The following is a 72,089-nucleotide window of genomic DNA, read 5'->3' as shown; positions in this document are numbered from 1 at the left end:
AGTCTTACCGGGTGCAGATACCAGTCTTAAAGTATCTTATATTGCGTTTCCCTCATTCCTATAGAGCAGGGTTACTCATAGTACGGCCCGTGGGCCGCCAGCGGCCCGGCAAGCCTTTTTCGGCAGCCCGCGGACCTTGCAGACATCCTACATGTGTTTTAAAAAACAAATTAAATAGTGTAAACACTGCTGGTTGCAGCAGCCCTGACTCTGAGACTCTGCCCTGTGGGGGCCGGGGGATTCCAGTGATTGTCAAAGTGGAGATGCAGGGCCTAAGAGGTGAAATACAACAAAGCTTTATTAACATGTAAATGGTATTTTAAAGACCTGTGAAGTACTCGGGTGTGGTGCGGCTGTGTGTGAGTGCTGGGAAGCTGTCTCAGGGGGGCTGTGTGTGTGCGCTGGGAAGCTGTCTCAGCCCAGGCTGAGGGCTGACACACACACGGGTGAGATGACAGAGGGTGACGGAGAGAGGGAGAGGGAAACAGAGGGAGAGGGAGGGAGACAGAGGGAGGGAGAGAAACAGGGAGATAGAGGGAGGGAGACAGAGAGAGAGAGAGATGGAGGGAGGGAGACGGAGGGAGGGAGACGGAAGGAGGGAGATGGAGGGAGGGAGAGGGAGGGGGATCGAAGGAGGGAGAGGGAGGGAGGGGGATGGAGGGAGAGAGAAGGAGGGAGGGAGACGGAGGGAGACAGGGAGGGAGGGAGGGAGACGGAGGGAGACAGAGGAAGACGGAGGGAGACAGGGAGGGAGGGAGGGAGACTGAGGGAGAATGACGGAGGGAGAAGGAGGGAGGGAGACAGAGGGAGACAGGGAGGGAGAGAGACAGGGAGGGAGGGAGACAGGGAGGGAGGGAGACGGAGGGAGGGAGACGGAGAGAGGGAGATGGAGGGAGGGAGAGGGAGACAGAGGGAGAGAGACAGAGGGAGAGGGAGGGAGACAGAGGGAGAGAGACAGAGGGAGGGAGATAGTGGGAGGGAGAGAGACAGAGGGAGAGAGACAGAGGGAGACGGAGGGAGGGAGATGGAGGGAGGGAGATGGAGGGAGGGAGATGGAGGGAGACAGAGGGAGGGAGGGAGAGGGAGGGAGACGGAGGGAGGGAGATGGAGGGGGATGGAAGGAGAGAGAGGGAGGGAGGGAGAGGGTGGGAGAGAGAGGGAGGGAGACGGAGGGAGACAGGGAGGGAGGGAGATGGAGGGAGACAAAGGGAGACAGAGGGAGAAGGAGGGACACAGAGGGAGACAGGGAGGGAGGGAGGGAGACAGAGGGAGGGAGATGGAGGGAGGGAGACAGAGGGAGACAGGGAGGGAGAGAGACAGGGAGGGAGACAAAGGGAGGGAGACAGGGGGAGAGATAGGGAGAGAGACAGGGAGAGAAACAGGGGGAGAGACAGGGGGAGAGACGGGGGAGAGAGACAGGGGGAGAGAGACAGGGGGAGAGAGACAGGGGGAGGGAGACAGGGGGAAAGAAAGGGAGAGAGAGAGAGGGAAGGTGAGAGGGAGAGAGAGAGAGAGATCTCTGTATGCTGGGTCTGGTGGCTCAGTGGACGAAGGCGTCTGCTGCAGGGACCTGTGTTCAACCTCATGGTCACAATTTTTTTTTGCTTTAGCCCCGCCCCTCCCCCTCTGACCCCGCCCCCACCGGTGCGGCCCTCGGCCACAAACCACACTGTAAATTTGGCCCCCGAGAGAAAGTTTGTGAGTACCCATGCTATAGAGTGATTATTTTTTGCTATATCCCTCCATACGTTTTTACACTGATACTCTGACAACTCGCTCCCACTCATGGTTTCTCACAGGGTGATGTGTCTGGGTCGTGGAGAGTGTAATGTGGAAAGTAGGAGTGAATATATGAAGGAGATATATCCCCTCGAGGAGCTAGCCCTCTTTACAAAGTTCTCTATCGGGGTAAGCTCCTTGGTGGCCGCCTCCAGCACCTCTGGTTGTAGATCCCAATGATTGGAGATAGTGAAAATGTTCGGAAGCAGGGAGATTAAAGTAGCGTTGGCAGTTTTCAAATGTTAAGATCTCATGTTTATAAAATAGGTCAAACACTTTCAGGCAGCCGCCTTTCCGCCATTCTTCAAAAGGGCCTGAGTTGAGCGCCGGCGGAAATTACAGGTTAAAAATAAATTGGTGTGTGCGGTGAGGAAAAGATGTCCACTCCGTCCTGCCCACTACTGCGTCCCACATTCTGAGGGTTGTCTGAGTGGGTGTGCTGAGATATGCATTGGGAGGGCGGTCCTTCCTAGGCTTCCAAAGAAAGTCCCAAATGGTACGCCCCCCCATGGCTCTGTCCATATGCAGCCAGTGTTTGTCTGACTCTCGTAGTGACCACTCAGTTATCACCCGTAGCTGTGCTGCTTTATAGTATAGCTCAAAATCCGGTAATGCGACCCCACCTGCGTTTCTGGGTCGTCTGAGTAAAGCAAAAGATAGTCTCGCCCTCCCAATCTGCCATATGTATTGTGTGATTAGAGTGCGTAATTTAGGGAGAAAATCACTGTCTAGACTTATGGGAAGGACTTGAAAAAGGTTTAGAAATTTTGGAAGCACTCTCATATTGATCACATGAATGCGACCTAACCAGGATAAATATAGAGGTTTCCATCATCTAAGTTCTTGGTGTACCTGGTGAGGCATGGCTTGGTAGTTGGCCCTGAAGAGGCCTTCCAACCTTGTTATTATTTTGATACCTAGATAAGTAATGTTGTGTTTGTCCCATTGGAATGGAAAATCAGTAACTAGGGATCCCACTTCTTTGTCTGACAGTGTTAGATTTCGTAGAGAGGATTTAGACGCGCTGATACGGAAACCTGCCACCTCCTCGAAGGCTTGTAGCTCCCTCTGGAGTGCCGTCAATGAGGCTCATGGTGAAGATAGTGTGAGCAGGACATTGTTCGCAAACGAGATATGTGCTCTGTTGATCCAAACTGGATCCCGCTTATCTCGGCGGCTAGGGGCTCTATGCTGAGGGCGAAGAGTAGCAGAGATAATGGGCATCCCTGCCTCGTCCCTCTGCTAAGGGAAAACATATTGGATCGCACCCCGTTGAGCACCACTCTGGATGTGAGGTGAACATAGTTCGCCATCCCCATTTTAATAACTGCTTCACCAAGTCTGAATCTCTCCAGGGCCCAGAAAAGGAAGGACCAATCCACTCTATTGAATGCCTTCTCTGCATCCAGGCCCAGCAGAACAGCTGGCACTCGGAACCTCGTTGTTTTTTCTATCAAATGAATGATCCTACAAATGTTTTCATGCATCTGCCTGCCTTTGATGAATTCAGATTGATCTGGGTGGATCACTTCTGGCATTATTTCTTCTAGTTTTGTTGCTAATATCTTTGAGCACAGCTTGGTATCTATATTTAGAGAAGCGCAATTGGTCTATAGGATGAGCAAAGTTGTGGGTTCTTCCCAGCTTTTGGTATGACCGTGATCAGAGCTTCACTCATTGAGGGTGTCACCGCTGCTCCTGTGGCTATGTGATTAAAAAGAAGGGTCAGCTGGGGTTCGATTTCTGCTGCGTAGGTTTTATAGAAAAGGGCCGTTAGGCCATCCGGTCCTGGGGACTTGTGAGGTTGCAGCACAGTTATCGCTGTCTGCACTTCCTCGTCAGTTATAGGAGCACTCAATGCCTCGTTCTGACAGGGAGACATCTGTGGGAGAGTCACTGAGTCAAGATAAGTGTTCTGAGCCACCGTGTCTGTGGGCGACACCCGATATAACTCAGTGTAGAATTGCATGAAAAGCCTTGCTTTAGATTTGTCAGAGTCATGCAGGGTGCCCCTCCTCATCGTTGATCCCTCCTATGTATTTTCTTTCACGTTTCACCCTGAGCTGTCTCACTAGGTGGGGCCCTATTTTGTTACCGTGTTCATATGAGAGATTTTTCGTAAATGGAGGAGTGTAGGTTCCGCTCTATTAGTGTATATGGCAGTGAGTTTCTCTTTTAGTGCTGTTAGTTTGTGGTGTGTGTCCCATGTTGGTACCTGTTTATGTAGCTGTTCCATTGTCCTCAAGTCTGATTCTAGTTCTGGCCGCTCCTTTACTCTTTGTTTGTTTAACCTAGAATTAAGATCCATTCATTTGCCCCTTAGTACTGCTTTAAAGGAGTCACATTTATTTAGGGGTGAGGTGTCTTGAGGCCGTTTCAACTGAAAGTATTCATTAATTGCCCCTCTTAGCTCGTCCCTGAGTAACCTATCGTGCATGATAGATGTGGGGAAAAACCACAGCGGGGATCTGGGGGGAGAAGTTCCCCAATGGAGGCATATCGAAATGGGCGCATGATCAGAAATCGCTATGGAGTGGATCTTGGCCTCTTGTAGAGTGTCCAGCAGTTCCTGGCTGATAAAGATGTACTCCAAGTGTGAATATGTGCGGTGCATGTGGGAGTAGAAGGAATAATCTTTTGTAGTTGTGTGCATTGTCCTCCAGGTGTCCCTCAGCCCCATATCATGTACCATCTTTTTAAGAATCCTGGGGAAACTACCTGTATTGACATGGTATGAGTTTATGCTGTCTAGTTCCGGATGCCATGTGAGATTAAAATCTCCCATCAGCCCATCTCATAAACGTTAATGGGTGAGTCTTCTCCCCAATAGACGAGCCGGCCTATAGGGTGGACATATTGGCTTTGGGTGAGCGCAGCTACTTGGGGGAGTTGTACCGTAGGGGCAGGGGCTCTATACATCTGCCACCACACACTAAAACGGTCACAGATATCTGGCATGCAGCAACTAGAAAGACGGGGTGGGAGTTGATGCTCACGGAACAGACCCCGCTTTGGGAAGGAGACTTTTTGAAGGAGGTGCACAGACTGCAGGGCTTCCAGAAATGGAGCCTTATAGGTATTGATGTGCTCAGGGACGTCTGGAAAGGTGGCAAAATGGTCACATTCGGTAGTTTGAGAGAGGGCTTTCAAATGGGGGTAGGTGAATTTCTTCGATACAGACAGTTGTGGTCGGCACTTCATTCCCCAACTGACTGAAGGGAGTGTGCTTCCATAATATTCACCCTTGGAGGATAGGCTCATTTTGGACCCTATGATTCAGAATGGGGGTGTCACTGACGTACAAAAAACTAGTGAACAATACTCTGGACTGCCTGGGTCCCCTGCGGGAGGCCTGGGAAACGGACATGGGCTTGTTGCAAGATGATGATTGGTTGGAGGCCCTCCAGTGTCCCGGGAAATAGCTATTAGGGCGCGCTTTCGACTTGTTCAGCTCCGCATCCTCCACAGGTCATATGCCTTGAGAATGGTGAAGGTCCGTATTAAGGGCGGTGGCTCCGAGTTATTTGCCGGGGATGTGACGAGAGGGGATCATTCTTTCATATTCTGTGGTCCTGTCCCAGGATCCAGAGGTATTGGAAGGCCATTACCCTTGTGAAGGAGGCTGTGGTGGGGGGCACAGGTCCCGCTAGAGTCTAGGTGGCACATTCTCGGCGTCATGGGAGAGATCACGTGGCCAAAATGGGCAAAGTTATGGTTGGCCTTGGCGAGGGGGTCGCAAAAAGGAACATAGCACGCGCATGGAGGGCTGTGGAACCTCCGTCTGTGGCCGCATGGATCTGCGATTTAGACTGGTGTCATGGGGCGGAGCAGGTGGTGTACCAATGCCGCGGATGTCCCCACAAATGGGAGAAGATATGGGGGCCATGGACATTATACAGGGGTCTGTGATGGGTCCCACGAGGTGCTCTGAATGGGTTTCCCGGGTGGGCTTAGAGACGTATTTCAGTGGGTTGCAGGAGGCATTTCCTACAATATATGTGTACACTGTGTTCCACAAGGCGTGGTACTGCCATGTCTGGAAACTGCTTTGTATGTATATCCTTGAAATGCTTATATCTGAAGCTTGTTTTGATTTAATAAAAAGAATCTTTAAAAAAAGAAAGAATCTCCCATCAGGATAATTGGGCCCTCGGCGAACTCCCCAACTAAGGTCAAAAGTGTGTTTATAAAGGAGGGTTGACCAGTATTTGGTGCATATGCTGCTACGAATGTGCAGAGTTTCTCTTTAAGTCTGCCCTTCACTATGACCACCCTCTCCTCCTTGTCGGATTTGATCCCTTCAGGCTGGAATTTAGTAGCAGTGTGGAGCAGTAGTGCCTCGCCCTTTTGCTTTGTGTGTGCTGAGGATTGATATATCAAGGGGTGACTCCTGTGCTTCAGTCTGTGGTTGTCCTTCCATTGCAGGTGTGTCTCTTGTAGCACTATCACCTCAAATTGTTGGTCAGAGAGGTATTTCCATACTTTTTGCCCATTAAGTCGCAAATTTAAATCTCTCACATTCCATGATGCTATGGAGACCACGACTAAATACACCCTAGAGCGCCAGTGGCCCCTCCTCCCCCTGCGGGGCATCTCCTTGTTGTGTGCATGTTGGTTAGTCCAACCAGCAACCCTCGAAGTGTGCTCCCCAATTCCCACCCTCTCCTCTAGTGTGTGAACAATGAGCCTGTCCCTCCTTCCCCGGACAAAAAAAAGGGAAAAAAAACCTGGTTAACCTAAACTGTGAAAAAGTCCCCCACAAATAGTGTGGGGTCTTAAGCCCCCCCTCATTGTGAGTTATATACTTAACATACATTGTGATGGGTGACTCGACCAGTGCCCGATTCAGGCAGGATTTTAGGGAACATAGCAAGTGCAGATTTTTTGCGACAGCATTTATGCTGCGGATGTAAACCTGTGGAAAGAAACGGTTTTAAATTCTGCTCAAGAAATATTTGCAAACCCAGAAAGAACACTCTGTGTGCCTACTATAGCGGTGTAACGCAAAATGATGCTCGCCCCGCAGAACGGATGGGTGGCTTCTGAGTCTCCCATATCTCATAGATATTCATTAGCCTTGGGCTGTATATCCATTACCATAAAGTACTGTTACAGTTTCTGCAAATCATTTTACACCACACATAAGCCACACATATACTTATATGATATAAACATGATATGTATAACAAGGGAACTTAAAAACACATTGCAGCAATCAAAATTCAGTGCTTGTTTATGTGACCCATTCTCTACCTAGGGTACTGTCCCCTGCGCCCACCTGAAGAGCACCAAGTCCCACAGAACAGACACCATGTTGTGCAGAATAGATGTGTCCCTCCAGCATCCAGCTGGCCTCCTATTGTATTAAACCTGCATTCTGCAGTGATATTGACAAGGCTCCAATGACACCCCTGTGGACTGACCTACACCAGGCACTAATACTTGGCCCTAGGATAGCTAGAATCACACATCCTGAGCCCTTGATATCCTCCAGGGTGATAGTGCACTTCACAAATCACATACAAGTACACCAGTACTAAAACAGTTACATTGATCTCATGTGTACCTCTGAACTAACTTCCCAGTACTATAAGATTCTGCGAGTGCACATAATTCTAGATGGGAAACAGCCATTACAACGCAGATGTTTCCACGCAGAGCCTAACTGTTACCAGGCATAGCCTTCACCATGCATTTTTTTTACAAAGTATGTGGTGAGGGCATTTGCTGGTAACAGTGGTAAAGGCACCTGCGTGGTCAAGTCTATCGACGTCATTAGAGGAGCGAAGAGGTCCTTCCACTTCCTCTTGACTATATGTGCCACGCCTCACAAGAGTTGCCTCGTCGTCGTCCTGTTAAGGTAAGGGGTTTTGTGCTTTAGCCTGGGGGTGTTTTTTTTAATCAGCATTTTTGTAAAAATTTATCACAGGATTAATAATGATAATAGCATTCAACATGTAACAATTTATAGTAGAGAAATTAATACACTATAGGCAAATATATATATAGGTGTTAAGTTCTATTTGTACAAAAATAGAATATATATGTGAATAAATACGTAAATAAAGAATTGAATAAATATAAGAATAAGAAAAAAGGGGGGAAAAAAAGGGGTTTTGAGATAGTAGATAATGTGGACAGTTATAGGAAAGAAGTTAGATATCAAATAGTATAATATGACATGAGATAAGGGAAGAGAAGATAAGATAAGGTAAGATAATATAAGATATGATAGGATAGGATAACCAGGGGTGGGAAAGAGTAAAGGGTTAAAAGGGGAAGAACATAATTGGACTAAGGTAGAGAAATAGTAGCATTGGGGGTATTAACATCAATATCAATGCCACTATTCATATTCAAGAAAGGTGACCAAACCTGAAGAAATATGTCAGTTTGATTCTGAAGGTTGTAAATCACTTTTTCGTGTGATGCTGTGTGTATCATAGTTATCAGCCATTCTTCATGTGAAGGATGAGATGTGGATTTAAAATGATGTAAGATACAAACTTTTGCGGTGGCCAATGCTGTATGAAAAAGACGACGTTGGGGTTTGGAGAGTTTTGGGGAGAGATGGAGATCATGAAGAAGTATATTAGCAGATGTAAGCGGAAGAGATGAAGGAATTGTAGATCGTAAGATTCTACCTACATAAGTCCAGTAAGGTTGTATCATTGGGCAGTCACATATAATGTGTGCACCTCCAGCAGTTATCATTTAAAAAGGCAGAATTTTAGTCTAGCTTCACGGGTGCCTTCGTCTACATTTTCCAGGATTTCCTCCCATTCCCAATCAGTGTAAGATTCTGAAAGCCGATTCTGTCATTTGAGTTGTAGCGTCTGTGACAGGGGTGAGAGTGAAGGTGCATTGTAAGAAATTTTGTAGAGGCCAGATATTACTCCTTTATGTTTACTCCAAATGTTTAAATATGTGACTATGTGTGAAGTTTGAAGCATGGAAGAAGATAGAGGGAGGTGCTTTTTCAAACATTGTTGAAGTTGAGTATATTTCGGAGATTGATGTAGTGGAAGACCAAAGGGGTGTTTTTTTAAGGAACTGGTGGCCACAGGGAGGTCGCAATGGGATGCAGGTTTAGGGTTCAGGGTAGGGGTGGGGTATTTCTTTAAATGGACGGGGGCAGTGGGGGTCACGCGTGGTCTATTTTAAGGGATTAGGGCAGGGGTCAGGTAATTTTAAAAAGAGTGGGGTGGGGGAGCGCCAAGGACCGGCTTGAGGACTGAGGGCAGGGGTCAGGGAAAACGTTCATCACACATAGGCCTTTAACATACATGCTTTACAACAAATTACGTTGTAAAAGCATGCGTGGTAAAGGTGTACATGATAAAGGCATTCGTGTTGTAATGCATGCGTGGTAAAGGCATGCGTTGCAATGGAATGCATTGTTCCATCAGATTTCCTTATGCCATTGATTGATGTACATTTATTGTCATTGTTCTCACAATGCGTTACTATTCCATTTCACACTACAAACTAACAATGCTGTTGTGCAGAATTCTTCAGACTGCACTCTAAACCACACTGATATCACACTACTGACAGCGTAATGTCAGATGGTAATAGCACCTAAAAACAGCAAAACGGCATGCATGATTGTTTATGTGCAGGAAGGTGTCCTTTCCTGCACATAAACAATCATTTTAAAAATGACAAGTTGCAACTTCTGGAGAGAATTGTGTGTTTTCCGGGTTTAATACTTAATGCAGTTGTCTGTGTAATCAGCAGATTTACAGATTCCAATCTAAACTAGATAGCAGCAGGTAGGGCTGATGCCTAACGTATACAATATGGGTGGCATAGTCTCAAGCCCTGAAACATCCTGGAATTTAGGAGTAGTTAAGCTAAGTGCACAGTTATCTGGAGTTTAAAAAACAGAAAAAGAAACAGAAAAACAGAAAAACAGAAAAACAGAATGTGGGCATGCTCAAGGCAAGAAAGCAATCGACCCCACCGAGTCGCCACAACTCCTCGAACCCCTGCTATGATCCCACTCACTTAAAGGCAGTCTGCTCAAAATCTGCCCAACCCTCTCAAAGTGTTTCACAGCTGGCCAGACCATTGTGTCTAAGTGTTTCTTGGCAACAACCGCCCCCTGCCCGCCCTGAAAGGTAACACCCTCCACATTTTCAAAACCCACTACACCCCACACTTGTTTGCTGTTTCCTGTTGTGGGTGCAGAGAATTGTAAAAGGAGGTGAGGAATGTGTAGTCAACAGAAACCACTACATGTAGCCAGACTTTCCAGATTTTCTTCATCTGCACAAGCCCATTTTTTTAACCCACCGCCAGTTTGAATCTGCCTGTAATCTGCAGATTAGAAGCTCAGTTCCCATAAAATAGAAAATTTGGGTCATATTTACAAGTCCCTATGGCCAACACAACGCGACTTTTTCTGACATTGTTGTGGCGATAGGGGCTTGACCTTATTCATAAGACGACGTTAAATCACTTAATTTGGCTTAACGCCGCCTTGTGAATAAGGCCCCCTTTCATGCTATACTTAGCGTGAGAGGGGTGGGCAATGGGTGTTGCAGTGGGCGTTCCACTTTTCTGCGCATAAACAATTTTCCCCTACAACGCAGGCACCCTTGCACTAGGGTACAAGGGTGTCTGCGTTGGCACCAGGCAGCTAAACTTAGCACCAGCGCAGGGGGCAAATCAGGGCTACACTGTATCCTTGTAAATACGGTGCAGCTCTGCATTTTAGAAGTGGCGGAGTGTGGCGTTAAGCCAAGTTGGCTAACGCCGCGTTCCACCACTTCCTAGTAAATATGCCCCTTTGTTTATCTTGCAAAGGAAATTGTGTTGCCATATTGAGACAGGCTTCAGTTTTCTCAGGGACAACTCAGTCTTTCTTCCTTAGAAAGTAACAAAATGAGTACTTGTATTTACATGCTGTTTCTCAAATTCAGAGACAGACTGAGGACTCTGGGGCAAACTTACAAGCCCCTATTCCCACAGGAACGTCACGTTCCTGTGGCGAGAGGGGCTTAACCATATTTACAAGGCGGCATTAAGCCACTTAAAGTGGCTTAATGCCGCCTTGTAAATAAGGCACCCTTTCATGCTATACTTTGTGTGAAAGGGGTGGGCAATAGGTGTTGCGGTGCAGCCCCATTGATTTTGACGCTGCCTCATATTTACAAGGATGGCATAAATATGGAGCGGCGTCAGAATTAACCCCTGCGCTGCGGCGGGAATTCCGCCGCAGCGCTGGGGGGGGGGGGGTTTGGGGGCAGCGCGGTGGCGCTGTGCTCATGACGGAGCCACTCCGTCATGAGCCACGGTTGAGCTGTGCTCATGACGGAGTGGTTCCGTCATGACTCCGCCCACTGCGCTAATCGCCCGCACAGGCGGGGAATCAGTGCAGCGTGGGCGGAGCGGCGGCCAACGGCCGCAGCATGACGGAACCACTCCGTCATGAGCACACGGCACCCGTGGCTCATGACGGAGTGGTTCCGTCATGAGCGGGGAAGGGGTTAAGACCAAACAAATCCTGGTCTTAACATGGCACAATGAGGAGAAATACTTTATTTCTCTTTCTATGCATTCTGCAGCACACATAAAAACAGCAAAACGCTATGCATGATTATTTATGTGCAGGAAGGTGTCCTTTCCTGCACATAAACAATAATTTTAACAATGACGAGTTGCAACTTCTATGTGTGCTGCACAAAGCAGCACACACAGAAGTTACACATCGTCATTTAAGATTGTTTATGTGCAGGAAGGCTTTTGAGGATTATTATTAATCATATAGATCATGGGACACAATATTGTTTGCATCCCATGACCTGATGTGGGTGTGGACTGAACTCATCATTCATTTGTGGGGAAGAATGAGGCAAGGAGCAAGACCTAGGCTAATAAGCGCTTTCACTGCCCTTTACTATGTGTGAATACGTCACAAATAGTATATGGTTGCATAAACCAGAACAGTCAAAAGAGTAAATAGGAGAGATGTGTGGTGATGTCTTCTTACAGATAGAATTTTGTATTTACTCACTGGTAGGGCGCAGGAGCTGTCCTCATCCGGTGCTAGATAGTCCAAGCAGTTGGTGGAGAGGGTCAGGCAATCTTCATTTTTTTCTAGGGTGATTTTAATGCAAGTGTCATATTCCCGTACCTGGAAATGGATTTTATTCTGGTCCGTCAACTGCCTCGGGGACAACTATATTCAGGAGAAGTAGATGCTGAGGATTCCACGAGTACCTGCTCAGAATGGGCACTAAGGAATGATCGTAGGCTGTGTAGTGGTCCAGGAGAATCGAGGCAACTTCTTGGCCATCATTAAGTGTGATGAGTTTTTTTCTGATGTCTGCCAGGGCTGGGCCATTTCCATTAGCAGGATCGAACGGTGACTGGAGGTCGCTTAGCAGCTAGTGTTGTTTCACGTATTGTTGTTGCTAATCCGCCACAATTCTTTACAAAAATATTGCTAGGTTATGGCATAATGGAGATCGGGGAGGGGTATGTCAAGACTTGGGGGTCTGCTATGTGCTTTGGAAGTTAGGTGATAATTGTGTGTTTCAGTTTCCTAGGAACTATTCCCAGCTGCATTGATTGCTCAAGGCGGTCATGTCACTGGCCAGGTGGTCATGCCCCTGGTCAAGGAGAAGGGTTACCATTTGAAGGATGCAATAAATAGTCATGGATCTTTAAGATTTTCAACTCTAAAAATTGCAGGAGGTCTCCTCAATGTTGTTCCGTGACACGTGTGACATTTCTATTGCTTTTCACGGTTGAGTGGTTTTGAGCTCTTAATGCTGCTGACGAGGTACCCTTTTATTGCTCCTTCCACTTGCCTTCTGATAGCTCCTGGTACTAATCTTTCAGTATGTTTTGTAAATTTCCTATGATCCCATATGCCAGCACTGTTCCACGTTGCGGCATTGTGTTTTCAATACCGACAGATTTGGTCGATTTTTAGCTCTTGTTCATGGTTCTTCCTATTTAATTGATCGGGATGTGAATTGATGAGGTGATCTTATGGTAAATGTGGTCAATTACTGCCCATGGGCTTTTGTTGAAAATACATATAGGCTTTCCCTGCCTCACCCTTACCAAGGAAGATAAAAGGAGTAAGGCTATGCATGAATCTTGTGCTTCCCCAATTAGCAAAAACAAACGAGCTGTGGAATTGGCATCTTCTCCCAACAAATGGGCTGATTACGATGTCGGGTGGACTTGCGTCTGCCGGACACCGTATAGGTCTGGAACAACCTATCCTTAGGTCGGCGGGTCCGACCTTGCAATTTGGATGTGACCTTCCATAAGGTAGTTGGAAACATCCATTTTATTATGGCAGCATATGCGGTGGGCGGGAAAGGCCCGCAGCATAAGCTGCCATAGTGAAATGGATGTTTGTAAACATCCCTGCATGGTGTGGCAGGCACCTCAAAGTGACTACTACATGGTGCAGTGGTGTTTAGGGGGCACTATAGGTGACCTCCAGGCACCATAGCGGAGGACCAGAGGGAAAGGGGGCCCTGCAAGGGCCCCCAAAGTCATTTTCTGACAGCCTTTACATGTCGGAAAGTCCCACATGAAAAGGCTGTCAGAAAATGACATCATAATCCCGACGGTGGAGCTGCCGTCATTAAGGGATTATGGTGTCTTTCCGACGCACCGACAGGCTCCTTCAGTCCGTTAGAAGCGCCACGGATGGTCCCTCTGTCCGATGCGTTCATCCGCCACATCGCAATACGGCGGGCGGACCTCCGCGGCATATGTCGGTGGTTCGGACCCACCGACATCATAATCAGCCCTATAGCTCTTTTTTTACATTGTGTGAATGAACCTTCAACATAACCACTGAAAATTCACTTGTGTGGGTAAAAAGCAAGAAAGCACCGCTTTGACAATGTAAATTAATCCTCCAATAGCTTGTTACCACTGCTCAGCCCTAGAAGAAAGTAGCAAAAAACCCCAATGGCTATATTCTGCCCCCCATGAGGAGCAGGTGGAGAAATCTCCTCTTTCCTAAGGCTATATTTAGGGCTGGAGGAAACTCTCAGTTTTAACAAGCCCGTCAGCCCCTGCTTGAGTATTTTTAATGCACTTGCTCCAGCTTTACGCTCATGTCCACACTTATCATTGCTGCACAGGTGTCTACTTGTGAGCTGGGCCACTGCCAGACATTATAACATGGGCACGATACAAAGGGGTGCAGCTTATAATATCCCTCTCAAGTTTTCTGAGGCATAGACCTTTGATGACAGCTTTCTCAGGGGCATCCTTACTGCAGCAAGGTAACAAGTTGGTCAGTTTCCTCAATTATGACATCAATAAAATCAGATCACAGCAGTGCTTTAAATGGGCCAGTACTGAGTATCTGCACTTTTATATTTTGAGTGGGAGAGTACCTGCACTTCTCAAGAGTGATGAAATGCTTTTAACTGGAGAGTACCAGCACTTCTCAGAAACAAGCAGGTACTATGGTACAGGGTACCTGCATTTCTTTTTTTCCATTTCAAGCACTGGATCACAGAGGCCGGTGGCAATTTAAGGACATCGGATGGAAGAGTCAACCAGTGGCACAGGCAGGCCTATCGTCGTACAGCTTAACAGCAGAGCAATCTATGTTTGAGAATGAATATAGGAAAACAGAAAATGAAGCAGAAACAGTTTTGTTTATTTTTGGGTGTGAAAGAGTGATTTTTAAATTTTGGTAAAACTTAGTGGCAATGCAGATTGTATTTTATTGTTTTGTCATTGCATTTACATAGCTCTTACTACCCCTGATGAGAAGTAAAGTACTTTACGCTGGGCAGCCCGCTGTTCTGAAACCAATGCTTAGTGGTTAGCTCAGAGCTATTAGTTATTGTAGGTTATTGGTATTAGTCCAGTGTGCTCAAGAAGACCATTCCATGCATTTACTCCAGTTTCTTTGTGGTAGATTAAGATAATAGGAGTTAGGTGTGATCATTAGTGGGGGAGCTATGTGAGGTCATGCAGATAGTAGGGTTATTAGATGTGATAGAGAATATTATGTGTTGTTGAGTTTCAGGTGTATGACTTTCCGAGAATGAGAGGTTGCTATGTTCAAAATGAGCAGCAGGCAATTTGCAGAAATATAACAAAAGAGATTAGGGTAAAGATGCATGTGCCTTAGAGTAGGTTGTGCTCTGAGAGAGGAGGCCTGCAGAAAATAGAAGCAAGGAGATCACCATTTGTAGGAAAATAAAGAAGGTTGGGAAAGAAAAGTCCCTCACATGGTGATGGATGTGTACCCTGCACCAAGTGCACACAACTGCAGTGATGTCTGGATCCCGAGTGCTGATTTTTGTTGTCATGGCGAACACAGATCATGCGTGTGTGCCATTACATAAGCCTGTCTCATGGATTGCGGTCTGTTTGGACCAGGAGGGGTGCCGAAAGTGCTACTCTCATAATGGTAAAATGCTAGTGCCTTTACTAGGAGTTAGTGCTACGCAAACAAATGATGGATGGAATGCTGAATAAATCATACATTCACCCCCAGTCAAGAGATCTGGGTTAAATCCATTTTTCTTTTGTTCACCATGCCACCCCAGTTTAGACCCAGCCATAGCAAATCAGTCTTGACCCTGGGCCTCATGGAACCAGTCCAGACCAAACTGCCAAGCCAGTTCCTCCCTGGACCCGAAGCAAGCATCCTGGGACCAGTTTCTGGGTATTACCCTTCATCAGCAGGCTAGCTTGAATCCAGTGGCATAGTGAGCAAGGGATCCACGTCTGGGCATACCGATCCCACTTAGGGTGAAAAGTGCTACGCAAACAAATGATGGACGGAATGCTGAATAAATCATACATTCACCCCCAGTCAAGAGATCTGGGTTAAATCCATTGTTCTTTTGCTCACCATACCACCCCAGTTTAGACCCAGCCATATGCAAATCAGTCTTGACCCTGTGCCTCATGGGAACAGTCCATACCAAAGTGCACAAGCGTGGTGGAAGCAACATATGATGTAGTGATCAGTAGAAGTGAACAGGCCTTTTTATCTGTGTCACTCGAGTGAGGCAAGTTCAACTACTGTTTGCTTAACTCACCCTTGCCTACATCGGATTGGCATATAGGGCAGCACAGTGCATGTGTGTTATATAAATGGGCTGGCTGTATGAGTGCCTGTGAATGGTACAATACCTGAATGATACAGTACTGGGCTGTGCATGTGTGTTATATAAATGTACTGGGTGTATGTGTGCCTGTGAATGGTACAATCAATGGAAGATGTAGTTCTGTGCTGTTTGTGTAGGTTATATGCATGTATGGATGTATGTGTGCCTGTGAATGGTACAAGATTCTAGGTTTAATTGTTGGAAACCCCAGGGCTAACTGGTGGAGCATGAGGAGGTAGAGGAATACCTATTTGTAACCGATTTGTGGTTTGCTGCATTCCTGTGTGCTGGGTGGACACAGTGGCGGAAGGCTCTGAAGTGTACTTCAAAGGGTGCTCTTTGATTTAGAGAAGGGCCCCTGGAAAGAGGTCTGGGCACACCTCAGGAAGGAGATGGAGCTGATAAGGGAATCATAAAAGAGAAGGATTGAGGCCCTGGGGTAACCTTTTGATGTGCATACCACTGTAGCTGACATCCAGTTGTGGATCTCCAGTAATTCCCATGGCCTGTGATGTGGGGCTTTCATATTTGGAGTCACTCCTACTCCAACACAAACTTCAAAGCCTCAGACCCTGATCACATTTGGTGCTTGGAAATAGACTATAAGAAGGGGAGCCCAAGGTCTTCTAAATTGCCAACTGCCAAGCAGCCAGTCAGGCTGTGAAAGGAGGAGAAGCTTTGCAAGACTTCTGCCTGTGAGCAGCACTGGAGGCTAAGGCGTGAGGGAACATCACCCGGGGAATCAAAGTCCACCAGCCCCTGGAGCCTTGAGCACCAGTGCCTGTCTGCTTGCCAAGACTGGTGTGCCCTGTGAGGAAGAGGAGAACACTAGAGGGAGTGAGGTCCAGATTTTAGCTATTAGATCTCTGAAGCGAGGTGTGAGGAGACAACTTCTGCATAGATCAGGCCACAGTCCATGTGCAGATTCAAGTCGGCAATCCTTATTTCAGGTGGTGCTGATGTGAAGTTACTGCCGTGCCAATCAGGCTGTAGTCCTTGTGTGGAGTGTGGACAGTTCTCCCATAACTCCGGTGGAGACAATGGGGAAAAGGCATAGAGTGTGGCCTGATCAATATCATCTTTGAGAGGAAGAGGCCACTGCGGTAACCTATGCAGGTCCAAGCCCTAACTGAAGATCTGCACTAGGAGTGTCAAATTCCCCCCACCTGTGGGGAGAATCCAAGATAACTTATCGGGATTGGAAGACCGTTGAAGACAACCAGCTGCTGTCCCTGCAGGAATGCATGTGCAGATCTCGAGGGCACTTGACCGCTGCCCCTGCAGGGCAGTGTGTGAGGTACTTATCAGAGATAACTGTGGCAGCTTCAGTGCTCATGTGTAGGGCCCTCGGAGACTCGGGTCCTGTAGATCCTGCTCGTGTGGGTAAGATCGATTAATGGGCCAGAAGTCCCCTGGGGAACATTCCACCATATAGCGCTACTGTGCTGGAACACTATTATCTTTAATTGGTGTTGGAGAGGGAATCCTTAGGTCTGCAATTCTAGTGAGGCTTAGCCTAAATGTTGCCTATAGTGAATGGGGTATAATCACTACCACTAGCAATGGGGGGAGTGGGACTCTGGAACCACCTATTGAAACACTAGAACCTTAACCTCTTTACCTCTGGAGAGTGTATATGTTTGTTGTGAGTGGCATATTTTGCAATGTGTGGTATATAAATAATGCTTTATACATAAAAGCAAGTATTTGACTGGACAATCATTTATTGCTTCTATTGAATGTATTTTGAGTTGTATGCCTGTGTTTATCACCCTCCCCTGTGCCTAACCCCCTCCCCACCCCCACCCCCCGCCCCCAAGAAGCCTTGGACTGCTCGACCCGCGCTATCACTGAATATCAAGAGTTGAAGGGGTACTTGACTCAGTTCCTCAGGACCCATAGTAGGTCGTGCCCATAGACATCTGAAGCAAAAGGGCCCAGCAGCTACCGCTTGCCCCACGGCCTTCTGAATGAGGTTAGGCAACAATCAGAAGCTTTAAGTAAAGGCCAGTATTTCATGCAGGGTTTTAGGACTATAAAGGATTAATTTGAGATGGCATGTAATATGAGTATGCAAAACTGCAGAAAGGTATTATTTGCATATGGGCTGGTGCCATATTAGATACTTTTGATAGGCACTATAATGAGGTGAACAATCTGCCACTGCTACGCTACCACTTGAACACAAACCCAGAACTGCACTGTGGCCTGTAATATTTAGGCCTGCACAGACTGTTGTGACTCATACAGGAGATGGTGTCCTGGGAGGCTGAAGCCATGTAATGCTGAAGGCTCTGCAGTGAGCAGATGAGGTAGATTTGGGGCTGCACGGAGCTTGCCTGCAGATACTGAATCCGCCCGAGCACCTACTCAATATGAGCTTGCAGGCAATGCGGGTTAAGGAGCCAATGGTGGTCCAACGAACAGGCCAGACTCAGTGTCTGTGGATGGCTTATTCAGTTGTGACATGTCAGGAACTGCAGACAAATGCACAAGCAGAATATGAGATCTGATGCCAGAAAACTGTTCAAATGAGCACAGTTGTAGGTGATTATTCAAAATCTCGGGTCAACCTTAAGTGGATAGCCTTTCTACTATGTGCCTGGCTGATGGATTCCCTTTTGACCCTTTTCTGAAACGGATGAAGGAAAAGGAAAGTACCTACAATCACACATTCTATGTTGAAACAGATATGTTTGTTGGTTGAGAGGATGTAAGGATTGCAGTGGCCGGTTGTCCTCCCAATGTCAGGATGCTGCTGACCTCCACTGGTGCCCTTCAGGTTCCTTGGAGGCAGTAGAAGGTAATGGGTTCAGGCTTACAGGAGCAGCACAAATTCTTGCTCTGAATTATCCTTCGAAGTTACCAAATCTCCTCGTCTCTGGGTTTCATGTACCCTTTTGTATTCTGTGTTATTGATATGTTTATCCAGTCACTCCCAAGGGGCAAAGGGCACAAAACTAATCTCACAAATCATTTGGCACCCTGAGTGGAGTGCCCTCATGATGGCTACAACTTAAAAAAGTGTACATTCAGGGGATAAAGCTTGGTCCTGTCCCCCCTTGCATGCACAGAAAGGTGAAGCCAAGACTAAATTAGGAAGGTTGCTTCTTCAGAGCATTTGATAGACTAGCTAGTAGTAGGGCTCCTTCCCTCTTAGGTCCATCCTAGGACATGATCAAGCTTGCATAACACCTCTCTTTTGCTTATCCATTGCTGGGAAAGTGTATATATTATTAATGGAAGACAACCTACTTGCAATTGGCCAGAGGTGTAGGAAGTTCTGACCTCCATGGCTGTTGAGTCTCCCAAAATGGACGGTTGGTTCCCTGGGCTGTGCTGACAGCCTACAAATGCCAGGATTTCACTGGGTGTATAATCCCCCCTCTCTAATACCCTGCACCCTGAGTTTTGGAGCAGGAGCTGGAGTAACCAGGTGTGTTGCACAGCAGTCTCCTTTGCTTCGATGGCCTCACCTGGCAAAAGACTCAAGTTCATACGGCAGAATTCAGATTAGCCCCCCCCCCCCCAGTTCCCTGCAATCTGTAGAAGCAGCTCTAGCTGTGTAGGTTAGGTGCTTGCAGCAGCAGTTCTTCCACTATGGGGGCCGCAGTTACCTCACTTGGAAATTAAAAGATGTGCAAAATTAGTGTAGTGGTGACCCTCATCTTTGTCTGTAGCATCCTCCCTCGGCCAGGTGCATATGGGGTACTTGGATGCCAGGTGTGGCCTCTCAGCCTTTCATCAATAGGTTGGTGTCTTCAGTGTTGCTGCCTCTGGGCTTCACCATGGCGGGAAGAGGAATCTTAGGGGCAGATTTACAATAAACTAACTCAGCATGATGCAGCAAGTCATTTTGCTGCGCCGTGCTGCGTTAGTTTGGAAAGCACAGTGATGCAACATATTTACAACAATCTCTGTGCTTCCCCCTGCGCTGGCACACAAACTGCTGGCATGCGCCGACGCAAGGATGCCTGTGTCGTGGGTTCCCTTCCTGCACAAAAACAATCTGAAATGCAGTTTTTCAACTTATATGTGTGTTGCATTAGCACCCATAGAAGTTGAAAAACAGCATTGTTTCAATGATTGTTTATGTGCAGGAAGGGAACCATCATTAGAGGTGAATGCAGCACGCATAGAAACAGGAAACAAAAATGAGGAGAAATGAATACATTTCTCCTTGTTGCGCCTCCCTACGCCTCCCCTGGGGAGGCATAGCATTCACATGCATTTCCAGATTTACGATTCCTCGTAAATCTGGAAATGTGTCAGGTTCCATGGATGTTGCGTGGGAACACCCACAGCAACACCCATGGAACGCCCCTTTCACGCAAAGTGCTGCGTGTAAAGGGGCCATATTTACAAGGACAGGAAAAGCCACGCAGGGTGGCTTTTCCTGTCCTTGTAAATATGGGGCGGAGAACTGCGCTGCCGGTGCATCACAAAAAGTGACGTCCTGGCATCGCAAGGGGCTTGTAAATCTGCCCCTTAGATTCCAACTTTGCCAGAAGTAACACCAGTCTCTCAGGGACATGGCAGGATGCAATCACACACCATGCTGCACAGTTTCAAAGTCTGGGCACAGTTAACTGCAAGAATCACTTGAAAATACTGAGGGACAGCTTCGCACATGGGTCACTCCTGGCTTTGCTTCTTATAGTCACTAGTTTCCTCTGGTTATACCTCGCATTGGCTTCTCATTCTGGACTGTCTCTCCTCCTGCAGGACCAGGTGCACTCCTTCCTTCTCTCAGCAGGCAGGCAGGTTTCCAGGCTCTAGAAATACCCTCAGCTCCTCCAGCAGAAAGTGCATATTTCATGTGATGCCCCCTCATCTCTGGAAAATTAACTGTCATGCACAAAGCAGCGCTGGACATAAAGCACCAGTACCGGCTGATGTCCGCGCTGAGTGGCGGGGAAGGAATGGAGGGGGGAGGGGGCTAACTACTACAACAAAAAACAAATAAAAAAATTAATTAATGACTGACCTGCCCGTCCTGCCACATTGCCGCTTCGCCGCTCTTCTCCTCACCAGCACAGACTCCCAGAATTTCCGGCAGCCAATCCTGACGCTGCTCTCATTCATGAGAGCAGCGTCAGGATTGACCTTATTGCCCTTGATTTGCACTCCCATCAAGACTGGGAGCCTGTGACTACTGTCTCCAACCCCTCAATGCAGCTGGGGTTGGAAAGAGCTTCACTGTGCATGACGCTTTGGCCGGCCTCAGATGGCCGGCCAAACGGTCATGCGCACTGAATCCCAGTGCTCACCACTCTACCTCCGTGATGGTCCCCTCCCCCCCATGGCCCTGCCCCTGCCCCCAAGACTCACCTGGAAGAGAAAAAGAAAAAAAATGATAATAAACCTGGTTTATTATCATTTCATTTTTAAAATTTTTGCAGCTGCTGATGGAGGGGGCGACGCTCCTCCACCATAGTGGAGGAGCCGCCGCTGTAAAGCACTCCTTTGAATTTTCAGTGGAGCAGTCTCATTCTTGGTCGTGAAGAAGTTGGAGCTGGAAAAAAGTGGGATGGAAACAGATGTGGATCCACTGTTTAAGGTTTCAGAACTGATAAGGGTTGGTTTTTTTCATTATTTCATTATCTGTCTGTTTCCCAGATGCAGTCTTTGTGCAATGTGATGACTCTTACAGCAAGTAGCAGTGATGTTGATTTCAAGCAGAAGTATCCAAAACAGGGGAACAATGAAGTGTTAGATCTTTTTATCTGGCTGTCATCTGGCTTCCAGAAGCATCATAGGGAACAGGCAAAAGGGCAGGCCCTTCCTAGAAACATTCCCACTTTGAACAGCAAAAACTGCAATTTCAGCCCTCACCATTACCATCTACTCAATGGCAGTGTCCAGGAAGAAATAATCAGCAGCCACAGGCTTACAATGATCTCATTGAATTTCTAAGTGTTGTACTGTCTCCATCCTCCTTCACTTAAGTGTCTGGGTTTCACCCTTCAACCACAGGAATATACTCTGTCTGGGGAAGCTGAATTGACCCTCCAAATTGTGCCATGCTAAGCCAGGGGGTCATCCAAATTGGATCCCACTGCATGCCGTACTCAGTCTCTCACTGCACACAGGGTCCTGTTACCAGGCACATGAAACGTCAGCACAATGATCGAGGGTTCACAAAACAGTGAAACTTTACAAGAATAGGGTCACTAGACCACTCTCTCTTTGACATAGAAAAAAAGATCTGGTCATACGGATAATTCACAAAAACTGTGCACACTGCGACCACCACTTTATGTGACTTACTTAGGGCATGGGCAGAAGTCTTATTCCAGCCATGAGGGCATACTTTGTGCATTCCTATATGTCAAAGGGCAAGTTCTGGGGCTTGCATTGACAGAGACCGGGCTAGGCCACTGTGCAGGCACTAGATTAGCGTGTTGCCAGGATAAAACAAAAACAGTATACCACTTTCACAAGCAGATGGTCACTTACCTTTCTCATCCCAACAACAACTTCCCCAACATGGAAGGTTCTGTAAGGTGACAAAGTGATGAAAAATGCTGATGCACTTGATAGCTAAATCCCACTGTAAGTAATGGTGCAGCCAAACAGTAGCAACCAGAACTGCAGCAGGGTGACTTGTCTTCCCAGTGGTAAGTTAGGTATCCCCTCTTGGGCTCTCTCTAGCCATGCTACTAGAGGCATCATTCAGACCTGTGCTCAGAATGTATGGACATAGCTTTAGAAAGGTACAGATTCGTGGCATAGTGAGGCGTATGAATGTAAGCTGGGGCTCGTCAGGTCCCAACGCAGGATGCACAACAAAAATCTGAATGTAACTGTGAATCCCCAGACTTTTTGGAGAAAAGCCTTGATAGGCATCTGTTGAACTAGTTGTTAAGCTATTCGGTATGAAAATGTTTGGATTAAAAGGGATGTAAAAATGTAGTCAAGGGGGGCGTGGCTAGCAGCCGAGCAAGATGGCCGCAGCCTAAACGAGCTCCGAGACCATGGGAGTTTCTCCCCATAAATCTGGCAATTTATCCTGACCCTGAACGGACGTAACCAACCTCATCGGGATCCGGTATGCCTGCGGAGCTGACTGTGCTGCTCTGGAGCCCCGGAGGCTTGGCAAAAGCTGTTTGCTGGAGGACGGAGCTACCGAGGCCTATACACCTCACCAAGACCGGGGCATCGCGTACTGTCCTGTCCCGCCGAGGTGCGGTGCCGGGCGGCCCAAGACGCAGCTGGGGCCGATGAAGGATTTAAAGCCCTGCCGGTGATACAGCTGAGGACTGGGGGAGCACGCGGCGTACGGAAGCGTTCGCCCCTGCCGCAGCAACGGAGACGACAAGGAGCTGCGTGATAGACTCGCAATCACTCCTGAGTCCCCGGAATGCGTGAGTACAGGGCCCGAGCAGATCCTTAATTAAAACCCCCGGGGGCAGGGACTACGGCCCGGCGCTGAAGGAAGTTGATCGGCTGGGACCCTGTTGAATGACGCGGCCCGTAATTCATAACACCAGGGCTGCTGCAAGATTAACCTGGCACCATCCGAGGGCAAACTGCAAAGAGGTGGTCTGAATGGATGCATGAGTTGCTCCATAGGATAGCACTGATGCCTTTACAGCTTGCAAAATACACACTGTGAAAGAGGTCATAGACGACCTTCTGAGTAAGCCCTGCATTGAGTAGGCACGGGGCCGAACACACACTTTAGGACTCCAGTGCGCTAGAAAACGCAAGCGCACCTTACCGCCATTTACAACAGATGTTGTATGGGGAGTTGGTAGGAAACCCGGAAGGCCGGACCATCGCGCAGCAGGCAACGGTGATTACTGCCCTCACCCCGTAAGCGTGGTAGCCCTCCTGGTGAGCGGGATAAGATGGGGGGCAGGGGCCCAAGAGGTCCACCAACTGCCAGACTGGACAAATATGCATACAATAAAGAACCATCAGAGACATCACAGGAGGACGCTTCCCGGGCAGCTGCCCCTGCTACAGATAAGTCTGATGAGGTCACACTGAGAGATGTAATGGCCGCCTTGCAAACAGTTCATTCTTCCTACGGCACGATTTCCACAGATATCTCCCTAATACGGGCAGACTTTTCGAAAATGACCGAACAACTGGAAACTACAGTGGCTGCGCTATCCACAGACACGGCTACCCTGCAGCGACAAGTGTGACGCCTGGAAGCAGACAACAAACTAATCATGGCTAAACTGGACGATCAGGAAGGTTGCTCATGACGCAATAACATGCGACTCGTTGGCGTGCCGGAAAATATGGGTGGACCAGCCCTGGACCTCTTTGTGGAGGACCTAATTAAGAATCAATTGCAACCGCGGGGCCTATCCAGTTTCTTCTCCGTAGAGAGGGTGCATCACGTACCAGGTGGTAGACCGCGTCCAGGGGCCCTCCCAGACCAATATTGGCACGCATATTCAACTTTACGGACCGCGACGCAATTCTGCAGGCGGCAAGAATAGCCCCCCCGATCCAGATGACAATAGTTCTATCACACTCTACCCAGACTACATCGTCACAAAACAAAGACGTAACTTCCTAGAAGTGAAAAAAGAGTTATGCGGCAGGGAACTTAAGTACTCAATGCTTTTCCTGGCAAAACTGAGAGTGGAAGTGGAGGGGAAAACCTGGTTTTTCGCGACCCCAGAAGAGGCCCAGGAGTGGTTGGAGGGATGGTGCCCAGCTGCAGGATCCAGGTCATCAGGGAAACATCAGCAACTTCGTGTGACTGAATCACAACTGTCCAAGTCCAGAGAGCACAGTGAATCGGGAGACTGACCATACTTTGATGAACAGACCCACAATCGATGCTACACTCCCTAACGCCGGCACCTGCCGATGGAGGGGGACCGCTGTCGTCGTCATGAACCATTGAAAAGACGAGTTGTATACTGCGAGAACTTAATGTAAGTATTTGACTTACCCAGGCTACGGGGGCATGGGCGATCGCTTCCTGCAGGTATGAATAGGTTATATATAGTGATAGCCATGGGAGTATATACATTCCAGGAGAGACTTTTGAGGGTCACCGGAAGACTCACCCCCCTTACAACGGTACAAGTTATGGGGTTAAAGCACTATGCTCAGTTGGGGTGGCGGGCAGTTCTAGAACCGCCGGGTAGGGAGGCATGGAGGGGGGAGGGGGTTGGGATACAGTTTGCTGATTCATGTTTGTTTTTGCTGTTTCAGATCCATGAACTCTTAGAAGGTACTATATGCTCTGTAAGGTTGCTTTACATGTCGCACAACACACTGCACTGGTTGACTACTACACTTGCACATGGCACACACACTGCCACGACCTGACAAGATCTGCGCCCATTCACTGACCCACGATACACCAGGCCACCCCCTGACTATCATATCTTGGAAAGTCAACGGCCTCATAAATAAGATGGTCCTCTAATATCTGAAACGCAAGGCCCCAGCGGTGGCACTGATTCAGGAGCCTCACTTGATAGGATCGGCCTGTTAAGCTTTAGATAGATGGGGCTTCAAGATGACGGCTCACTCTGCATTTACCTCTGGTTCCTGGGGGGGTGGGAATACTGGTACATAAAAGCTTTCCTCTTATTGTCAAAGGATCATGGACTGATGATCAGGGCCGTTTTGCAGCAATATCTTGTCAGTGGGAGGGGAGAATTTATAACTGGGTTTCAGTTTACATCCCACCTGCTCTCCACCAAACGAACTTCACTGCCTTGGGTAAATTCTTGTTGAATCTCCCGCAGGGAGAACTGATCTTGGGTGGCGATTTCAATGCCACGATGGACGCATCCATAGATCGTAAGCCCCCCAGAAATCCTACCAGCATTAATCCTAAATTGAAGGAGTTTATAGACGCGCTAGGACTCGTTGATGTCTGCCACACCAGACACCCACTTGAACAACAATATACTTTCCACTCAGGAGCCCACAATAGTCTCTCGAGGATAGATTATATTTTCACACTCGCCGCGACTCCGGGCAGAATCCTTGAGATACTACACTTGCCCAGGGGCATATCGGACCACTCACCGGTTCAAATTACATACACATCACATATCCCGGGTCAGAGACTAATCTTTCCACTCTACCCCGGATATCTTAAAATCCCCATGATCGGTAAGGGACTTTTAAAAGCCACAGGGCAATATTTTATTGAGAATGAGCACTCAGTAGCATCCCCGACACACTTATGGGAGGCTTTCAATCCAGTGACACGTGGTCATGTAATCTCGTTAATTTCCAGACATAGACAGGAACAACAACAACACCTTGACACCCTGGAACAGGGAGTGTTCCGGGCCGAGACTGCCCACACTGCAAACGCTAACGACACTACGGCATATGCTCCAACACTGGCCGACCAGGAACACAGTTAATTTGAAGCAAACAGTGGTCCTCAATTTAAGGAATGAGGGGGATGAATATAGCACAGAATCGGAACTATATTTAGGAATGTCCAGCCGGACATCCAATTTAATTCTTCAATGAAAAAGATAACAATAATAAACAGCAAAACAAGGGTGGGACACAGTCCTGTATCCGTTGGGGGAAGAAAACAAATACAAAGCAGACAAACATTACAGGCAAGGCAAGCGAAGCTTAATTACGAAATCCAATGTTATAAGCTTTTTTTCTACAAACAGTGCACTTTTTTCCATAATAGACTAATGTGCATGCTGTCTAGATTGGGTCAGGAACACAGGGCATACGCATGGGAGGCGGCCAAGGCTCGAAGCACTGCAACGCAACGCAACACACGTTATACGAAATAGGGGACAAGACGGGAAGGCTTCTGGCTTGGTTGGAAAGACGGGAGAGACTGTAGTAGTGAGGCAGCGATAATTATTAAGTGTAAGAATTCACACTTAAATCAGATAATTAAATTAAAGGAATTTAATAAAGCTGCTGAGTACATAAAGTGCATGCAGCTCTGTGGGGAATTGCTGGAACAATGAATCATAGCATTCTTACAATACAGTTATATGCTAGACATTCTTATTACATACTAATCATTCTATTCAAGGAATATCTTAAAGAGATACACCCATTACTACACATCTCCCTTCTAAATAAAAATAAAAAGAATAAGTAATAAAAAAAACAAAGTAAACACAAAGAGCATATCACTCAAAAATTAACAAACTCATCAAACTTCTTTGGAGTAATAATACGTCTCCCAAATTTGCTGGACTTGTTTTCCACAGTGTTGTCTTTAGTCACCTTCCCACTATGCAAACCTGATTCCCCAATATTCACCTGATTATGAGATTCAATCTCTTCAAAACCATTAGACGACTGACTTCCATTACTACCTTTCTCTTGGAGAACTTCACAACTCACTCCAACATCCGAACCTTGTACAACTTGAGGAAAGTCCAATAAAGGAGGGTTTTGAACCTGAACTCCAGATTCAGAGTTCATAAGCATCTCATTCCCTTTTTCAAGAGATGGAAAAACATCCATCCACCAATAATCATTTTTCCCTTCTAAAACACATTTTTTTTAAATCATTGTATCACCAGAAAATGCAATGCGACTCCTATGAGGGACACTACCATCATCAAGTTCCACAGTGTTTCTCATGACTTTAGTGACAGTCCTTGGATCTGAAAATTTAGACTGTACTTTGCCTGATTTTTTTCCACTTTTCATTCTGACACTCTGTCCAACCTTCACACACACTTCTTTGGTACCATGTTTAGCATCAAAATAAAGTTCATTTTTGCATTGAGAATTGATAATGGATTCCCTAACCTGTTCACAATTCCAGTCATACTTTCTGCTTCTACCAATCCACCCCGGATTAATTTTGCAATGGGGAAACCTTCCACGCATTAATCCAAATGGACTCTCCCCAACCGTATCATGGATAGTAATTCTATATGACCAAATCAACTTGTTAAGTTCATCATCCCAATTCTTATTTCCTTTTTTTGCCAACTGTAAAACACCTTTTAAGACTCTGTTCGCTCTCTCCACCACAGAATTTCCCCTGATTTGAATTGAACTCCATTGTCCGTTAATATGGAAGCCGGAAAACCCTCTCTTAAAAAACATTTTTCCAAGAAACTAATGACAGTCTCAGTATCTACTTTAGTGACAACATCAATTTCAAGCCATCTAGAAAATAAATCCACTAGTACTAAAATATACTTGGTGACACCATCTTGCCAAACTAAAGGTCCCATAATATCTAAAGCAACGTCTTCCCAAGGTAAAGTTGGGCAACTAAGTGACGACATGGGAGGATTGAGTGTCTTTTGTGCTTTGTCTGAACACTCACAATTAATACACTCACGTACATGTCTTTCTATGTCCAAATCAATTCTAGGCCACCAATATAATGCTTTAACATTTCTTTTAGTACGAGAAACTCCTGGATGTCCTTCATGGCCTATGACCACAATCTTTGTTCGCATGCCTAAAGGAGGTACTATTTTTCCTCCTCTACAAATAAAATCACCATCTAAACTTAACTCGTCACGAACTTCCTAGAATGCTATTAACTTGGTATTGAGCTTGCACTCGTTGGACCAACCATTAATGATCCTATTTTTGACTGTTAATAAAATTTCGTCCTTCTTATATTCTTCCTTCCAATCACTTCTACATAGACCAGCCGTGTCGCTAAACACTCCAGCCACACAAAAGTCACACCAGGGATCAGGATCAATCTCTTTCATAGGTAAGGAAAGTCTACTGAGGAAATCAGCTATAAAAGTTTTTGCTCCAGGGACATACTTCACTTCATAAACAAAATCTTGAAGTCTCATAGACATTCTAGCAATTCTTGCTGATGCCCTTGAAAGACCCTCAGTTGTGAGTAGTTTAATCAGAGGTTTGTGGTCAGAACGAAACAATTTTTTTCCCCATATGAATTTCCTAAAATGCTCCATGGCCCATACACACGCCAAAGCTTCTCGTTCTATTACCAAATATTTCTCTTCTGTTGGAGAAAGAGAACGAGACGCAAATGCAATGACAACCTCTTTGCCTTGTTCCGAAATTTGTGACAAAACACTCCCTAGACCTGTTCCACTGGCATCCATCGTAACAATAGTATTTGCATGTAGATCAAATCCCTGTAATGTAGGTGCATAAGCAATGGCTTGTTTGATGCTGTTGAATGAACTCTGGCACGCATTACTCCATACAAAAGTAGCTTTGTTTTTCATTAGTAAACGCATCTCATACGTTTTTTGTGAGAAATTGTTGACAAACTTTGAGTAAAATTCTGCCAACCCAAGAAAAGATCGAAGTTCGTCCTTGGACTTTGGCGCAGGTGCATTGAGTATAGCTTCTACCAGACTGCTCTTAGGTTTAATGCCAGAACACCCAATTTCGTGACCCAAATAAGTAACAAATTTTTCTGCAAATTTACATTTGCTGCTTTCAGCAACCAACCACTTGTCTTTAAGGATGGACAAAACTACTTTCAGGATGGTATCATGCTGTGTCTTATCCTTCCCCATTATTAGAATGTCGTCCTGGAAGAATACAACCTCTCAAATGTGGCTGAATAGGTTTGACATCAGCCTCTGAAATACCGCAGCAGCCGATGCAAAACCAAACGGCATTCGTTTAAATCTGTAACAACCAAATGGTGTACAGAATGTAGTGAACTTCCTGCTACCTTTGTCTAACACCACCTGGTGGTACGCAGCCGAGAGATCCAAAGTGGAAAACCATTTGGCATTACGTGTAATAGATAGCATTTCATCAATACTAGGAAGTGGAAACTGGCCAACCAATATATTGTTATTAAGATACCTTAAGTCCACACATAAAAGGGCTTTGCCATTGGATTTGCGTGCCACGACCAATGGAGAAACCCATTCTGCTGCTTCTACAGATTCTATGACATTGTTAATTAGCATTTTTTCCAACGCCCCTTTAACTTCATCCCTGACTATAAAGGGAATATTTCTTGCTTTATGTATTTTAGGAATTTCTCCCTCCTTGAAACGAATATGATGGGTAAAACCCTTTAATTTTCCCATACCATTCGTAAACACTTCCGGAAACTCTTGTAGCACCCATTTCTTAGTGTCCTCCCCCTCACACGACACTAAAACATACTCCTTACTGTTGGGATTCAGAAGGATATCTAACAACTTTTGATCTTTCCATCCCAAAACTGATGGTCCTTCCTTAGCTATATACAACTTTCCCACAGATTGTCTCTCTTTAAAACGGAAAATTAAGGTTCTAAAACCTAACATGTCGATTTTGTCCCCTGTAAAACTTTCAGCAGAAACATCATTAAGCTCTAACCATTCTCCAATCTTGTTGATAAATTGATTTTTCCATACATCTTGTGACACGATGGTAAAGGGAGACCCTGAATCTGCAGCTAATTGGACTGTGATACCACCAAGGGAAACATGACACAAGGGTTTTGAATAGGAACTATCCGTGATATTTAGTACCAATTTTCTTTTTTTTTAACACAATTCACCTGTACCTTATTATCACTAGAGGTCTAGGAACTTTCATCCTCTCCTTCTTGTAAACAGGCAACTTTTCCTTTAGACTTTTTCCTATGTTTGCGTCTGCACATTCTAGAGAAGTGTCCAATCAAGTCACACTCCAAACATTTTGCGGACTAAGCAGGACACCTCTCGTATGCTGCAGAGTGTGAGTAACTACCACATCTGTAACAGATCAGATTGCTAAATTTCTTCAGTTCAATATCCTCCGATTTTCTTCTGTCAGTGTTATCTGATTTTCTTCTCTCAAACTTTGCACCTTTGCAGTTTTTGTATGTCGCTTTCTTTTCAACAACCTTCTCCACAATTTCTTCTGCACCTTTTTTGTCTTCAGAACGTGTAGCTTTTGCACAACGTTCAGAGAGTTCTGCTTTTTTTACCATCGCAATGATATCTTTCAAACAACCTTGGCCTTCCACCCACAACTTATCCTGTAAGCTCTTATTCTTGCTATACATGACCACCTGGTCACGTACGAACTCGTCATGCAGTTGTGCAAATCTACACTTACTCGCTAATTTCTTCAATGCAGACACATATTCTTCTATCGATTCATGTTTTTCCTGTTTCCTGTGAAAAAATGAGTGTCTAGTGACTGCAATACAAACTGAGGGAGAGAAATGGTCATCAAGATCCAAAATAGCCAATTTAAATACATCTAAATCCCCATCAGTTCTCTTGTGCTTATGCAATTCATTAAATATAAGTAAACCTTCAGGACCTAAAGAGTACAATAACATTCTTTTTTTTCTTTCAGGGAATATTCCACTGACATCTTCCAGGTTCGCAATATAGTTGAGAAAGTATTCCTTCCAGTCCAACCCTGACACTACAGGTTCACCAGGAGTCGCCCAAAATTATTTTGGGGAGTTGATGTGTGGATTTGAAAAATTCACATCTCCTGCAGTGTTTGTTCTTGATGGATTTGCATCTGTAGCGTTGGTAGGCATGACTCGAAAAAGAATGAAGAAGAGCACAACACGAAAAGTACTGTATCACTTGAGAAGCTGTCCTGAAAATGTGACTAAGAATATCCCTTTAGCAACATGGATACAGAGTAAAACAGTAAAATATCTCAAAAACTGCACGTAAAAACTTCAAGCAAATAGTGCTGCATGCACTTGTCAATGTACGTGTATTCAGACTTATTACCGTCAATTCCTGTCAATATCGCTGAACCGCATCCGAAAGTGTACACTAGCAGGAAACAAATCCGTTCAGTTCAGCGCAACGTTAATGTCGATGATCCGCTGCCATGGAAACCAACATTAAGCAATATGGCCACCGTGCGTGAACTTACAGTGTAATGACGTTCGCTGACACACAGAGAGTGGCGTCAAGGCGAGAACGTCATTTACATCACAAACACTTCCCAGCCATGAAGAAGGAATGCTGGTTGCGGGGTTTGAAAAATGGAGCGCGGAGAGTGCGACGTCTGAAAGTAAGTCGGTTGCACGCGTGGCGAGCGACTCACTACTTCACCAAACGCGGTCCAAGAAAAAAATCACATGGCTCACCTTGATACACTTCAGGCACTTTACACGCTGATCTTTACTGTTGAGGATGCAGGACTGAGTGGCGCTGGGGATGACAATTGCAAACCGTAATATAGCCCGGAACTGGGGTATGGGGATGCTCCCCACGTACCAACAATGGAGAAACGACATGGACAGTGCAATGGTGGTGGAAAGAGCAGTCTATATGCACAGAGGATGCTCCAAGAAGTGGGCTAGAATATGGGGTAAATGGAATACATTTAGAGGAAACCTATGTGAACCCCCACGGGCAGAATCGATCTCAGATGTCAGTGAGTAATGGATGTATAAGGATAATATGTATGTTTTGCTATGCTGCGGTCCACTGTGTTGGAAATGATGTAGTGTTTTTGCTAATGTATCAGCGACAAAGATCGATACTTTACTGTATGAGAGACAAGTACCTCGTAATATGCTCTGTAGGCGCTAAGCAAGTGGATTGCATTTGGTTATGGTTTAAAAAACTCAATAAAATATATATTTTTTTAAATGGAGTCAAAATGGAAGAAATTGTTTGAACTCATTCGTTTGCGAATTCATATTTTCGCTGTGCATCATCCTGCATTGGGACCTCGCGAGGCCCCAGCTTGCATTCAATCTTACTTCACGCGCGCGGAAGAGCGTGCTTCAGGGTAGCACGCTTTATCATACAAAATAGCCTTTGAGCATCATCAAACTTTACAAATTTCAAATTTGGGGTGCATTCTACCACTTTTGATGAATAGCGAGGCTATTGCCAGTGCCTGTGATGGAGGCTGCCTGCAGGTGATTGGATTTTCATTTTCTGACTGCTCTTACTTTACCAATATTTTGCTACAACATTCTCACATTATACAGCCATATAGCTAAAGTGTTCACAGTGAGCATTTTCTCCTTTTTAATAATTTAAAAGGCCTATTTGTTAAAACAAGCATGAATGGCTGAATAGCACATGGAGCGAAACCGTTGCTATGCGGGCGATTTTTTAATTCTATTTTTAGAAAGCTACCAAGTTTGCCCATGCTTCTGCTTCAATAAAAAACACCAGGCTTTCGGAGCAAAATAAAAAGGAACAGATTAATTTATAAATCATTTGAATCCGTCAGCTTTTAAAAAAAAAAGTTTCATTGTTTCCTAGAATGCATTTACACTTGTAATTATATACCTACCTCACCGTGCTACTCCCCTATTTTTTTTGTCGATTCTCACCATAAGCCTAATTGTGGCAATCAGAGTCTTTCCATGCATTTTGGTTATTGCTTTTACTTGAGTGTGACCTGTGTGACCATTGCACTACATATCCCAGTAGTTCAGGAGAAACGTCCCGGATGTGTGTCACAGAACATAAAAGACCGCATGTATGCAACCGTCTTCGGGGGTGTGCAGCCGCGGGTCCTTTTTAAAATCCTACAGTCATTCATATACAAGCTCTGTCTTTCTGCATATTGAGGGTATCAATTGCTTAAAATGTACATATATCTATCTCTTAAGATTTATATATATATATATATATATATATATATATATATATATATATATATATATATATATATATATATAGAGAGAGAGAGAGAGAGAGAGAGAGAGAGAGAGAGAGAATGGTTTTCTCTAAGTCATCTTAAGTCATCTATTTATCCGTTGTTTTTAACCCTCCCATTTGGCCGTTATGCGCTTCCTCCTGGGCAGGGTACCACCGTTCTGCATGTAAGCAGATAATACATAGATTTATCTACCTGTCAGTGGGGCATAGCAAAGGTGTGCTGCGCCACAGTGTCGACAGGGTAACAGTTGGGTAGGTAGGTGCAAGTCGCCTCAAGCTTAAAGTCTAAGGTTCTACACTTCGGTCAGTGTTATCTTTAATAGATCCTGACTGTCCAACTGGCCCCACACATTATAGAAACGACAGTTCAGTTTTTGCCTGGAAAGTCCATTGTTTAGATTATAATCCGTAGTGCTCAGATGGGAGAAGTAGTTCAAGGTTCTTTGCGAAAACTATGAGACCTCAGTCGTGCACTTACACAATTCCATAGACACAGACCACAATACCATGTGGTTTTAAGAGACTTGTTTAACTCTAAGCTGGACTTTTGGAATGCACAGCTTTCTGATCTCCTTAGAAGTTAGCTGAACTGTTTGCAACCTGTCCGGAATGCAGCTCTTTGAATGTTTTTATGAATTCCAAAATGTGATTCAGTCTCTAGTATCAGAAAATCCTTACATTGGTTGCCTCTTTAACTGAAATTTGTATGCATGGTCCTCACGTGACATTAAGGGGCTGATTACGATGAGTGTCTGAAAGCCTCCGTCCTCAGGTATGAAGCTTTCTGACACTCATCGTCGGTTTCAATTCGGACCGGCTGATAACAATACAGCCGGTCGGAATTCAAACCGGCCGGTCATGCCGGCTGGCTTCCAACGGGCTGCAGGAGCCCGTCTGCCAATCGGAGACCATCCCGTTATCCAAATGGAAGGTGTTTCCACCTTCCGGATTACAATGCAATTACGATGCACGGTTTCCGACAGGGTTTCCATGCCGGCCTTTCTGACATGGAAACCCTGTTGGAAAGCATGTTTGTGGGCCACTAGCAGGGCCCCCTTCTATGTTCGGCCTCCGTTTGGGGACCGAGGGGGCACCATACGTGCTCCTTTGTTGCTCCCTGCACCTTGAGGTGCCTGCCATGGTGTGCAGGGATGAACACAGACTCCCATTCCTTTGTCGGAGAATGTGTTATGGCCGGTTTACAGTCGTGTGCTCCCATAGAGGAATGGGAGTATGCGACTGCACCATGTGCAGTCACATTGTGATTAGGTGGTCGGTCCCGTTTCCGCATGGTATCGGGTGGACGCAAGTCTGCCCGACATCAAAATAAGCCCCTCAATGTGTGTACTACCTTTCCATACTATATCTTTGCAACAGGAATGTGCAAAACACTCCATCTAGAGCTAGATACAATGTTTTGCATTCCCAAAGGAATTGTCTTTTCAACTTCACCATCAAAGTGCCATATAGAAGATTGTTTCTCAGGCACTCACCATGTTGTCAGGGCATCAGATCTGATGCCTCACCTTGCTTTCCAATAAGCCTGAAGACAATTCAGTAACTCTCAGGCCACGAGCACAGCTGTGTTGACTGTTTTTCCCGCTATTGTTTTGCAAATTAGGCAGATTTTCCTAGGCATTAACCATCTCATAGCCAGGAAGTTCACAGAGTCCTGCCCTTTAATGCCAAGTTCATGGTAACATAATTGCCCACCTTTGGCGGATTACATATTCAAGGCAAGTAGGACGGGTAGATATGTATCAGACCATTGATGCTTTCTTAGAATTGTTCCTATAAAGATCAATGAAACAGTGGTGGATCGATTTCTGCGTCCCTTCTCATCTCTCCTCCGTCATCTCTTCATGCCGGAACAGGGAAGCAGGAAACACCTGGCACCCAGGCTTCCCATAGCCAATCACAATGCTGCAATGCAGCATTGTGATTCGTCTGAGTGCCGTGGTCTGGCACTCAGCCAGGGACTGGAGACTGTGCCTGTTCTCCACCCAGGCTGTAATGCAGCCTGTGTGGAGAACATGCAAAGTGCGCATGAATGTTTTGCCGGCTCGAGATGGCCGCCCAAGCATTCATGCGCATTCAGAGTGGGCAAACCACTCCTCCCCTGCCCTGCTCTGAGAGCAAAAATCAAAGGAAATGATGGACGGAGTGTTGAACATTGCAAGCACTCACCCCCAGTCAACTGATCTGGGTTTAATCCATCACCGTTCTTTAGCCCACTCTGGCACCCCAGTTCAGACATGGCCATATGCAAATCAGTCTGACCCTGTGCCTCATGGGAACAGTCCAGCCCGAACTGCCAAGCCATGTCTTCCCTGGACCGGAAACAAGCTTCCTAGGACCGGTTTCTGGCATTTCAGCCGTCTTCAGCCAGGCTTGCTTGAATCCAGTGGCAAAGTGAGCAAGGGACTCACGTCTGAGCATACCCTGCCAACTTATGGCGAACAAAGCGGTACAAAAGGGTGTGGTGATGGACGGAGCATCAGAACCAATCAAACACTCACACCCAGTCAACAGATCTGGGTTTGATCCATCACCGTTCTTTAGCCCACTCTGCCACCCCAGTTCAGACATGGCCGTATGCAAATCAGTCTGACCCTGTGCCTCATGGGAACAGTCCAGCCCGAACTGCCAAGCCATGTCTTCCCTGGACCGGAAACAAGCTTCCTAGGACCGGTTTCTGGCATTTCAGCCATCTTCAGCCAGGCTTGCAGAGCAGCCCCGCCCCGCCCACAGAGCTGTCACAGCAGGGAAACATAAAATGATAATAACAACCAGTTATCATTTTATGTTTCCTTTATTTCACTGCTAAAAAGCAATGGGGCGATGCTCCTCCACCTCAGCGGAGGAGCCACGACTGAAATGAAAAACAGCTAATCAAAATTATGGAGCTCACATTGGAAGGAGAACACGAGAGGTGTATTTCTATTAGTGAAGTAACAAGAAAGTCCTTTGTTTAAGGATGAAAACCCTCACACCCTAAAGTGGCATGCTTCATGATAGGATCTGTGCTCATGACACTTCATAGAGTCCTCGAGCAGGCAGTATTTGGACGCATACAGCAGATTGTGAAGTCACAGCACTATTCTTTTCCCCTGGCCAGAAAGTTTGAGTTGAGACATATGCCCCAAACCATGAGAGTTTGGACATGGGTGAACACATTCCAGGTTTAGGAACACTGGTTGAACTTATTTTCATTTATTTTTTGATTCCACTATTCAAGATGAAAAAGTGACAATATCGGTTCTGACAAATGCCTTATAACCATTTTTAAGGGTGTAGGGAAGGCAGAAACATGTCAACCAGCTACCCACTATTGGGTTGAAGTTTCTCCCTCTCAGTTTTAGATCTATCACTTGGGGATGCAAAAACATTTTCTTATAGTTCCACCAAGTGGTAATTTTAATCCCACTACCATTTCACACTCTGCACCTCACACCCTTACCTTCTTATTCAGGCAGGACCATCCCCCAAATACCATCTTTTGAAGTGCCCCTTCCCGCTTTTTGGAGAGTTGTAACGCACACCACGAGCTTACACAGGTGATGTGAGGAAAGACCCTATGATGAAGTAGGCCACCTTAGCGTTGGTGAGGGCTTTTGTCCTTAAACAAATTATTTTCTTGTTGTTTCAGTAAGATAAAGACCACTTAGGACGCCTTACCTTCCCCCATAAATTAGGCAGTCCAGACCACAAATAGTTTTGTGTTTTTCTTCATACTGTTAGGAGATGTGCTCATTGGTCTTAAATCTCCGCTTACCACCTTAGTAATATGTGAACATTGGGACCAGTCCATACCAGTTGGCAATCTCTTAGACCTGTTAGGCTTCCATGGTGGTTGATCAGTGTATACTGTGGAGCTGAAGAAAAATAATAGTTATAAAATGTAACACATGACAAGCTTAAACATCAAAAAATGTTTAATGCAAAATTCCATTTAAGAACACCCATTAATGAGGAAAGCTTTACATATGCAGTATGAAATCCCAGGTCTGAATGATGATAATGAAATTTAAATATGCTCCTAGCAATTCCTAATAAAATCTCTGGGAATGGGATGACTGTATTTTTTTTATTTTTAAATAGGAAGTAATAAAAAGAAATGAGGAAAATTATAGTTTAGGGTTACACTAGTCCTTTTTAGGTCTTGTCTACACAGCACATGCACTGTCGAGAGACGTATTGTTTACTCTTCAGTGGTCTTATAGCCACTCCACTCTACTCTACTCCACTCTACACCACACCACTCCACTCTACAATACTCTCCTCTAAGACACTCTATTCTACGCCAATCATCTCTATGGCTAGCCACTCTACTCTTAGTCATGCTGAACAGCAGTCATGCTGCTGTACAACATGGCTGAAAAAAGTTGGCTTTGGACTATAGCACTCAATTAGGCAACATCTATTGGCTTTGCCAATGCTTGTTCTTTTTCTCTGCATCCTTAAAACAAAAGGATCACAGACGGAATACAACAGCAATAGGTAAACGGGAAAAGAAAAGTGACAGGAGCAGTAAGTAGGGAAGCATGACAACATGAATGTGTACAAGAGGTGGAAAAAAACTTGTGGAGAATGGGTCTGTTTTGGAAAACAAGCATTGGCACAGCCAATAACATTTACCTATGCAAGATCTGTTGGCTTTGTCAATGTCATTTTAGAAATGTTGAGCTGCAGTTCAAACTGCTGAACAATATGACTTGAAGTAAAATTTAAAAAAGCGCTATGACACAGCCAGCTTTGACCGCGTCCTAGCACTTTTTTTCTTTAAGCCATGTTTCACAGCAGCTGGCGTTGCTGTGCAATATGTCTACAAAAACTCAAACAAAGCCAAATAACACTCACATCCGCAAGAGCTAATTGGCTTTGTTTAATGTTTTTTGTGGGGAATGAGAGGGCTTGAGGGGGGGAAGGGAAACCATGGGGGGGTTAGCAACACAGCGGATATGGAAAGGCAGGTGAAGGGGTCTAGCAAAATGAAGGAGGTGTCCGAAGGAAGGAGGGAGCAGCAACACAATGGAGGGCGGGGGAATGTGGGGGCAAGCAACACGAGGAAGGCGTGGAGGAGCTGAATAGCAATATAACAGAGAGCAGGTGGGGCAAGAGCACAGATGGTGGGAGAAGGAAGGGACTGGAAACACCTACTCTCGTATAGAGTGCATGTAAAAAAAAAGCAGCAGTGGAAAGACACTGGCAGCAGACAGGAAGCTGTGCTAGGTTTATGCTTCACAGCAGGGACCCACAATGGAAACTCATGGAAAAAGAAGGATGAAACAGGAAACCCTCACCAATCAGAAGCAAGAAAACAAGAGTGACGTGGAAGCCAACTAATGGTAAGCAATGGGCAGGCGCTAAGCCAATTTTTAAGCCTTTTTTAGTTTACAAAATATTTCACTGAGAACGCATGCCTCAGACAAAACCTAAAAAAGAGAGAATGGGTGAAAGTGATTCAGGTGTAGAAAGCAGTAGAAGAAATTGAAGATGGAAATTGGTAGATGAGCAAAAACGGGATAAAAAATAAAATCAAATTAAAATAGGGGAACAGAAAAGAATGGATTTTAACCATTAATCTTGGGAAATCTGTGGAAACTGGTTAGGTGGAATAGATTATCATAATTTGCATTATACGTGCTTGTTTAGTGCAACAATTGTAATCAACCTGATTAGTGATCTACTGGCAATTGATTGAGCCTTCTTGCTTACACCATATAATGTATAGCTGGAGTTCTGCATCTTGAGAATCCCCCGCCAAACAAAAAGCCAAATCAGGGCTTGTTATTGATGTTATTTATGTCCTAGGTGAAAAGGTAGTTGTTCTCCTGAGTAAACTGCTTGATCTGTTTTTATGATGTTTACCCTAGATCACTTTCTGTTTGTGCGTGGTGCACGGGGCCTCATGGACACAATTGTCCAAGTGGGGAAGTTGCCCTCTTTGGCGCAGTATTAGTTTTAGATAGGACCTTTGAGCCCCCACAGCACTGCTAGCTGTATCTTGTGATATTATTCCATTGAGGTGTTTTGGATCAGGCTAGCTCTGGGTTGTTTTCATTATTCACCAATTGACGTTATGCAATACTTTGTTTAAGTTGCATTGGTCATTAAGTGTTCACAGGTTACACGACAAACGTCGCAGACTGAATGAAGAACAACTGCCCACAGCGGAAGACAGAACAGAAGGAAGTGCTGGTCTTTGGCAACAGCAGAAACACATGCAAAGACTTCTGGTGGCCATCAGCCGTAGGACACAGACCCACTACATCCAACCATGCAAGAAACCTCTTTGACAACAAGCTCATCATGAAATACATGATCAACGCCGTCTCCTCTGCCTGCTTCCTCACTCTGAGCATGCTACGTAAGATCTTCAAGTGGCTACTCCTACACACGAGATGAACCGTGACACAAGCCCTCATCAACAACTGACTGGACTACGGCAATGCCCTCTACATAGGAATCGCTGCACGCCTTCTACAGACACTTCAGACCATACAGCATGCTGCAGTCAGACTTATCTTTGGACTTCACCAACCAGTCGCGGCCCATGCTGGTAAGCACAGTGGGGCGAGGCAGGGATGGCGGGGTGAAAGTCTACATGCAATGCAATAGTGAAAATAAAATAAATAAATAAACAAAAACCACTTACCTTGCGCTCGCCGCACAGCCGACTCGGTGATGAGAAGAGCGCAAGGTAAGTGGTTTTATTTATTTATTTATTTTCATTACCCAGTTGTATGTTGACTTCCACCCCCTACGCCATGCCCCACTGCCCTTCCTTGCATGGGCCACCTCTGTCCCTGACGAACCCACATCACACCCCACCTCAGGAAACTCCACTGGCTCCCCGTACAGAAGAGATGCCAATTGAAGCTGCTGACCCACGCACACTAGGCTCTACATAACCAAGGACCCACCTACATTAACCACCGCCTGAACTTCGACCAACCATTGAGAAGTTTATGCTCCGCCTCTCTTCAATTGCCCTTACTTCTTGGGTTCACTAATAGAATATCGATGTAACAAACATTAATGTTCTAAATATCGAAGTAAAAATATGGAATGCAAAAATATTTTCTCCCTATACTTAGACAGGTAAGTACAAAAATATCGAATCAAAAGTACAGAGGTAAAAAATATAGATGTAAAAAATATCGAATTAAAAAAATATAGAAAATTAAATATATTAAATATATCAAATAATAATATTATTTTTAACAAACTAAATTAAATTTAATATACATTTTAACTAAATATAACAAACTTAATTTAAAAAATATAAACACCCAAACATAATAATTTATACATATACCTATATTCAACAATTATCTTTATTTAATTTGTAAACTTTAAAATTATATAATAAACATGTATATAAATCAATATTTTAAAATAAAAAAAAACATTCTGTAATAATTTAAAACATTAAGGGGTCCATTAGGATAACGGGCGGATCGCCCCCGCTCGTATGGCGGTGGCGATCCGCCCACCAAAAACCTCCGCCCGCTGCAAATTTCCCCCTGCCACATTGCCAACGTCGGGGGGGGGACCCCGGCGGACGGGAAGACCATCTGCCGTTTTTCCGCCGGTAGGCAATCCGCCCGATTGCCTACCGGGCTGAAAAGCAGTTTATATGGTGGCGGTGTCTGGTAGACACCGCCATCCATATTACTATGCAGGCAGGGACCTGCCTTTATGGAAAGGCAGGCGTTTTTTGCCATTGGGGGCCCGGATTCTGGGGTGAGGGGGCTGCACATGGGGGCTGCAGTTCCATGCACAACATGGCAGGAACTGCGCGGTGCCTGCCACGTTGTGCAAGGAAGTGCACGACATGCCTTCTTGGCATTGTGGCGGCCGGTGCTGAGAGCACCGCCTGGTGCAATGTCAAGTATGCAGGATGCACCCGCCAGTGTGGCGGGCGCATCCTAATACCACCAACGGGACCACCGCACCGATGGCGGGTGGTCCGATTTCCCGAGAGGATGGCGGCATACTAATGACCCCCTAAATATTTAAAAAATGAAAACTTACATTTAGCAATACAATAAATGCAACAGTAGGGAAAATGTTGGATAGCAAAGAGTTAATAATTACTATTCCCACTCCAGTGAGTGCAACAGTAGGGTAAGTTATGGGTAGCGGAGGGGTAAAAATTACTATTCCCACTCCAATGAGTTTAACAGTAGGAAAAGAGCTGGATAGCGGAGGAGTAAAAATTGCTATTCCCACTCCAGTGAGTGCAACAGTAGGGAAAGTGCTGGATAGCATAGGGGTAAAAATCCCTATTCCCACTGAAGTGAGAGAAACAGTAGGGAAAGTGTTGGATAGAGGAGAGGAAAAAAATACTATTCCCACTCCAATTAGTGCAAAAGTAGGGAACGTGCTGGATAGCGGAGGGGTAAAAATTACTATTCCCACTCCAGTGAGTGCAACAGTAGGGAAAGTGCTGGATAGCAGAGGGGTAAACATTACTATTCCCACTCCAGTGAGTTCAACAGTAGGGAAAGTGCTGGATAGCGGAGGACTAAAAAAATACTATTCCCACTCCAGTCAGTGCAACTGTAGGGAAAGTGCTGGATAGCAAAGGGGAAACATAACTATTCCCACTCCAGTAAGAGAAACAGTAGGGAAAGTGTTGGATAGCCTATAGGAGAAAATTACTATTCCCACTCCAGTGAGTGCAACAGTACGGAAAGTGCTGGATAGCGAAGGGGTAAAATTACTATTCCCACTCCAGTGAGTGCAGCAGTAGGTAAAGTGCTGGATAGCGGAGGGGTAAAAAAGACATATTCCCAATCCAGTGAGTGCAACAGTAGGAAAAGTGCTGGATAACGGAGGGGTAAAAATTACTATTCACACTCCAGTGAGTGTAGCAGTAGGGAAAATGTTGGAGAGCGGAGGGGTAAAAATTACTATTCCCACTCCAAAGAGTGCAACAGTATGGAAAGTGCTGGATAGCGGAGGGGTAAAAATTACTATTCCCACTCCAGTGAGTGCAACAGTAGGGAAAGTGTTGGATAGCGGAGGGGTAAAAATTACTATTTCCACTCCAGTGAGTGCAACAGTAGGGAAAGTGCAGGATTGCAGAGAAACAAAAATTACTAATAACATTTAAACAATAGAAAAAATTAAAAAAATCATAAAAATAAATAAACAATAGAAAAATATACACATTTAAATATATGAAACATATAAAAAGAACACATATAATATAAATTACATATAACAAAAAGCTACAAATATTATATAAAATCAATTAATGAATACATTTAAAAACAATAATTACTTAAAAGGAGCAAATATTAACAAACCAAAAAATTATGTAAAACATAAATGCATTTATTTTATTTCTTATCCTATAACACCACACTTAAAAGGTTTTATTCAAATGTATTTCCATAATTAACATATTTAATAATCAATTACAATAATATTATTAATAAAAAAATAATAAACATTTGTTAAATACACATGCTTTAACACTATAATATCCACAACACACACATAAAACGAATTGCACAATTACCATATTTCATTTCTAGTTAATTAATTTAAATTAATTAACAACTAATTACTAATTCATCAATTAAAAATAAATTACTTTCCAGCCTTCCCACCATTTACACCTATAAACACCACAACACACACCTAAAATTAATTAAACAATGACCATAATTAATTGCCAATTATTAATTAAACATTATTAACAACAAATTATTAATTAATTCATGCAAAATTACTTTCCACATTTAACGCTATAACATCTCAATTAAACAAATATTAATAAATAAATAATATTCAATACATTTTATATAATTTAATCACTTCCCACCCTATTCCCCTATAAACCCACATCCCGCTACGATACTAAAAACGCAAAATTTAAATCAAGAAAAATAATAGCTACTAAAATTTTAACACATATAATAAAAATACAAACAATTTTTATACAAAAAACATACATGGCATACATATAAAATATATATTAAAATACATAACATTAATGAAAAATCGATATTTGTAACAACTATATTTTTGGCAAACGATATTAAACACTTCGATATATTTAAAACATCGATATTACTTACCTAAAATAGATATTCTTGTCCACGGTATTTTGTCTTACGATATTTCTGACCCACTATATTTTTACCTCGATATTTGTGCAAGTCGATATTTTTACATCGATATTCTGTCTCTGCACCTACTTCCTGCATCTACCGAAGCAGAAGTGGAAGACGCTCCTTCTCCCACATCACAGCAAAGACCTGGAACAGCCTCCCCACACACCTCCGGACCATCACCCCACTTCCGGTATTCCAAATGGCCCTCAAGGCCTGGCTGTTCGAACAAGCCTCCGGAGCCTGCAAGCGCCTGGATACCCTATTGGGTGATTAGCTGCACTTTATAAATCCTGATTGATTGATTGATTGATTGATTGATTGATTGATTGATTGATTGATTGATGGCAATTCGTTTGCCTCTAGGGATGTTTAGTGGCTTTCCTCTAAATCTCTTTTATACATCTATGGTCCTTCTTCATTTCGGTTATAAATAATACAAGACAAGGGTTTTTGTGGTGGGATGGGTGAATCTGCCCCTGTCAGATGACAATGATCACAATGATAGCACTTGAAGTCATGCAACCTGTTGTAACGAAGTAAAAATGTCCACGCGTAATTCTATCTTTAAGTACATTAATTAAAGTAAATTACATATAATATCATCCCACAGAGAGAATGTTGATACCAGCCCAACCCTAGCTGTTCAGAGCTCCTTCAACTTACAGGTGGATCTACTGCACACCAGTAATCTACATTACCCCTCAGACATGTAGACACAGACAGCAGATAATAGGTACACAGCTTACAAGACAGAATATAACACACCTCTGTTTTAGAAAATGCTGATACAACACCAGGGCAACTATAGTATTTTTGGTTTTATGTGTTCTGTAATGGCTTCATTACCTATTAATTTAACATGTATTGTTTTTAATTAGTAGTGATGGATGGTATGTTTCCAAGACCATCAAGGGTAATCAAAGTAAAACATATATAACATTCAATTGCATTTGATCACACAGTTTACTAGTCTCCTGGATTGACATTTGAAAATCTTACGTAACCCTCACATCAATTAATGAATCAATCAGGGAATTGTAAGCACGCTACTCACCCGTGAGGGTCTCAACACGCTGAGGGAGGGTCCGCAGATCTGTTTAGCCGAAGAGCCAGGTCTTGAGGGTCTTCCTCAAGATGTTCGGGAAGTGGGCGCGTCTGATGTCTGCCGGTGTTCAGGGAGGGGGCGCGTCTGATGTCTGCCGGTGTTCAGGGAGGGGGCGCATCTGATGTCTGCCGGTAGCTCGTTCCAGGTCTTGGCTGCAATGTGAGAGAAGGATCTTCCGCCTGCTCTGGCTCTGTGGATGCGCCGGGTTTTGGCTAGTGCCAGTTCCTAATAGGAAATAGTTTATATGTAATACTAGGATTTGTTTAGTGCACAGTTCACTAGTCCTTTCTTTGGGAATGAGTGTCTGGCTGTCGGAAACAGAGAGAGACTGTCCTGAAGGTAGATTGGGGGCATTCCTGACAGTCCAGTGACTCTGAATGTCTCTGTAGGGGTCGGTGAAAACATTTCAGTGTTATACTACTCATGACTTGACGTGGTTGATAGTGCCCCCTATCCAACTGTTATTTCAAAGGCATTGGCCTTTTGGGTGTTGGGGGTCTGTCTTTATTGTGGAATGAATGTGGACTTTGGTTGCATTTCTTACATCGAGTTCTCCTGTTTATTCCCTTGATACTCACTCTCACCTTTCTCTCTGTTTGACAAAGTCTCTGGTATGAACTGTCGCTGGTAAGAAATAGGCCTGTGGAGACATGCTTGTTCACTTTTATTGTAAGCCTAGTGCACTAGTGGTAATGACGTTAGCCTCTACTACCGTGCTTGCAGTTAGGTAGACTGGGATGCACCTTGGAGAGTTATACCACTGCGGCCTGTGAACAGGAGCAGTGTGACGCTTACCCCAGTGTCCTGCGCACTGTGAGCATTAACAGTGTGAATAAAATCCCTTAGAAATGTGAACGTGAGCACTGTGAGACATACGCCTGCACACTGAACATGCGCAATCTGAGCATATGCGAGCTCACTTTCAGCATGAGCAGTGTGAGGTATACCCCTGCACGCTCAACATGAGCAATCTGAGCCATCGCGAGCTCACTTTCAGCATGAGCAGTGTGAGGCATACCCCTGCACGCGCAACATGCGCAATCTGAGCATACGCAAGCTCACTTTCAGCATGAGCAGTGTGAGGCATACCCCTGCACGCAGAACATGCGCAATCTGAGCAAACGAGAGCTCACTTTCAGCATGAGCAGTGTGAGGCATACCCCTGCACGCAGAACATGCACAAACTGAGCCATCGCGTGCTCACTTTCAGCATGAGCAGTGTGAGGCATACCCCTGCATGCGGAACATGCGCAATCTGAGCATACGCAAGCTCACTTTCAGCATGAGCAGTGTGAGGCATACCCCTGCACGTGCAACATGCGCAATCTGAGCATACGCGAGCTCACTTTCAGCATGAGCAGTGTGAGGCATACCCCTGCACGCGGAACATGCGCAATCCGAGCATACGCGAGCTCACTTTCAGCATGAGCAGTGTGAGGTATACCCCTGCACGCAGAACATGCGCAATCTGAGCATACGAGAGCTCACTTTCAGCATGAGCAGTGTGAGGCATACCCCTGCACACGGAACATGCACAATCTGAGCCTTTCAGCATGAGCAGTGTGAGGCAGACCCCTGCACGCGGAACATGCGCAATCGGAGTATACGCAAGCTCACTTTCAGCATGAGCAGTGTGAAGCATACCCCTGCACGCAGAACATGCACAATCTGAGCCATCGCGAGCTCACTTTCAGCATGAGCAGTGTGAGGCATACCCTTGCATGTGGAACATGCGCAATCTGAGCGTACGCAAGCTCACTTTCAGCATGAGCAGTGTGAGGCATACCCCTACATGCGCAACATGTGCAATCTGAGCATACGCGAGCTCACTTTCAGCATGAGCAGTGTGAGGCATACCGCTGCACATGGAACATGCGCAAATTGAGCATATGCAAGCTCACTTTCAGCATGAGCAGTGTGAGGCATACGCCTGCACGCGGAACATGCGCAATCTGAGCATACAAGAGCTCACTTTCAGCATGAGCAGTGTGAGGCATACCCCTGCACGCGGAACATGCACAATCTAAGCCATCGCGAGCTCACTTTCAGCATGAGCAGTGTGAGGCATACCCCTGCACGCGGAACATGTGCAATCTGAGCATACGCGAGCTCACTTTCAGCATGAGCAGTGTAAGGCATACCCCTGCACGTGGAACATGCGTAATCTGAGTTTACGAGAGCTCACTTTCAGCATGAGCAGTGTGAGGCATACCCCTGCACGCAGGACATGCACAATCTGAGCCATCGCGGGCTCACTTTCAGCATGAGCAGTGTGATGCATACCCCTGCAGGCAGAACATGCGCAATCTGAGCATACGCAAGCTCACTTTCAGCATGAGCAGTGTGAGGCATACCCCTGCACGCGGAACATACGCAATCTGAGCATGCGCAAGCTCACTTTCAGCATGAGCAGTGTGAGGCATACCCCTGCACGCAGAGCATGCGCAATCTGAGCATACGCGAGCTCACTTTCAGCATGAGCAGTGTGAGGCATACCCCTGCACGTGCAACATGCGCAATCTGAGCATACGCGAGCTCACTTTCAGCATGAGCAGTGTGAGGCATACCCCTGCATGCGCAACATGTGCAATCTGAGCATACGCGAGCTCACTTTCAGCATGAGCAGTGTGAGGCATACCCCTGCACACAGAACATGCACAATCTAAGCCATCGCGAGCTCCCTTTCAGCATGAGCAGTGTGGGGCATACCCCTGCACGCGGAACATGTGCAATCTGAGCATACGCGAGCTCACATTCAGCATGAGCAGTGTGAGGCATACCCCTGCACGTGGAGCATGCACAATCTGAGCTTACAAGAGCTCACTTTCAGCATGAGCAGTGTGAGGCATACCCCTGCACGCAGAACATGCACAATCTAAGCCATCGCGAGCTCACTTTCAGCATGAGCAGTGTGGGGCATACCCCTGCACGCGGAACATGCGCAATCTGAGCATACGCGAGCTCACATTCAGCATGAGCAGTGTGAGGCATACCCCTGCACGTGGAACATGCACAATCTGAGCTTACAAGAGCTCACTTTCAGCATGAGCAGTGTGAGGCATACCCCTGCACGCAGAACATGCACAATCTGAGCCATCGCGAGCTCACTTTCAGCATGAGCAGTGTGAGGCATACCCCTGCACGTAGAACATGCGCAATCTGAGCGTACGCAAGCTCACTTTCAGCATGAGCAGTGTGAGGCATACCCCTACACACGCAACAGGTGCAATCTGAGCATACGCGAGCTCACTTTCAGCATGAGCAGTGTGAGGCATACCGCTGCACATGGAACATGCGCAATCTGAGCATATGCAAGCTCACTTTCAGCATGAGCAGTGTGAGGCATACGCCTGCACGCGGAACATGCACAATCTGAGCATACAAGAGCTCACTTTCAGCATGAGCAGTGTGAGGCAAACCCCTGCACGCGGAACATGCACAATCTAAGCCATCGCGAGCTCACTTCCAGCATGAACAGTGTGAGGCATACCCCTGCACGCAGGACATGCGCAATCTGAGCATACGCGAGCTCACTTTCAGCTTGAGCAGTGTGAAGCATACCCCTGCACGCAGAACATGCGCAATCTGAGCATACGAGAGCTCACTTTCAGCATGAGCAGTGAGGCATACCCCTGCACGTGGAACATTAGCAATCTGAGCATATGCGAGCTCACGTTCAGCATGAGCAGTGTGAGGCATACCCCTGCACGCAGAACATGCGCAATCTGAGCATACGCGAGCTCACTTTCAGCATGAGCAGTGTGAGGCATACCCCTGCACGCAGAACATGCGCAATCTGAGCATACGCGAGCTCACTTTCAGCATGAGCAGTGTGAGGCATACCCCTGCATGCGCAACATGCGCAATCTGAGCATACACAAGCTCACTTTCAGCATGAGCAGTGTGAGGCATACCCCTGCACGCGCAACATGTGCAATCTGAGCATACACGAGCTCACTTTCAGCATGAGCAGTGTGAGGCATACCCCTGCACGCAGAACATGTGCAATCCGAGCATACGGGAGCTCACTTTCAGCATGAGCAGTGTGAGGTATACCCCTGCACGCGGAACATGCGCAATCTGAGCATACGAGAGCTCACTTTCAGCATGAGCAGTGTGAGGCATACCCCTGCACACGGAACATGCACAATCTGAGCCTTTCAGCATGAGCAGTGTGAGGCATACCCCTGCACGCGGAACATGCGCAATCGGAGTATACGCGAGCTCACTTTCAGCATGAGCAGTGTGAGGCATACCCCTGCACGCAGAACATGCACAATCTGAGCCATCGCGAGCTCACTTTCAGCATGAGCAGTGTGAGGCATACCCCTACACGTGGAACATGCGCAATCTGAGCGTACGCAAGCTCACTTTCAGCATGAGCAGTGTGAGGCATACCCCTACATGCGCAACATGTGCAATCTGAGGATATGCAAGCTCACTTTCAGCATGAGCAGTGTGAGGCATATGCCTGCACGCGGAACATGCGCAATCTGAGCATACAAGAGCTCACTTTCAGCATGAGCAGTGTGAGGCATACGCCTGCACGCGGAACATTTGCAATCTGAGCATACAAGAGCTCACTTTCAGCATGAGCAGTGTGAGGCATACCCCTGTACGCGGAACATGCACAATCTAAGCCATCGCGAGCTCACTTTCAGCATGAGCAGTGTGAGGCATACCCCTGCACGCAGAACATGCGCAATCTGAGCATACGCGAGCTCACTTTCAGCATGAGCAGTGTAAGGCATACCCCTGCACGTGGAACATGGGCAATTTGAGCTTACGAGAGCTCACTTCCAGCATGAGCAGTGTGAGGCCTACCCCTGCACGCAGGATATGCGCAATCTGAGCATACGCGAGCTCACTTTCAGCTTGAGCAGTGTGAAGCATACCCCTGCACGCAGAACATGCGCAATCTGAGCATACGAGAGCTCACTTTCAGCATGAGCAGTGAGGCATACCCCTGCACGTGGAACATTAGCAATCTGAGCATATGCGAGCTCACGTTCAGCATGAGCAGTGTGAGGCATACCCCTGCACGCGGAACATGCGCAATCTGAGCATACGCGAGCTCATTTTCAGCATGAGCAGTGTGAGGCATACCCCTGCATGCGCAACATGCGCAATCTGAGCATACACAAGCTCACTTTCAGCATGAGCAGTGTGAGGCATACCCCTGCACGCACAACATGTGCAATCTGAGCATACGCGAGCTCACTTTCAGCATGAGCAGTGTGAGGCATACCCCTGCACGCAGAACATGTGCAATCCGAGCATACGCGAGCTCACTTTCAGCATGAGCAGTGTGAGGTATACCCCTGCACGCGGAACATGCGCAATCTGAGCATACGAGAGCTCACTTTCAGCATGAGCAGTGTGAGGCATACCCCTGCACACGGAACATGCACAATCTGAGCCTTTCAGCATGAGCAGTGTGAGGCATACCCCTGCACGCGAAACATGCGCAATCGGAGTATACGCGAGCTCACTTTCAGCATGAGCAGTGTGAGGCATACCCCTGCACGCAGAACATGCACAATCTGAGCCATCGCGAGCTCACTTTCAGCATGAGCAGTGTGAGGCATACCCCTACACGTGGAACATGCGCAATCTGAGCGTACGCAAGCTCACTTTCAGCATGAGCAGTGTGAGGCATACCCCTACATGCGCAACATGTGCAATCTGAGCATACGCGAGCTCACTTTCAGCATGAGCAGTGTGAGGCATACCGCTGCACATGGAACATGCGCAATTTGAGCATATGCAAGCTCACTTTCAGCATGAGCAGTGTGAGGCATACACCTGCACGCGGAACATGCGCAATCTGAGCATACAAGAGCTCACTTTCAGCATGAGCAGTGTGAGGCATACCCCTGCACGCGGAACATGCACAATCTAAGCCATCGCGAGCTCACTTTCAGCATGAGCAGTGTGAGGCATACCCCTGCACGCGGAACATGCGCAATCTGAGCCTACGCGAGCTCACTTTCAGCATGAGCAGTGTAAGGCATACCCCTGCACGTGGAACATGCGCAATCTGAGCTTACGAGAGCTCACTTTCAGCATAAGCAGTGTGAGGCATACCCCTGCACGCAGGACATGCGCAATCTGAGCATACGCGAGCTCACTTTCAGCTTGAGCAGTATGAAGCATACCCCTGCACGCAGAACATGCGCAATCTGAGCATACGAGAGCTCACTTTCAGCATGAGCAGTGAGGCATACCCCTGCACGTGGAACATTAGCAATCTAAGCATATGCGAGCTCACGTTCAGCATGAGCAGTGTAAGGCATACCCCTGCACGCGGAACATGCGCAATCTGAGCATACGCGAGCTCACTTTCAGCATGAGCAGTGTGAGGCATACCCCTGCACGCAGAACATGCGCAATCTGAGCATACGCAAGCTCACTTTCAGCATGAGCAGTGTGAGGCATACACCTGCACGCGCAACATGCGCAATCTGAGCATACACAAGCTCACTTTCAGCATGAGCAGTGTGAGGCATACCCCTGCATGCGCAACATGTGCAATCTGAGCATACGCGAGCTCACTTTCAGCATGAGCAGTGTGAGACATACCCCTGCACGCGGAACATGCGCAATCCGAGCATACGCGAGCTCACTTTCAGCATGAGCAGTGTGAGGTATACGCCTGCACGTGGAACATGTGCAATCTGAGCATACGAGAGCTCACTTTCAGCATGAGCAGTGTGAGGCATACCCCTGCACACGGAACATGCACAATCTGAGCCTTTCAGCATGAGCAGTGTGAGGCATACCCCTGCACGCGGAACATGCGCAATCGGAGTATACGCAAGCTCACTTTCAGCATGAGCAGTGTGAGGCATACCGCTGCACATGGAACATGCGCAATCTGAGCATATGCAAGCTCACTTTCAGCATGAGCAGTGTGAGGCATACGCCTGCACGCGGAACATGTGCAATCTGAGCATACAAGAGCTCACTTTCAGCATGAGCAGTGTGAGGCATACCCCTGCACGCAGAACATGCACAATCTAAGCCATCGCGAGCTCACTTTCAGCATGAGCAGTGTGAGGCATACCCCTGCACACAGAACATGCGCAATCGGAGCATACGTGAGCTCACTTTCAGCATGAGCAGTGTAAGGCATACCCCTGCACGTGGAACATGCGCAATCTGAGTTTACGAGAGCTCACTTTCAGCATGAGCAGTGTGAGGCATACCCCTGCATTCAGGACATGCACAATCTGAGCATACGCCAGCTCACTTTCAGCTTGAGCAGTGTGAAGCATACCCCTGCACGCAGAACATGCGCAATCTGAGCATACGAGAGCTCACTTTCAGCATGAGGAGTGAGGCATACCCCTGCACGTGGAACATTAGCAATCCGAGCATATACGAGCTCACGTTCAGCATGAGCAGTGTGAGGCATACCCCTGCACGTGGAACATGCGCAATCTGAGCATACGCGAGGTCACTTTCAGCATGAGCAGTGTGAGGCATACCCCTGCACGCAGAACATGCGCAATCTGAGCATACGCGAGCTCACTTTCAGCATGAGCAGTGTGAGGCATACCCCTGCACGCGCAACATGCGCAATCTGAGCATACACAAGCTCACTTTCAGCATGAGCAGTGTGAGGCATACCCCTGCACGCGCAACATGTGCAATCTGAGCATACACGAGCTCACTTTCAGCATGAGCAGTGTGAGGCATACCCCTGCACACGGAACATGCGCAATCTGAGCATATGCAAGCTCACTTTCAGCATGAGCAGTGTGAGGCATACCCCTGAACGCGGAACATGTGCAATCTGAGCATACGAGAGCTCACTTTCAGCATGAGCAGTGTGGAGCATACCCCTGCACGCGGAACATGCACATTCTAAGCCATCGCAAACTCACTTTCAGCATGAGCAGTGTGAGGCATACCCCTGCACGCGGAACATGCGCAATCTGAGCATACGCGAGCTCACATTCAGCATGAGCAGTGTGAGCCATACCCCTGCACGTGGAACATGCACAATCTGAGCTTACAAGAGCTCACTTTCAGCATGAGCAGTGTGAGGCATACCCCTGCATGCGGAACATGCACAATCTGAGCCATCGCGGGCTCACTTTCAGCATGAGCAGTGTGAGGCATACCCCTGCACGAGGAACATGCGCAATCTGAGCATACGCGAGCTCACTTTCAGCATGAGCAGTGTGAGCCATACCCCTGCACGTGGAACATGCACAATCTGAGCATACGCGAGCTCACTTTCAGCACGAGCAGTGTGAGGCATACCCCTGCACGAGGAACATGCGCAATCTGAGCATACGCGAGCTCACTTTCAGCATGAGGAGTGTGAGGCATACCCCTGCACGTGGAACATTAGCAATCTGAGCATACGCGAGCTCACTTTCAGCATGAGCAGTGTGAGGCATACCCCTGCACGCGGAACATGCGCAATCTGAGCATACGTGAGCTCACTTTCAGTATGAGCAGTGTGAGGCATACCTCTGCACACGGAACATGCGCAATCTGAGCATACGCGAGCTCACTTTCAGCATGAGCAGTGTGAGGCATACCCCTGCACGCGCAACATGCGCAATCTGAGCATACGTGAGCTCACTTTCAGCATGAGCCATGTGAGGCATACCCCTGCACGCGGAACATGAGCAATCTGAGCCATCGCAAGCTCACTTTCAGCATGCGCAGTGTGAGGAATACCTCTGCACGTGGAACATGCGCAATCTGAGCATACGCAAGCTCACTTTCAGCATGAGCAGTGTGAGGAATACCCCTGCACGCGAAACATGCGCAATCTGAGCATACGAGAGCTCACTTTCAGCATGCACAGTGTGAGGCACACCCCTGCACGTGGAACATGTGCAATCTGAGCATACGCGAGCTCACTTTCAGCACGCGCAGTGTGAGGCATAGCCTTGTGCACAGTGAACATGAGCAGTGTGAGACGCCCCCTGCACACTGTGGGCCTCATTTAATCGGTGCGTAGGTGCACGTTTGACAGACGACCGACATGAGGCAGAATTCACCGATGGTCCGTGTTTCCGTGGCAATATAGTCCCCACTAGCAAGTGCTTTGAAGTTGTACCATTGGGGGACCCAAGAACATGCTGTTTTCAAGGCATACATATCAGAGCACCAGTCCTTACAAGTTTGGATACAAGTGCCACCTACCAGACGTATTCATATAGAATTACTGAGATTAAATTCCTGATTGTTTGGTGGACGCACACCAACTCTACAAGGCCGGCTTTTAGCGAGTTGCAGATAACTCCCCCACTCAACTTAAATCAAATAAAGGAGTAGTCCCGAAGAAGGTGGATATGAATCAATATTCACACCGAAAGGTGCGTTTACCTGGTTTTACCTTTCCCAACCAACAACACTACAACTAGAGTATGACAGTGGCTTGGTGTGTATGAGGTGGGAATGGTTAGGTGTGGTTGAATATAGGGGGTATTGTTTCTTTGCAAGAATAGATAGATGTGTTTTAATTGTTGTTGTTATCTGTTTTTACTAATTTGCTTTATCTGTATGGCTTAATGTGTCACTATGTGTAAATGTTGTATAGCATCTTTGGTGCATATGTGATCTCATAACATGTTTTTAATTATGTAATTCTGCGCTACTAAATGGAAAAATAAGTTATCTTTGAAAAAGCATATCAGTATGTCTCTATAATTGAATAAAAGATAAATAACAATATGCACATGTTTACGATTTAACTTTGTCAGTATTGGTTAGCCCGTGGAGCCTTAGCAGGCCTACATAGAAGAAAGATATGTCGTGTGGCAGCACTTCTAATTGTCTTTGTGTTTTTTCCCCTCTCTCACAGACCTAAAGGTATCCCCACGGGGCGCCTTCTTCTTGTTAGCAGTGTGACGCTTGCACCAGCGTCCTGCGCACTGTGAGCATTAACAGTGTGAATAATATCCCTGAGCAATGTGAACGTGAGCAGCGTGAGGCGCCCCCTGCACACTGTGGGCCTCAGTTACAAGGTCCCTAGCTGCACAATTGCGCCGCGGGAGCATCACTTTTTTTATACTCCGGAAACGCAATGTGCCGCAGCATATTTACAAGGCCATGCAAACCCACTATAAGTGGCTTTTCATGGCCTTGTAAATATGAGCCCCTTTCACACAGAACCCTGCGTGAAAGGGGCGTTCCATGGGTGTTCCCACGCAACACCAGTGGAATCTGAGGCATTCCCAGATTTACGAGGGATCGTAAACCTGGGAATACGTCAGATCCTAACACCACCCCAGGGGTGGCTTTAGTGAGGCGAAATGAGAAGGTATATCCTTCTTTCTCCTCGTGTTCTCCTCTTGCTCTGTGTACTGCATTCTGCCACACACATAGAAAGTGGAAAACACCTCCTGTGATTGTTTTTTAACTGGAAGGTGTCCCTTCATGCACAAAAACAATCACCCCTACAACGCAAACACCCTTGCACCATGACGTAAAGGTGCCTGCAATGGCGCATGACAGCCCATTGTGTGCCATCGCAGGGGTAAAGGACTGGAATGTGTCGCATCTCATAGATACCCTTTTCTTTTTACGCGCTGCAGCGCTGCAAGAGTCCTTGCTGCGCTGCGCCAAAACCTCATTAATGAGGCCCTGTGAACATAAGAAGTATTAGGCATACCCCTGAGCACTGTCAGGCATTCCACAGCACAGTGTGAACTTGAGGTGTGTGAGGTGTATCCCAGGGTGCGGTCCATATGAGAAGCCTGATGCACACCCCTGCACACCATGAACATTAGCAGTGAGGCATGCTCCTCTGCAATGTGAGCATGAGCAGTGTGGCATAACCCTGTGAGCAACCTATGCACTATGAACATTACCCCTGCAAGCAACCTATGCACTATGAACATTACCCCTGCGAGCACCCTATGCACTATGAACATGAGTAGTGTTGTGAACTTCACCAATATAAAGCATACCCCTGCATGCTGTGAACATGAGCAGTGTGAGCATACCCGGGTGCACTGTGAGCAGGTACTGTGTGAGGCATGTCCGTGTGCATTGTGAACGCGAGCAGTGTGAGCATACCCCAGCGCAGTTCAAATATGAGCAATGTGATGCATACCCATGTGCACTATGAGCATCAGCAACGTGAAGCATACCACTGTGCACTGTGGCAAAAGGACTGTTGGGCATAACCCTGCCCACTGAACATGTAGGCAATGTGGGAGTGCCTATGGCTTGTCAGCATTGTAGTTAATGTTAACTGTCAATCAAGTAGAGGAGAGTTAGTGAGCGAGTGAAGTTAATTATTATTTGAAGTTCCATCCTTACATCAATGAGTGCTCTGTGGCTTTGTATCAAGTGGTGAAGCCACCCTTCTGAAGCATTGTATTGACATACTTTGGCTTATGCCTGGGATGTCATTGTAGGTGTAGTCGGGCCGGATACGCCCCAGTTTGGAAGAATACCCGCAGAAGAAACAATTGCTTATTCTGAACCTAAATCAGACTCATTTACATACTCACTGGTTCGTTTGTAAATCTGACACAATCTGTTCCTCTTAAACCGGTCTAAAACCTCACTGCTTGTGATGGTGTAAAGTTGGTTTTGGTCAGAAATCGTTGCTTGCAACTAGCTCGGTAGAGGCAAGCAGTGCAAGGTCAATAAAAAGGGGTATATTCACAAGAACGTGTGATAACTACAGCAAGAGTAGCCTAACGCAACTCTCAACATCGCAGCCCGTCATGGGAAAAGTACGCCGTGCCAACCAAGTATTCACAACGTGGCGGTAGCATGCGATAGTCACCAGATAACACGTCAAAAAGCCTAGCACAAAAATGAACGCCCTGCCGCAAAAATGCGAAACGCAAATGGAAAAAATCGTGCGATGAGGCCAATCGCGATACAAAAAGTTGCGAAAACCAGCCACAGGCCCGCAAATCCCACGCGTCTTGCGGGAAAATGCACCATAAAAACCACAAAAACAACACACCAGAAACAAGCCAAAGCACGTAGCAACATGGATGCACCCTGACCCAGCGCAGAGGCCAAAGCAAACCCCACAACCCCCACAAACAACCAGCAAAGAACAACAGGGTCGGGGAAGACCAAGGAGAAGAGGGAGAGGAAGACGGGGTGCAGACCGCGGAAAACAAGACCAGCGTCACGGAGGTGACAGAACACTACCAGCAACTGACCCACAAGCAGACCACCTGGAGTGCAGTCGGAGTGTCGAGGACGCCAATCGAGGAGGCCAAGAGGCGCCGGCATGACGGGACAACCTAAACCAGGCACAAACCTGCTGCCAACAGGAAGGCAAAAACGGCGACAGGAGGTGGCAGTCCAGCAACACAGGAGGAACTTGAGGAAACCGAGGCCACAGTCATCAGTGTGGAGACGGTGCAAGCAGTAGGGAGTACGGACACAGCTAGAGAGGACCTGACAACATCAACAGGGAAAGTAACGGACAGGGACTGGGTGGACGGGGGGAGATGGGCACAATGGCACACATTCACAAGGTGGTGCAGCACACTGCACACCCACAATTACCCAGGATCATGCCCCTCATCCCCTTGGCATACTGCAGCACACACACATAGCAAGAACAGCACACCCACATCGACGACAACGTGGTACAATGCGAATAGTCAACACTGCAGAACAGAGGACACAACTGGCTCCGCACATGCACAGAAACATGCCTACTACATCTGACAGAGCAGGAAACTGTGAAATGGAAATGTACGTGTACGACCTCACATCCGTCATGTAGTCCAAATGTACATTGTCCCGCAGAAGAATCCAGCACCTCCCAAACAGTCACAATGTACAATGCCATACAGTCTGCATGTAAACCAGAACAATGTGCCAACATACATGTCAACACATTGTCAACATGCATCTCCCCTTTGCAAAGGGGTACACCACACCTCCAGCAGAGCACAGAAGACAACACATCTGTGATGTCAGAGAGGACCACCACACCGCCGACACCGACGCCCTACAACAGCCCATGGATATTCCACGCAACCCACCACCAGAGCAGACAAGCTAATCAGAGGAGAACACAGCCCCTGCAACAGACCACACAGCAGGAAGCACCCGCAAGCACAGCTGGCTCACGACACTTCACCCACCCACGCATGGCACCCCAATGCCATGTGCCAGCACGCCAAAACGAGGTGGCCCAACAGGTGGGGGTGGGTGCCGAACCCATGGAATGCGAACTAGAACACATACGTTGGTGTCTATCACCCTAAGGGACCACCCACACTCCACAAAGGAGACCCACACTGCCATAGAGACACATGCAGATGCACATTTACAGTACAGAACCACGCCCAGGTGCGTGCAAAAATATCAGTCACACACCCATGTTGGCGCAGCGTACAACGGCCCTGGCCACTCCCCCTATGAATTGTGTGGGTGACGACAAAGCTACATGTCCAAGCTCCAACCCGCTGCTTGCGGTGAAATGTCTGCATCCGATGTACACAGCACAATGTAATGTAGTAGGGCCCAGGACCCTCATGCATACAACAAGACCACAGGGACACACGTAGACATGTTGTACTGGCTACGGGCACGTGCGCCCAGCCCCTTTATTGGCAGGGCCACATGTACAGTGACGCCGATGCTGGATGTGTGTGGGGTGAGTGCAAGCCAGCCGGCACGGAGTGATTGGTGCTGGCAACCACTTAAACAGTGGACAACAGTGCAACGGAAACTGAAAACACCTGCATGACAGAGTCAACTGCTGAGCAACATGGGGGGAGCCGGAGAAAGTCCTGAGGTAACACAACATGCAAATAGAAGTGTCCGTGAGTTGCAGTGCACTGAGGTAGGGGCACTACAGCTGAGCGCGCCCATGTGAAGAAAAAGTTTTGGATTGTGTCCCTTCGAGGCATTCCTGATGCAGATGCAGTGGGGTGTGTTAGACCTGCATCATCTTCCTCATCAGCGTCCCAGGTCTCCAATACTGCTTGAGGTGACATTGCTGTGCAACCTCTCAACAACATAAAACTCAATCAGTAACGGACGATAGCTTGAAGTGCACTGAGTCAGTGGCACCTGGATTGCCGAGCAGGGTATCCGACTGATGATGGCATCCACGACAGGTGTGAGCAACTCCGTAAGTCCATCAGGACCACTGTTTCGACTCTAGCAGATTGTGGTTGGAGCTGGTCCTGGCGGTGGTGGCGTGTGCCTTCTGCGGTGATGCGACATCTGGGCCGGTCAGGCCTAGATTTGATGTGTGAGCCTGGTGGACCGCAGTTGAGGCCAGAGGCAGCGGACAGCGCAGGGCCACAGACACATGGCGTTGATGACCCTCAGGCCATCGCCTGAGAGGCCATCCAATATCTCAGAAGAAGGGGTCCCAGACCTGACCAGCTCAGAGTTAGTGGCCCCGGATGCACAGCAGCCAGCACAGGCTCCCTGCCACGGAACGGTGATTTGCGGTGCACTGAGGCAGGTTCACGCGCAGTGAGCGGGTCCTCATCGATGTCCAAGGTGAATGTGGCGTAGGCTTGCGCGGGACAGAGGAAGATGTCCTCCAGGGCATGATGTGGAAGGTCTGATGTTATCAGGCAGCAGCAGATGGAGGAGTGGAAAACGCCAGCCTCATTTTCACCACCAATTCGGTATCAGCTACATGAGGATGAAAACTAGCCCCTAGTCCATAGACTCAGACGCCACCAATGTACGACCAGAGAGTGTCCATGAATGTCGGGTAACAGACTTAGTGGCACCGGTGTTGAGAGGGGATGCAGTCTGCGATGATGCCGGTACACTTATATGAACTGCGCCATCACTAAATCAAGACTCTGTGACCTACTGGACCGCAGTGTAGGCCAGAAGCAGCGGTCAGCAATGGCCCACACCCACCTGTCGTTGGCTCGCGATGGATAGAGTTAGTGACACCAGGGCAGTTGTCGGTAGTGTTCGATCACCTCCGTAATGATGATCCTGTTCCCTCCGAACTGCAACGCGTCATCCTCTTACTCCTCTCCTTGCGTGCGATATGTATTCGGACTTTGAATAATCGATGTTCAGTTCCAATTCTGTGACCTACTTGTGCGCAGCATAGGCCGAGGGCAGTAGTCCGCGTCGGCCCACAGACAAGTGTGGTTGTTCATGCTATGCACAGACCTGGTGGCACCACATCGAAGGGAGTGTCGTGACATGCACTCTGCCTTAAATAATGTTCACTGCCATGGTGTAATCAAGACTCAGTTCCAAATGTGTGACCTACTTGACCGTGGTGTAGGCCGGAGGAGGCAGTAGAGTACGTCAACGAGAAAGGAGTAAAGCGGGCCTGTGTCGTGGAGGCCGTGATGGTCTGAGGAGGCTGCCAGGGTCGCGGGCCTCGGGCTTGGAGCTTGCGCAGGCATGTGGTGGGCCCTCCTTGAGACACGCCGGCTTCGGCAGGTGATCACTGTGGCCTGGCTGTGCAGGGGCGGGCCTGACAGGTTCAGGGTCCAGCGTGCCGGGGTATGGCAGGCGCACAGGATCGCAGGCAACTCTGATCAGGAGGAAGGCGTTGGCCTCGTGGCGTGGTTAGCGGTGCCACCCTGACAGAGACGTTGGGCTTTCCGGGAGAGGACCACGCCCAGGGCTACGTGCTTTTTATTCACACGCCTATGCTGGCCTGGCGTATGTTGGGCCATCCCACTCCACGCATGCTTACGGGGGTACGTCACAGGCAACATTTCCATGAACTCCCCCACTGGCCGGGGTGACATGTTTGCGTCCACTGTCCACTACACTCCATACACTAGAGGTGTATATCGCCATGGATATGGGTGTGTTCTGCATACTGCGGTCGGTCCAGCACCTCTTCCCCACACTTGGCATTATGTAATTTCCCAATCTTGGTTCTCATGCCTCCTTCACACATGCCTGGTTGCCACCTCTCCCCACATTCGGCTAGTGTGTGTCTGTGGTGCCATGCCATTGATTGTTCATGTGCAGGGCTTGCCCAGGTTACCATTGTGAGATGATCTGTCGTGTCTGGTGGGTGGGCATGTTGTTTTGCATTTTGGTTGTGAATTTGTGACGTGTGCATTGCCAGAGTTGTGAGTTGCATGGTTGTGGAGTTGATGTGAGTGGGGTGTTGATTTTGAACTTGCCAAGGCGCTGTGCATTTCCCTTGGTGCCATCCTGGGAACGCTGGTTGCTGATGGACTGTCGAAGGATGGAGGAATCATGCACACTGGCTGGGTATTTGGAGGCGACATTGGTGGAGGTTCCACGGTGTTCAGTTGCCTGCACATTGATGTGAGATGTGTGCTTTTTGTTGCGGCGATTGTGTGCTGTGTCGGCAGGGGGCACAGGTATGACATGTGTGCTGTGGATTGCCCCAACACGTGCATGCATCCAGCTATGGCGTATGGTCCTTGCTTGGTGTCCAGCGGATCCTGCGCATTGTGTTGGACGTATAGGGATAGGGGTACCACCAGGCTGTGGTGATGTCCAGGACAGGTGTGAGGGACTTGGATGTGGCTGGCTGTGTGACTCCTCAGAATCTGGCGGGTGTTGGTTGGGGGGTACCAGTGACCAACAGGTGCAGCACAGCCAGCAGCTTTGTGTGGGGTGGGATGTTGGTTGTCCGCTGGGTTGGTTCAGTCAGCCTGTTGGGCGTTGTTGGTCAAGATGCGTAGGATGGTTGTCCTTTTGGGCCTGTTGTGGGCAATAACATTGTCAGGTGTTGTGTCTGTGAGGCTGGTGCATTTCCTGGGGGTCCGCTGTCTTTGTCTGCGCTGCCTCTGTGGTGGTCCGGGGGGGTGTTCCGGGTGGGGGTTGGGGTCCTGGGGTGGGGGCGGTGGGTGTTGTGGCCCTCTTGGGTGTCCGGGCCACATGACCAGGGGCTCCATGGCATCTGTTGCCCTTCCGATGTGGCTGTGGACTGTGCTCCCTTTTGTGGTGCACACTGTGGTCCGACTTTGCACCAGGTCAGAGCAGGTGTTATTTTCCTGGTGCTGACGCACCTTAATGCCTGTTTTGTGTTCTTATCGCAGTTCTGTTTGGTCGTTGTGAATGTTGTGGAGTGGTGTTTGGGCACGGGAACGCCTACTCTGCATCTCATTAGCGATAGTTGCGGGGGTCTTCTGTGGCGATGTTTTTTGCGGCTGCTATCACGGTTGAACTGGTGCTGTGGGCTGTTAACACCAGCTTGTTAATGGAGTGATACATTTATCATGATTTTGCCTGCGATAAAGTGCCGTTAACTCAGCGGTAGATCCTTGAGAATACGCCCCAGAGTCTCTTGCTGTTCTTACAACTACCCACAATTTGGAAAAATCTGCGTGCATCCCTTAACTAATTCCTTTTGTTAAAACCCCACTTTCCCGCATTATGAAATTCCTAATTCTTCTCTAACCTTACCTAACTAATGTTAGTGATAGTGCCTTTCCTTTTTACTTCTCAAAAATAAAATATCTACCATTAGAAACCCACTCAGCACACCCTTCAGTGCTCCACCATCATCTTCCTATACACTATCCCTGTCACTTCTCAGTTGGCCCACCTAGACACCTCCTCTGCTGCCTCACATGTGGAACTGATCCATATAGTTCAATCAGCTAGCCCTTTGTGCTACCCAATGGACACGATAATCTTCAAACTCATCAAAACACTGGCCTTCTCATCTAGTTTTTCTGATATGTCTTCCTATACTCTTACTATTCCCTACTCGCTGGCTTCTTTCTAGAATGTTTTTAAACTCCAATCGTTTTGACTTGGTTGAGAAACAGAATGTAGCTTCCATCTCCCTATCCAGCTCCATCACTCAGCCTCATATTTTCTCCAAACCTCTGAACAGTCTGAATACAATAGACTTCCCGATTTCTCACTGTGAACAATCTTGGATCAGAAAATAAAAATAAAAGGTGTAAACATGCTTTTGTAGATGTGCGCATGTGTGGTGAGTCATGCACTTGCATACATCATTATGCATGCACACGTCAATGAACTGATGCGGCTGACAGTAGCGGGTGCTTCATTGCTCCTTCTGAGGTCTCACCTGCTGACTCCATATGTGCTGCGAAAGGCATTGTTTATTTTAATGTCTTGAAGCCCGCCCACTGCATACCATTCTTTGGCATCATTGACACTCTTCTTTCTTGCCACCCTAATTGGCTAGTGCATGCTAGGTATCACTTCCTTTTATTTCTGTGGAGCATGGAACAAGCACAGATCGATTCAGCTTAATTACTGTCTGTTCGCTGCTCGCACTGTGATTGAGGTACTATTTCTTCTTCCCCCTCCCACCCACCCCATCTCCATGATGCTTTTTCCCTCTCCCACCCACCCCTCCTCTGTGCAGATTCTTCCCTCTCCCAACCACCCCTTCTCTGTGCAGCTTCTTCCCCCATACACCCACCCCTTCTCCATTTTGCTTCTTCTACCTACCACCCACCCCTTCTCTGTGTTGCTTCTAATTCCCCTTATCCACCTGTTCTCCATATTGCTTCTTCCTCCTCCTATCCATTCCTTATCCCTGTTGCTTCTTCCCCTCCCATCCATCCCTTCTCGGTGTTGCTTCTTACCCTCCCAACCCCCACCCCAATGTTTCAGAGAGTTATGAATATCTTTGGTTTAAAACTCCGACAAGCTGTTCTGTTGCGCTCTTCTCACTATCATTCTCTATCATGATTGAGTACTGAGCACGTCTGCTACTCGTGTTTGGATAAGGCTTTTAACATTTGTAGCTCCACAACATTGCTGCTGACTGACTCCAACTCCTTACAACCAGTCAGTCCGATAGATGTTGCTCTCTCATCCATTTGCCCATCCTGGTCAAATACACATTTATTTGTAAACAAATCGGTTCTCGCAGAGGTGTAATACATTCTAACAAGCTCATGCATTTGGACAAAGGCATCAGATGTTTACATAGATCATAGGTTGAGATAATTGGTAACATGGTGCATTATGATTACATTTATATTTCACAAGGCTTTGAATTCAGTGACACTTGGGGAACCTTCTATACCACACAATGCCACTCTACTCCACACCACACAATGCCACTCTGTGCCACACAATGCCACTTCACTCCAGGCCAGACAATACCACTCCACAACACACCACGCAAGGCTACTCCATGCCACACAATATCACCGCACACCACACAATACCACTCCACACCACACCACGCAATGCCACTCCACTCTGCACAATGCCAGTCTATGCCACACAATGACACTCTATTACATGCCACACAATGCCACTCCACTCCATACTAGACAATGTCACTCCACTCAATTGTAATTGTATTTATATAGTGCTTACTACCCATGACAAGGTGTTGCACCATGCCACTCCACTTCCCGCAATGCCACTCAATACCACTCCACACAATGCCACTCCACTCGACTCAGTGCCACTCTAGACAATGCCTCTGCACTCCACGCTACACATTGTCTCTCTTTCACCCCCAAAGTAACAGCAAGTAGCCAGAGGTAAGTTAAAGGGGTTTATTCTTTTGCCAACTGTAGGTTGCACCGGGTAGGTTGTAGGTCAAAGTGTCCACTGAACCAAAATAATTTTATGAATGTCCATCCAGTGTTGATAATGTTCAAACTTCTTTATTCTTCATTTTATTTGAGACTAAGCACCAGGCAGCCAATTTCAGACGTAGTGCATCCAATAAGAACTATAAAAAAGCCAATGCACCTACCGAGTATTTTGATATTATCAATTTTGAACCGAAGAAAGAATCATCAGGTTGGCTCAGCTAAGGACTCCGCATATGGCGTCACCTTTCCTTTTTTGTAAGTGCAAGTGAAATATAATGGCTTCTATGACTAAAAAGAATAATATTAAATTATTTATAAAGCCTCCTCTTTCCACTGAACAAATATGTAATAACTGGACATGGTTTTTTCCTCACTTGACGTAACTTGGGGAAGAATAAAACCCTAAATTTGAAGTATATTTACCACAACTAATATCCACTTTTCTTGTACAATGTATTGAAAAGAATGACTTAAGTAAGTCAAAGAGTATATTTATACAATATCGGGTATAGTCTTTTGATATTGTATAAATATATTATTCTTTTTAGGCATAGAAGCCATTATATTTCACTTAGTTGAGCCAACCTGATGATTCTTTCTTCAGTTCAAAATTGATAATATCAATATACTCAGTAGGTGCATTGGCTTTTTTATAGTTCTTATTGGATGCACTACGTCTGAAATTGAGGTTACTAGGTAACTATCGAGAAAATATAGCATATAGGGTGACCTTTAGCTTTAAATAATCATTATTTAAGCTCTGCCTTGGGGTGCTTAATTGTCCTCTTTATTCTAGCTTCTTCAACCTTTACATTGCTGTTGGCATAGTGCTACCCAGGGGTCTACACTTCATTTTTACATTTTCTGGCTCTGTTACTGGGTTACTATTGTAATTGTCCAATACTGCTGTTTGTTAAATTGGAAGGAAAAGGCGGCATAATAGTAGATGCCATATGCATATTATTGTTGAAAAATTGCCTCATTGGTGTATGTTAAAGCGATAAAGTTATTGTAACTTCTAATACATTTTTTTTGTTATGCTTGGAAAGAAAAGATGGCTTATTAGTAGATGCCATATGTTTACTATTGTAGAAAATTGCCTCATTTGTGTATGTTGAAGTGATCGAGCACTTCTCTGTCTGAACATCAAACTATTATTTTTTACGAGCAACCGAATTCCATGTTAAATCAAGAGCAAGTTCTTTTGTGGATTATTTGTAAATATGTATGAAATTATTTGTTTTGATTCAAAAGAATGGATCTTTGCAAATCAATTTTAAAATGTCTTCTGTCTTGGTGTATTGTATTCAATGTATTGTTATATATTTTTGACAATGGATTCGATTATATATATGTTTTTATATGTTTTTACAGCCCTGACGAAGTTCTTGTCTAAAAGAACGAAATGCGTTGGCTGCCTGGTGCTTAGTCTCAAATAAAATGGAGAATAAAGAAATTTGAACATTATCAACACTGGATGGACATTCATAAAATGATTTTGGTTCTGTGGACACTTTGACTGGATGGTGCAACCTACAGTTGGCAAAAGTTTATGTTGGTCGTTTTGACCGCCCTGTGGAAACGGCAGGGGCAGTGGTATTGCACACCGCTGGAGCATATTGCTCGATTTCTACTTTAACTGTATGAGGGATCAAAATTGAGGATCTGTGTCCTCTATATTGAGGGAGGTGCGTCACATACACTGTTAGGTGTTTGTATGGTTTTGCTGTTTCCTTTTTGTTTTAAAGGGGTTTATTCGTCAAACTGGTATATCTGCAACAGGAGCGTAGCTATCCCTCAGGCCAGCTCTTGCGTAACAGACTTCACTGAAATGCTAGCTGAATACATTGAGCACAGAATGCAGGCTGCCCCCACACTCCACATTTTTATACAAGATTCCTAGCTCGTGGCATCATAAGACACATAAGCACAACAGTCTCGCTACTCCACTCCACACAATGTCACTCTATTCCGCTCCACTCCTCAAAAGCCATTCCATGCCACACAAAGCCACTTCACGCCACACAATGCCACTCCACTCCACGCCATTCAATGCCACACCACTCCATACCATCCAAAGCCACTCCACTGCATGTCACACAATGCAATTTCACTCCAAACCACACCACGCCACTAAGCTCCACACCACTTCACTCCAACAAAACCAATAGATCTCACATAGGCAAGATCTATTGACTTGGACAATGCTTGTTTTCTTTTTTCCATTTGGCTGCTGTTACACAGATTCGCTAAAAGGCGTTGCCAAGGACAAAGCGGGAATTATTCATTTTGCCAATGCTTCTTCTCCTATTATGATTAGACAGAATCTGTTTGTGAGATATTGTCAATAAAAGATGCCTCTTCTCATTTTAGATCAATTGAGTTACTGGGCCCACTACTCTTTGCAACGATCCCAGAGTTGCACACTCCCTTGCTGATTTGAAAAAGTTCCTGAAAGTTCTTCAAACTTGAAAGCTCAGTACTTCACCCAGGAAGAAAATAGCCATGCACACCACGACTTACCCAGCCTCTCAAAACATTGGCAATACATGTTCGTCTATCAATAGCTTTTACCCTTATTTTGTGTTATTTGCTCTCTGTATAATGCTCCTCATCAATGCCTGTGTCCCATTATGCATTTGTTAGAACCCCTTGCTGCTATAATCAGCTATCCTACTCTTTAGTTTAGCTTATGTAATGGCTATTGAAATGTACAGCACTTGACTTTAAAATTGTTTTGAATGTCAGTAAATACAGAAGTGTGTGTTACATTGGTTAGCACGTTCCTACTCCATGCACGACACAAAGCACATGTCTGTGCACAACATCCGAAAGTGGTGGGCGCCAAAGCAACAGGATGTCAATAGAGAACAACTCTTAAACGGGCATAGGAGTGTTCCAATAACAAAGGTTAAATGTGAAAGAAGAAGATCCCAAAATTGGGAATTAACTGACAAACTGGATTAGGAGGTGTTTTTCTGTCATCCATTTGAACGAATCTTGGTACATTGTGAGCAGAGGTGAATTCATTAAAAGTACATGGCCAAAGATTTTCATACAAGTTGTTGGTGTACTGATGTACTGCAGCGACACACCGAAACCGATCCCAGGATGCTTGTTTCCAGTCCAGGAAGAACTTGGCCTGGCAGTTCGGCCAGGACTGTCCCCATGGAGAGCAGGGTCAAGAGGGATTTGTATATGGCTCGGATTGAAATTCAATGGCATGGGGAGAAAAAACTATGATGGATTAAGGCCCAGACCTCTGTACTGGGGTAAATGTTGACATTGTTCAACATTGTGTCCATCAATTGTTCTTCTTTTGCATTTGTACTGATGTGCGCACTGTCACCCGAGCAGGACCTGAATGTTCTTAGTTGAATACCCTAATGCTTCACTCATTTTTCTTGCTAGTTTTTCAGCTATAGGTATGAATTCAGTGCCTCAAATCACTCATAAGTGTCAGAAGGTGGCCCTTGGTTGCACTACTAAGCAGTAAATTAAATGAAGCGCTATTGTGGGCAGACCATGTGCCACGACTTACGGACCAATTTTCCCTCCCTATATTTCACAAAATCTATTATATTATCTGGTATATTATTTACCAAAACCCCTTGAAGACCATAGCAAAGGGTGAGTGTGTGTTGAAAAAAAACATGTACACATTTGTTTGCAAATTTTTGACCTTTTAATGAAGCAATTCTATTTCTATCTATGTGTTCAAACAGTGCTGACTCGTTTGCAAAAGATAAAAGTGAAAAGGCGAGAGGGTGAATGTCCCATAAATAATTTCGGAAGTCACCCAGTCCACAGTTTGAGAGTGTCCAACATGATAGTCTAAAGTCTACTGTAACCCCAAAACACGTTCTTGTGTTAAACTCATCTTACATGTACCAGTAAAGTCCCTATAATGACTAGAGACATTACAACCACCTAGCAACAAACCATTCCAAAGGATAAACAACTCAGTAGTCACTTAAACAAGCATTGGCATAGCCAATGGGTCTCGCCTTTGGGACCTTATAAGTGTTTAGCCATGCAACAGTTGCATAACTAAATACTGATAAGGTCCCAAAATTGAGACCTATTGGCTATGCTTAACAGCCGCGAAAGTTAAAGTGATCGCGATCACGATCAAAGATCAAAGCGGCCGCGAAAGTGAAAGTAAGAGCGGTAAAGCCCGCACGCGCGCCCGCGCACATGCACTGTAGCTCTAGGCTGACCTGGTAGCACTTTTTGGAGCCCTCTCAATAAGTCTCGCCAGACCAGCTCATGCGCTGGGTCAGGTGAGATCTAAAAATGAGGCACTGGATAATAACAACAGTAACTGTGACCGCAAACTGGATAGATATTGAAGCATTCCTTGAGAGAAATCCGCCATCCTTTGCTTGTCAAGACACTCAAGAGAGCTACTGAGCAACAAAAGCACATTGATTATGAACACCTCCTCAAACATACCAATCTGATGTATAATCATGTACATACTACAGATGTGCAACTATACCCCTTAGATCATCCACATACCCAATCCATATCTTTGCGCCATCTTCGATCAATTTCCTGTGTTCAAAGTTTATCAAACCATTCTCCTCATCACCCTGTCAACAAGTATATGTACATCTACTACACATGCTCTGTCCTGATACCTGAGGTACCCCCGGCGGCTCTGTTCTCGTCTCTATGGTCTTTAACATTGTAATGGTGCCATTGTGTTTCTTCTAGGGAGCCAGTACATGCTTTACATCAATACACTGACAGGTCCCCAGGTGATGCTGAAGATGTAATCAGCAGCTGATATCGCAAGCTTAAATTCCCTCTTAATCAAAACCCACTTTTGGATGTTACCAGTCAAAGAAAAAACTCACCAAAACAGATGTTATCCTCTTAAACAACAGTGACTCGGAACCTCAAATACAGTCATGGTTCACTAATATCCTCACCATCACTTATAACCTAGGCTCTCACATTCTATTACACCTCACATTTCAAGAGCCATGTCACGATTACCCTCATTAAAATACCATAACGTTGTCCAAGATTGCTTCTTGGCCTTTTGGAGGATAAAATCACAGGGCCTCATTTATGAGGTGTTGCCGTAAGGCAGCGCCGCAGGCCTTCCTGCTGCGCTGCCCTACGGCAAAAGAAAAGGGCAGGTAAACCGATGCAATCGCAAACACTACTGCTTTTGACCACCTGACCAGCAGATTCTGCATATGTAGGCTTGATATTGCCAAGGCTCTAAAGTCCTGCAACTTTTAGAAATCCTCTTACGTTTTTTACTTCTATAGAAACAGGGCCATGCAGGCTGGATCTGCAACGAAAGCTACCTTAGTGAAAACCAAAGCCCAAGGAAGGGCCACTCTTATATCTATGAGCACAAAATGGGAGTCCCTCGTACACTTTTATTTCTGCTCAAGATTGCTCAAATCGGACACTTAACTGTAAATGTTCAGGCTGGAGCAGAATTACTAAATTTCTCGGTAAATACTCAGGGGCAGATTTACAAGCCCCTTGCGCCACTTTTGCGTCACTTTTTCCATGTTAAAAATTACGCAAAAGTGGCGCAAGGGCCTTGTAAATATGCCCCTCAGTTCCTTACTTCGGTCTCAGTATTCCCGGAATCTGCACCGTGGGGAAGTTGCACGTGTAAACCAACACGGGCTAGAAAATGTAACTGAGCATGCTCATACTCATACCCATCTTTAATGACTGCTGTGCACATTCTCTCCCAACCTAAATCTCTTCCTGAAGACAACAGCCTTGCCCGAGGTGTCCTGGCGCTTAGCTCAACAGTCAAGATAGCAGAATAGATAAAGACCCAGCTAAAACGAATTGCTAGATATGTTTTCAGTGCATTCCTAAATGACAACAAGTCGGGTGAGGCCCGGATCTGGAACGGAAGTTCGTTCCATGCCCCGGAAGTGCAAGTGATGAAGCTTCTGCGCCCCAATTAGCTATTTTGAATTTAGGCACTATCACCGTCTTCGCTCCTAAGGAGCGAGTTCTGTTGGGGGAGTACCAGCTAAAACACTGCCTAAGATGGTCTGGTTCACCGTCATGCAGAACCTTGAACGTAGTACAAAGCGCTTTAAATCTGACCTGTTGCCTTATTGGAAGCGAATGGAGCTTTCTGATTTCAGTTTTTTTACCGATGTTAATTTAGCAGTACCTGTTAGCAACCTAGATGCCGCATTTTGCAATAATTGCAGTCTATCCATATGTTGCTGTTGGATGTTTAGGTATAAACCTTTACAATAATCAAGTTTAGATAGAATAAGGGAGTTGTCACTATTCGTTGGCTTTTCTGAGGTAGGAGGTGCAATATATATTTTTTATCATTGTAAGGGTCTTGAAAGTGGAGGCAGTAACCGCGTTCACCTCATCCCCAAAAGTGAGCCTATTGTCAATTATTACTCTTAGGGTTTTTGCTTTCCTGACAGACGTCGGGAGGATACCTAGTTCCTCAGGCCACCATCTAGGTGACCAGAAGTTAGCATTGTTTCCAAAAATGATTACCTCAGTTTCGCTCGAGTTCAATTTCAAACAGTTTTCAGTCATCCAGATCTTTACCGACTTCATACAGTCATGGAATTTCTCACCGCTCTCTATTTCCTGATTCGTAGGCAGCGACACCACTATTTGTGTGTCGTCCGCATAGGAAGTTAAGTGAAAGCCAAATGTTCTGATCAGTGGGGCCAGAGATGAAACATACACAGTGAAAAAGTAGGACTCAGTGAGGACCCCTGTGAGACCCCACAAGGGAGAGAAAAAGTTTTGGAAGTAACAGTCTTTACTCCTTTTTGCCACTTGATCTCCTCAAGGACCCTTTCTCATTCAGTGTACAAGATCAACTGGGTTCCCTTACAAAACTGACAGCAATCTTTCCTTATCTCCAATTTTAGAGGTATCTACTGTCTGCTTCCTTTTATTCATATCACAAATGCTGACAAACCAAGACTTATTGTCCATCTTAAACAACTCCATGGCTGCAGCTCTGCAAGCCCGACTTGGCAATCAGACAGGCTGGACCTACAAGTGTAACTGTTGCATTCAGTAGCCTCTTCTGCAGGGCCGGACTGGCCGTAGTGGGTACCGAGCGTTTTTTTCTGGTGGGCGAGAAGGGTGAGGGCCGGTTTTGGACTAGTGGGAGCCGATTTTGGTACAGGGGGCAGGTTTTGCAACAGTGATTCAATCGGCACCATGTTCCAAAAGCACAAACGCAGCACCGTTGTATCCCACTAGCACCCCCCACTTGCTCCCCCTACTTGCAGCCGGTCCGACTTAATTGCCAGGGCTGGTTTGCATCCCAGTCTGGCCCTACTGTTCTGTAGTTTACAGCGAGCATAAGCTAGCCTCCCAAACCGACTGCATGGCAGAGAGGCTTATTTTTAATTCATCGGTTGGAAGTTGTGTCCCTGTTAAGGAATTTTGAAAGCTCTGGCCTCCTTGCACATGACCCTGGTTGATGATTTGGGCTATTGGTTTCTATCAAATCTACTAAATTTGTTTCATTGTGTAAGTACTTAGTATATGGGAGTACGGAAATGCATGTGGTCACTATGATGAAAGAAAATTCAATATCAACATATCCAGCTGCGAAAGAGTGGAGTGTTGAAAACTGCTCATAGTTCAATTTCTCAAGAAACTCCTATGCATCGACTATTATACCTAATCCTTCAAATGCAAGCCCAAAATACTAAAAGACTACAAACAAAATTTAAAAACTGACAAATATGTTACCTTTTTAAAATCCTTTGGACCCAGGTTTATTCAAGATAATAGTGCATCAATTATTATCATATTCTTAAAATTGCAGCAAGCTTCATTGTACTGAAAGTTGGCCCAGATTTGAAATGAGAACAATCAAAACTGACCACTCAGTCCTATTACAATCTCCCATTGTCGAGCATTCCAATAAAAATTCCTCTGGTGCTCACTGTCCATCTGAC

The sequence above is a fragment of the Triturus cristatus genome, chromosome 7 (assembly GCF_964204655.1).
Source record: "Triturus cristatus chromosome 7, aTriCri1.1, whole genome shotgun sequence".
NCBI lineage: Eukaryota > Metazoa > Chordata > Amphibia > Caudata > Salamandridae > Triturus > Triturus cristatus.
This window is presented reverse-complemented; position numbering follows the sequence as displayed.